We start from the raw sequence: 72,089 nt of genomic DNA, 5'->3' as shown, positions 1-72,089 counted from the left end.
ATGATGGATCTAGGTTTTTCCTCACCATTATAGATGATTTTCCGAGGATGGGGTATCTTAATGCAATCAAAGGATCAAATAGTTACCCCATTAAGAATTTCTTCTCGATGGTCACTACCCAATCAAAACCTCAGTGCAACAGGTTTGATTTGACAATGCTAGGGATTTTTTTAACCAAAACTGTTTCTCCCTATTTTCCTCACTTGGGATCCCTTATGAAAGTTCTTACACATATACTCCTTAATAAAGTGGGGTAGTTGAGTGCAAACATAGACATTTACTAGAAGTCGCCCGTGCCCTAAAACACCAAGCCAACCTCTCTATATATTTTGTGGGTGAATGAGTGGTCTAAACTACCTATTTAATCAATCGCTGCCAACACGTGTGCTAGGTGGCAAAACTCATATGAGCCACTCTTTGGCAAAACTCTGGATATCAGTCACCTTCGAGTTTTGGATGCCTATGTTATTCTAAAGTTCTGGGGTCACATGACAAATTCAAAGCCTAGGCTACCTCCTGCATCTTCATGGGCTACCATATGCTACAGAAAAGGTACCGAATTTATGATCCAACAACAAAAAGATTTCCAGTCTCTGTGATGTCTTATTTCATAAGGACTGTTTCCTTATCAAGATGCAGTTTCCAGTTCTTATTCACCTCAGATGACACCTTTTCTAGAAGATGAACCTTCCTCAAATCCATCTTAGAGCTAATATTTGTTAGCTATTTCTAACACTAGAATTTAACAATAGCTCTTGAGTCTACAGTCTTCTAGAATAACTTCTTTCCTTACAACATTCCACACCCACACAACATACTCCTAACAGGGCTCAAATCCTCTTCCATGATGCTCAAGATGCACGATCTGGCCCCATTTGGCTATTGATTATGATTGTCACCATACAGACATGCACAGGTATTCTTATCCAACATCCAACTATGTCATTTATGATAGATTATCTCCTGCCCACATGGTATGTATTATCCAGATATCTATAGAAAGGAACCTAAGTTATTCTAAGGCTGTTTCTCACTTACATTGTCGTTAGGCCATGGCTGACAAACTATCTTGTCTCGCTCTAAATCACACATAAGACCTAGTACCATGTCCATCTCATCAAAAACCTATTGGCTGCAAGTGGATCTATAAGACAAACATCAATCTGATGGCTCCATGAAGAGATACAAAGCTCAGTTGGCGCTAAAGGATTCACTCAACGGAAGGGCTTGATTATGTTGAGACTTTCTCCCCAGTGGCAAAACATGTCATTGTCCAGTTAGTGTATGCCTAGGAACCAATCGTGTCGTCGATTCCAAGGTATTGTTTTGTAATTTATGTTAATGTATATTTATATACATTTATCTTATGAATAAAAGAAAGTGTTCTTATTCACATGTGGTTATTGCTTATTTATATATATGTATTACACGTAAATGCCCGGATGATACAAATCTTTAGAAGTTCAAAATCAAAAGTATTCCCTACAAGGTAAATAATTGGGCAATAATATACATAGTAGCATGCTGATTGCCTCCGTTGAATATTAGTGATGGTATAGTGTGGGTGATATAAAAGTTATCACTAGGGCATTAGCATGGATAAGCGGTTAGTGAACTGTTTATCGAATATGACCATTTATGATTAATCACATGGACATTTAAAATGTAGTCAATGACACATCATAAGATCATACTAGTGTATATAATCCTTAAACCTAAGATATCACGGTTGAATTCTGCATAAACGCACAGGTTCATATGGTGTACAAACACGAGGCTAATCAGTATGTGTTAATAGCCGATTTGGTCATGTGTTGTTTATGTGTGAGACAAGTGATAGTCAAGATGAGATCTGCTGACTTGGTATAGATTGATATCAAGTCCTAGAAAAATGTCAAGATAGGTTGGAAAAGGGAAATCTTTGGCTGGGGATATAAAATGTTATCTGAAAGGTTGTTTCATGGTGACACGTTCCGTATGTATTAATTGTCAATTTGATATAAATAAGAAAGGATTTTGACATACCATGAATCCATTCTTAATTGGGATTAGACAAAGGAAGGATTTGATTACACAGTGCGTATGATTATAAAAGGTTTCGTTGAAGTATATCTTCACTGTAACTTAGGGGTTATGGAGCATTGCTAGATGCCTACCATAATTTGTGGGAGTTCAGATCATAAGAGTTATGATGAAACAATGGAATAGATTATGATATTGGGCCCACGGCTAGGCCTAGTGAACCTAAGAGGTCACACATAAAAACTAAGGAGAATGGAGAAATAGCCAAAGAGAGTTGATTATCCAAGGTTGGCTAGCACCTACCATGGGTAATAAAATTATTATATATATCATTGAATTAGATTCAATGGAGGGTTATATTAGTTATTATGAATAATTTTAGAGTTAAATGCTAATTGGAATAAAATTGAATTCCAATTCTTAATTAATCATTTCTTTATATAAATTGAATTTAACAATGGGTTGTAATTATAAACTATAAACAATTTAAGGGTTAAATGTTTGGTAAACAATTTAAGAGTTAAATGTTAATTGTGATTAAATGTTAATCCAATGTTATTATATAAAGAAGTTTAATAAACTTCATAATAATTGGATTATTTAACAACTCCAAAAAATTATAGAGTTGTTTAAGGAGTCCAAAACAATTATTGAATTGTTTACAAGGCAACATATATATAAAGAAAATGATATATCAATTTTAGTGGAGAGATCAAAATTCTAAGAACTCTAAATGTCTCTCTTGGCCTAATTCTCTTTTAGCTTAGTGTGGATACTCTTTGTTTAATTTCTCTTGAAATTGAAAGTCTTCAAGGTTGCTAAGGACTTAAGGTAACAAGTTATACTTACTGTTTGTCAATTTGATTGATTTTTTTTTGCAAACTAACTATAACATGTTATAGTATCACATGTATTATTTCTCACGCATTCCATCTTTCAAATGGTATTAGAGCCAAGCATTGACCTTTTTGTCTAAAAGTTGCAAAAAGTTTATGCTCATATGTTGAATAATGTTCTGTAATTTTACAAATTTGATTTGTGAAGTTATATGTTAACTTGCTTTGTAAGAGTTGTTGATCCATACATTGTATCCTTTATATGCCATAAAAAATTTCTTTTTGATCATGTTAGTTAACTAGCAAAATTCAGCCATGGCTTAAGTTTTTTAAAAATTTTAATTGCATTTATGTTCTTATGATCTTTTGTTTGAAAAACATGATGGTTATGGCACAAACATCAAGATTTAATTGAAATTTTAGCGTTTGATTGAAGTTGACCAAATGAGATTGGGTTAAAATGCTGCTTGTTCATATTTACGACTTGAAGAATATGATTCTTGGTGTTTAGGACATTGTATGGATGCTAATATTTCAATTTTGATGAAAATTGATGTTGTTCACATATTTTGATATGTGAAATTTGGTCATGACAAGTTTGTGAATTAATGTGTGATTAATTAGCATACTTGTTTAGACAATTCAAAAATTAATTGTAATAGTGATTAAAATGTTCATGGATGCATGGAGATGAATTTTGTCATGTGAGATATTATTGCATATTTTTAATTAGCTGCAAAAGGGTTGTTTGATCTTATTTGGCGTAATTTGTCATGTACATATATTTGTAAATATGTGATTTAATGGACATTAATGGCCATTAAGATAATTTGCCTTAAAGAGTTAAGGGTAAAATTGTCTTATACCAAAAACCTGAAAGGTAGTGTATACACAATTTAATTATTAAAAATTATGTCTTTGATAAGATTAATTGGATTAATCATTAATGTATATTAATATGCCATGTGATAAGATAAGCATAAATTTACTCCACCAACTTTTCATTGCCAAATGTTGGTTGAATAATTGTTTATTTAATGCAAGTGTTACATTATCCCCTAAAGTTTAATAATTTTTTTTAATTAATGATTATTAATGGGCAATTTATTAGATATAATTGATATATGGCATATATATGTTTTATATTAACATAATGCATATTTGTTATGTTTGATAACATGTGATGTTGTATTTAAGCATGTAATATGCTTGTGTGATTTATGCATATTAATTATGTCATTGTTTATAGTTAAGTTTTAATATTTATATGAAGTGTTCAAACTTAATTTTATGGCATGACATTTAGTTTTAGGTTTGTACTTTGGGGTTTATGTTTTATATTTAGTTGATACATATGGTGGATATGTATAGGGTAGATATTAAAACATGAACCTAAAACAAAACCTAATCTTTAAATCTTCTCTAATTAAAATATTAAGTCTAAGCCTTCCATTATGAGTCAATTAATTCTTTGCCATAGAATTAGAGATCCCAAGATTTCTATTATATGAGGGATGCTAATTTTATGACATAGAATTGATTGTCTTAGTTCTTGGATAGAAATTTTCATTGTACCCAAGATTTCTATTATGTGAGGGTATAATAGGAATTCTATTTTAAGAAAGCATAATGGGTCGGATTTAACTAGTCTAGGGTACCAAGATTTCTATTATGTGAGGTATCCAAAATTAGAGACAATGAAATGAATCATAGCTTATATGGTGATATAAAAGGAAATAGTTTCCTACTTATTGAATTTAATGGACCAAGATTTATATTATGTAAGGTTTATTAAATTTGATAACAATTTGATTCCCCACTAGAAATTTTAATCTAGCAAAATTTCCGAATCTTCATCTAGGGAAGTATAGGATTTGAATAAAATAGTGAGAACTAATTAAATTAGTGAGAACTAATTAGATTAGCTTAATAAAAGATATATGTGACAAAACACTCGTAATTTTTAATTTCCTTACAGCATCTCTCATAAAATATTAAATCGTAAAAGATGAATAATCTATTGTTGAAAATCCTGGATAAGAACAACAAGTTAGTTGGCCGTAGTAATTTCAATGATTGGCTAAGGAAACTGACAATAATATTAAATTCAGAAAATGCAGCCTACGTTTTAGAAACGCCCATGCCTGAACCTCCTCCTTCTGATGAGCATAATGAATATAAAAAATGGAAGGAAGATGAACTTAAAGCTCGCTCTTATATGATGGCATCGATGAGTGATGAGCTCCAGAGAAAGTGTGAAAAGATGAAAAGTGCTAATAAAATTTACCTCGCGTTACAAGAGTTGTATCGTGAAAATTCAAGGATAAGGCAATATGAATTAAGTTCAACTTTATTCAGAATGAAGTTGAAAGAGGGTGTGTCACCAGAAGAACATGTCATGAAAATGATTAATATTCTGGGGCAATTACATGCCTTGAAAATTGAAATGTCAGACACCCTTAAGGTGGATTTAATTCTCCAATCTCTACCTTCAAGTTTCACACCTTTCATCAATAATTATCATCTCAATAGGATTGAGAGAAAACTTTCAGATTTGTTGAATGAGATTCAATAGTTATATGATCAAGAAAGAAAAGGAAAAAGGCAAGAGGTTATTAGTATGGCTTCTTCCAGTAAGACAAAGAAGAAAAAGCCAATGAAATTCCAAAAGAAATTGGGAACAAAACCCAAGGGAAAGAGGTTTATGAAAAAGGTTGTACCTCAAGCCAATAAATCTAAAGAAAAGGGCCAATGCTTTTGGTGTAAAGAAAATGGGCACTGGAAGAGGAATTGTCCTCTCTATCTAGAAAGTCTTAAGAAGACTAAAGCTCTTCTCATTGAAAAGATTGGATCGGGTATGTCCCAATGCTATGTCATTGAATTTGAATTAAATGTTAGTTCAAATAATTCATCTTGGATATTAGATTCAGCTGCGACTTCACACATTTGTGTTTGTTTGCAGGATCTGCAGAATAGTTCTGCTCTGGCAAAAGATCAAGTCATGTTAAGAATGGCGAATAGAGCAAATGTTTCAACCGAAGCCATGGGAACATGCAGTTTGATACTTCCATCAGGACACCTTTTGTATTTGTACAATGTCATGTATTTTGCTAAAGCTACTAGAAATATAATTTTTGTTTCTGTATTATGTAAATATAGTTACAGTGTACAGTTCAATAGAAATGAATGCCTAGTTTATTTTGGAAATAAACTTGTTGGCAAAGCTATCAATACAAATGGTTTGTATGTGCTGGAATTAAATGGGCATAGCATAATGAATTCCATTACTAATAAACGAACTAGAAATGAAATTAATCCCAAATTACTTTGGCATCATAGATTAGGTCATATAGAAGACAGAAGAGTAATCCAGTTAGGAGAAAGTGGACTTTTAAGTTCATTGGGTTCAGAACCCTATCCCACCTGTGAATCTTGTCTTCAAGGAAAAATGACCAAGTCACCCTTTAAAAGTAAAAGGGAAAGGGCCAAAGAATTGTTGGAATTAATACATACAGATGTATTTGGACCATTTGATGAAATGGCCAAAGGAGGGTTTCACTACTTCATTACCTTTGCTGGTGATTATTCAAGGTATGAGTATTTGTATTTAATGAAATACAAATCAGAATCTTTTGAAAAGTTCAAAGAATTCAAGAACGAAGTAGAGAAACAAACTAGAAAGAGTATTAAAATTCTACGATCAGATCGTGGAGGTGAATACTTAAGTACGGAATTTCGAGATTTCCTAAAAGAAAATGGGATTATATCACAATTACATCCTCTATTTACACCACAACACCATGGTGTATCTGAAAGGAGAAATCATACTTTATTGGATATGGCATGATCGTTGATGACTTTTATAGACTTGCCGATTTACCTATGGGGGATGCCCTACTAACAACAGTGCATATTTTAAATAGAGCACCATCTAAATCAATCCAGAAAACACCATATGAAGTATGGTATGGCAAACCACCTAGTCTTAACTATTTAAAAGTCTAGGGTTGTCCACCTTATTTCAAAATTGTCAAAACAGACAAGTTGGACGTAAGATTTGAAAAAGGTCAGTTTATAGGGTATTCCGAAGAAAGTTTAGGATATCATTTTTACTTCCCTACTGATCAAAAAATCTCAATCAGTAGAAACGCACATTTCCTTGAGAAAATTTTTTTGGAAGAAAGAGGTGCAGGAAGAAAAGTGCAGGAAGAAAAATTGAACTCAAGGAATATTCTAAAGAGTCTCAAATCGATAATACTCAGATAGGTGAACCAGATCAAGAACCTTTAATGCATGACACAACGGTTCAAACCCATAAATATTCTAGAATATCTCGACCTCCAAAGAGATATTATGACTTTTTACATGAAATTTTTTTGAATCTTTTTCAGTGGGAGAAGTTGATCATGGAGATGATCCTAAAACTTATGAAGAAGCGATATTAGATATTGATTCTAGAAGATGGCTAGAAGTGATGAATTCTGAAATAGAATCGATGCACGCTAATCAAGTTTGGACACTTGTTAATCCTCCAAAAGGAATAGTTTCTATTGGTTGTAAATGGGTCTTCAAGAGAAAGGTTGACAAATATGGAAAGTCTGAGACCTATAAGGCTAGACTAGTATCGAAAGGTTATACTAAAAAACAAGGGTTGGATTATGAGGAAACATTTTCAACAGTTGTAATGCTTAAATCCATCAGAATCATGCTAGCCATAGCGGCACACTATGATCATGAAATTTGGCAAATGGATATCAAGACCGCGTTCCTCAATGGATTTATTAAGGAAAACATATATATGCAACAACCTGAAGGTAAAGTGTGCAAATTACATAGATCTATTTATGGATTGAAGTAAGCTTCCAAAAGCTAGAATATCTAGTTTGATGAAACGTTCAAAACTTTTGGTTTCATAAAGAATCCAGATGAATCGTGTTTATATAAGTGGGTAAAAGATCATGTCTTGATTTTCCTCATATTATATGTAGATGACATATTATTAATGGGAAATGATATTGGCATGATGATCAAAGTTAAGATGTGGTTGTCAAAGACTTTCTCAATGAAAGATTTGGGAGAAGCAAATAACATCATAGGAATTCGCATCTATAGAAATAGAGTGAAAGGATTGATAGGGTTATCTCAAAGCATGTATAGAGAGAAAATGTTGAAAAAGTTCAACATGCAAGATTCCAAAAGAGGTTTTTTGCCTTGTAGTCATGGACTACATCTTTCTAAGGATATGTCAAGAGCGACAGTGGATGTGTAATATACCTTACGCTTTAGTCATAGGTAGTCTTATGTAAGCAATTTTATGTACAAGGCCTGATATAGCCTATGTTATAAATGTTGCAAGCAAATATCAATCAAATCCAAGAGAGAAACATAGGTCATCAGTTAAAACAATCTTTAAGTACTTGAGAAGGACTAAAGATTTAATACTGAGTTATGGAGGTTCAGAATTGAAAATCCAGGGATACTCAAACTCTGATTTTGTAACGCCCCGCTTGAGGTACGTACTTAAGATTTGCTGTATTACTTAAAAATTCATTGATTCGGTTTCAATTGAGTTTGTATGTTGTATTGGTTAAGTGTTTGCTTTGAAATTGGTTGAGATTTGGTGAATTTTGGAAATCCAATCTTCGCCGCGGCGATGAGGTGCTGCACCCATGGGTAGGTTCTGCCGGGTTTCGCCGGGGCGACGGAATGTTCTTCACCGCGGCGAAGAGCCTAACAAAAAGTTTCTTGAGTTTTCTAGAGAATTCTTCCTTTGGGGCATAATGACCATTCTACCCCTAATTAGTAGGAATAGTGGGGAGTAAAATGTAAGGAAATTAAGTAGAGAATGTGTTGGTAATAAGGGTGTATTTGCAAAGAATCAAAGGATATGGATGGAATTTCCAAGGAAGAGCAAGGGCAAAATGGCAAATGATGGTTATAATATGAGTTAAAAAGAGTTAAAGTGTAGAGAAACCCATTATTCATTCATTTCCACCGCCATAACCATTCTCTAATTTCTCTCAATTTCTCCATCCAATTTTCCAAGATTTCCAAGGACTTTTTGAGTAGTTTTGAGTAGATTTTTAATCTAAAGCATCCTAAGGTAAGGATTCTTGCTTTAGATGAGAGTTTTAGTATGTTTTGGTTAAAGTCTTATGTTGTTGTTGTATAAAGTTGTAGAGAGAAATCAAGCCACCAAAGGAAAGGAAAAGTGTTAGAGAAGCTATTCCCTCACAAGGTAAGTAAATCCAACCAAGTTGAGATTTGAGAAATCTTTTGAGCAGAGATTTAGTAGAGATTTATATATGCATGAGTATGTTATGCTTGCTAAGAAATTGAGTTGAGATGAGAATTTATTCTAGTGTTGTTGGATATACTTTAATTATGAGAAGTGTTTGATGTGTGAAGAGAGATTGAAATTGAGTTGAAGTTGGAGGAGTTTTGTATGAATATTTTTGGGAGTGTTTTCCTTGGCAGGAATTATGACTATATGAGGGAGTTTTCCTCCCATTTTGGATGGTTAAAGAGAATAGTAGAGTTATAGATAAGTAGAGCTTTGGTATGCACATGAGATGTTTGAGGAAATGCTTAAGTGAGAAACTGCCCTGTCACAGCCGTAACCTTCTGAGTAATTTTTGGGCATTCTACGGATTGAACTGGGTTTAGACCACAACATCAAAGTTGTAGCCCTGTCTCTAAGCTTTAAAACAAGACCAAACCGTAGCAATCCAAGGTGTATAACTCAAGTTATGCCTTCTTGAGTGTGATCTACGCAGAATGACTGTTTTGATGCAATATTGCATTTGGCATTTCATAAGTGCATTAATGAGCATGAACCATCCATATGCATTAATTGTGCATTGAGAAGTAGCTTGAGAAAGAGTAGAGAATGTTGAGTATGAGCTACATTATGAGTAATAGCTTGAGATAGAGTGGAGAACTTTGTGAATAAAATACTCCAAGAGTATAGCTTGAGAAAGAGTAGGGAACTTTGTGAATGAACTACTCTAAAATTAAAGAGAAAAACAAAAGAAGAGAATAGAGTAGGTTGTGCGATGGGGAACCCATGAGTAATGAGTAAAATCACGAGAGTGGGTGCTTTGTGATCCCAAACCGTGCCTCCAGTAAGATGGGGCCGTGACCGTCATGAGAGTGGGTGCTTTGTGATCCCCAGCCGTGCCTCCGGTAAGAAGGGGCCGTGACATTCGAGAGATAGAGAGAAAGAATATGCACTCACATGGCCAAGGGTTCCGAATCCATGCATAACCGAGTCTGATCGACTAAAATGAGTAGAAGTCACGTAGAGTGGGAGCGAGTCCCGACCGTGCCTCCGGTAAGATGAAGTCGTGACTACTAAAGAGAGTTAGTAAAAAGAGGTATGAGAAAGAGAAAGTAGTGAGAAGTATAAAGAGAGAGTAAATGAGAACTGTAAGGAAAGAATTAGAGAGAGATAGTTACGGGGATAGATGCGTAGAGGATTTACTTACTGAGCATTAGTTGTGCTCACCCTGTTGTTTTTCATGTTTTGCAGGATCTAGGTGAGGACACGGTCGGATGGGCGTCGGCAAGCGAAGGGAAATGGCTACACTGTCCACCATGTTTTGATGTTTTGTACATGATACAACTTTTTGTATTTAAAGAATGTATATATTTAATAAAAGAAAAATTTGGGCCCAACCTTTTTACGCTATTTTATATGTATTTTATTATGTACATGTTTTATGAGTATTTGAGTAGAAAGCGGCTATTACAGATTTTCAATCAGATGTGGATGATAAAAAGTCTGCATCCGGATTCATCTTTACATGTAATGGAGGAGCAGTTAGTTGGAAAAGTTCCAAGCAGTCGACCACTGCCAACTCCACTATAGAAGCTGAATATATTGTCGCTTCAAAAGCAACAAAAGGAGGTGTGTGGATACGCAAATTTGTAGTTGAATTTGACGTGGTTCCGAACATGAGTTATTCGATAACCTTGTTCTGTGACAATAATGATGCTATTGCACAAGCAAAGGATCCAAGAGCACATTAGAAATCAAAACATATTAAGCATAAATATCATATTTTGAGAGCTCTTGTTGAAGCTGGAGAAATTTTGGTTTAGAAAACACCTTCAGCGGATAATATAGCTAACGCACTTACTAAAGCGATGACACAGAAGCAATTAGATCATCATCTTGAGAAGATGGGTATTAGATACCATAATGATTGGCTCTAGTGCAAGTGGAAGTTTTGATAGTGTATGCCCTAGGAACCAATCATGTCGTCGGTTCCAAGGTATTATGTTTTGTATATATATGTTAATGTATATATTTTGTATATACATTTTTATCTTATTAATAAAAGAAAGTGTTCTTATTTCACATGTGGTTCATTGCTTCATATATATATATTACATGTGAAATGTCCGGATGATACAAATCTTTAGAAGATCAAAATTGTAAAACCCCTCCCTAGCCGGGTATTTCCTAAGTATCCCTTGGCCATTGAGAACCTAGAAAAGACACACCTAAGAAATGAGTTTGTTTGTTTTGTCTTTGTTTTTAAAAAAAAGCATGATATTAAACATCTCATATCCATAAAATGATTCAAGAAGTTTAGCTTCCTATGGAGTTAATATCATAAGTATATAATATCATTTACTAATATCATTTAACCTTTTTCATTCATTTGACAAGGAAATGGTCATACTAGGTTTATTAAAATATATTTACTTCAACATCCATAAACCAAAAACCGTTTGATGTTATTTTACAACAAAAATTCAAAACATAGCAAAAGCATTCCTTCATGCGCATGTCATTCCCCAATAGCCTCTCCCAGCTTCAAGCTTCAATCCTTACTTGCAAAACATTTTAAAAAATTTCGTGGGGTGAGCGCTAATCGCTCAGTAAGGGAATATGGCCATTTATAAACTATTAAGGTTCATTATATAAGCATATTACTCAAGACCTTACCTACCTACAAGACATGACCTTCATTCATTGACATTATCAAGTTCATAAAACATGTCATACACTTTGGACGTTCCTCATAAACATAAGTCATAACATAACCATACATAATATAATATAGAACATATATGACTTATGCAATATTCATAAACATGACATGCCTATTTCTTTTGTCTTTGAACTTGATGTTTTCATTAGTCTTTATTATCCGATCGGATTCATTTGAACCATTACCTTGTTCTTGGTCGTCACCTCAAAGGACTCATGGTTTCCACAAAGATTCCATTCCTCTGATCTTGATTTATACCTCAAGAGAATCATGAAATTCATTCTTTAACATTTCATAAATTTTTTTCATAAGTCAACTAAATAAGCTATATGCATTACCATTATGAATGCAAACATATGGGATAACATCTCCCACGCTCAATCATACTATTCATTCATTTAACATGTACCCTTGGCCAATTGCACAATTCATTAATCAATTTAGCAAAACTCCATGACATGAATATTTTCCTAATTAAATTCATTAACTTAATTCATTCGGTTTCTCATACAACACAAGGAATTTCAACATTAAGATTATTCAGTGGTTTATTAGAAATTATTAAAAAGATGGGAATTTTTATTAAGGAGGTGGATGCCATACATTTCGTCACTTTTCAAGCAATTTTTTCCTCATCTGCCAATTCGAATCAGCTCAATCAGACTTTTATAACTTCAGTTATGACTGATTCAGCGAAGCATGTACAGTATAAGTCTTAAAAAGCCAAATCCGAATTCTATTCATTTTTAACCATGTCACATTTATTTACACATTCATAGTATTTGCCATATCATTCTAAGTATAAAAGGCCATAAAAACCTCCCTTTTTACAAAACCAAAAAGTGCCAAAACATCATCCAACTACAAATCTCTTAATTGGCATAATCATCCTCTATATGCACACATACACCAATCAACACACTTATTTAAACAATCCATAACCAAAACATAGCATCACACTCAAATTAACATAAATAGATGCAAGTTTTATCAACCCTAGGTTATCAATTGTAGTCATAAGGGAGATTTTTTTTTTTCCTTACCTTAGTATTCAAAGCACAAAGACACTCCTCCTTAGCTCCAAAGGTTCACCCTTTCTACCTTACACATATAACCACTTATGAATTTCACTTTTAACTAAAAATCACAACAAACTAGGGTTTTAAAACTGACCTTAAACCCTGAAATTGAAGTTCTTTAAGTGTGGATGGTGATCTCCTTTGAAATTCAACTTGAAATCCTATGAAAATTTTGAGAGAGAGAGAGAGAGAGAGCTTGAATGAAAGCCTTTAATGGAGGAAAATAAGACTTGAAGAAGAGAGTTTGGTGTTCTAAGAGTGTTGGCCGACTTAACCAAGAAAATATCTTATAAACATTTCATTTTTTTAATTCCCAAATGGGATTGGCCATCAAAAGTTAGATATATGGGTCATTTGGTATAATTTTGCATATAAGGGCATTTTGGTCATTTCTACTACAACATAATTATTACACTCTTTTAATGTCATTTGACTTCTTTTTTCTACTTGGTGGCCAAGTAATTCCATAAGATAATTAACTAATTTACCCATAATATACTTTTATAAATTATTGCGAAAAGACCATTATACCCCTTGGGAACCGTTTATGCCGTTCAACCCTACTAACCTCCTTCATGACCCTTTAACCATTTTTCTTATCAGTATCATCAATTCCCAACACTTTACAAGATTCACGTCTCATAATGCATGCAAAATGACCATTTTACCCTTTTATTAATAAAAATCCTTTTAAGGGTATAATTACATACCTTATAGCATCGGAACGCTGACGCGAGGGTTTACAAAAATCATCAAAGTATTCCCTAGGTAATATTCATTGGGAAATAATATTACATAGTAGGCATGTTGAATGCCTCTATTGAATATCATGTGATGATATTGGTGTGGGTGATTATAAAAGTTATATCACTAGGGCATCAGTATGGATAAGCGATTAGTAAACTATTTATCGAATATGACCATTTATGATGAAACACATCAACATTTAAAATGTAGTCAATGATGCATCATAAGATCGTACTAGTGTATTATTAATCCTTAGATCCAAGATATCACGGTTGGATTCTGCATAAACGCACATGGTTCATATGGTGCATAAACACGAGGCTATTTATGTCATGTGTTAATAAGCCGATTTGGCCATATGTTGTTTATGTGTGAAGACAAGTGATAGTCAAGATAGGATCTGTTGACTTGGTATATATTGATATCAAGTTCCTAGACAAATGTCAAGATACGTTGGAAAAGGAAAATCTCCAGCCGGGGTACATAAAATGTTACCTGAAAGATTGTTTTATGGTGACACATTTCATATGTATTGATAGTCAATTTGATATAAAATTAAGACAAGGATTTTGACATACCATGAATCTATTCTTAATTGGGATTAGACAACAGAAGGATTTGATTACACAGCGCGTATGATTATAAAATGGTTCGTTGGAGTATATATTCATTGTGACTTAGGGGTTATGGAGCATTGCTAGATACCTACCATAATCGGTGGGAGTTTCAGTCATAAAGAGTTATGACGAAATGTATCGAAATAGACTATGATATTGGGCCCANAACCGATTGTGCAGATGCTTTTTAAAATATTTCAACCCTTAGTACAGTAGTTAAGAATATTTTTTTTCTTGCATTATAGGTAGTTGGCTATTATTAGACATGGGACAAGTTGTTTTGGGTGTTGAATATTTTGGTGAGTGGGTGGAGGAAGAAAGTAGCTGGAAGTGGATTGGGAAGAGCAAAGAAGTTATACCAATTGCTGTGAGCATAGAGGTTAGTCTTGATAAGTTGTTGATTGATGAAATAATTAGAAGAGGTGATTTGAGTTGCTCACTTAGTGATATAGTTGTGAAGTATGTTTTAAGCAGAGTTCCTGAACATTATAAGGTACCTCCTGCTATATTAAAGTCGGATGAAAGTGTGACGTTATATATGATTGATGTGACCGATAATGGTTCGAGGCCGATTTTAAGGGTTTCTTTTGTAGAAAAACCATAGGAAGTTGGTTCAAAGGAAGGGGATAACAAGGAAGTAGGCGGAGTGGTTTTAATTTGAACTATGAGGGCATTGATTTGTTAGTTGAAAAATCAAGAGTAGACGGTGAATTGGGTGGTGAGGAGGACACTGTATAAGAGGTTGGTCATGGGGGGCAGAATGAAAATGTTGAGAAGGAGGACCCCGTACATGTTCCCGCGGATGTAGAGATTCCTTTAAATACAGATGCAGAAGGTGTAGTTTGTGAGGAAGAGAACACTATGGTCGTTTATGCAGGTTCAGAGAGGGCAATTACAGGTAGTAGTGAATCAGCTCATGTTTTTACGGATGGATCGGAGTTGCGCATAGGGTATTTATTTGACAACAAAGAGGAAGTGGTGAGAAAGCTAAAATTTGTTGCCGTGAGAGGTAATTTTGAGTTCATCACCAAAAAGTCAAATTCATTGGCTGTGATGGTTGCATGTCGTGACCGAAAGTATAAGCGGTGGGTTTATTGTAGAAGTTTGGCAGAGTCGAAAAAATTTATTCTTAGCACATATACCCGTGAGCACACATGTGGTTTGGGACATATTTCAAGTGAGCATCGACAAGCCTCCGCTAATGTTATTGGACAATTTGTCAAAAGTCGGTTTGTTGAAGGGAAAGGTCTATCTCCTAAAGACATTCAGAGACTTATACGCACAGAGTTGGGATGTGCTGTTAGTTACTGGAAATGCTGGAAAGGGAGACAACATGCACAAGATTTTGTGAGGGGCACACCGGAGTACGGGGACGCAGTATTAGAAGCATACCGTTATATGCTTGAGTTAACAAACCAAGGTAGCAAGACGGCTTTGAAGTGGGACATAAATATGATGTTTAAATATTTTTTTGTTGCTTACAGTTCTGCTATAAGGGGTTTTGTAAACATGAGAAAGGTGTTGGTTGTTGATGGTTGCTTTATGACGGGAAAGTATGGAGGTACATTGTTGGTGGCCACTGCATAGGACAGCGAGAATCACACATATCCTGTTGCATGGTGTGTGGTTGACTCTGAGAATGACAAGTCGTGGACTTGGTTTTTTTAGCAATTACATACGATAGTGCCTGACAGTGACGAGTTATGCATAATATCCGATAGGCACAACTCTATAAAGAAGGGGATTGCCACTATTTACCATCAAGCATGTCATAGATTCTGTATGAGGCACCCTAGTGAGAACATAAAACAAAAGTTTAAATGTGCTGGCCTCCTTCAGACATACTACATGGCAGCAAAAGTTTATCGGGTTGATGAGTTCGAGGAGCACTTCCAGCAAATCCGAATCAAGGATGATAGAGTTGCTAAGTATCTTAAGCATGATGTTGGTTTCGAGCGATTGAGTAGAGCTTACTTTCCTGGAAGAAGGTTTGATGTCATGACCATGAACATAGCCGAGTCCATAAATTCAAAGTTGTTAATAAAAAGAGAGTTTCCAATAGTTGCACTCTCTGATGCAATCCAGAGGACATTGTCACGGTGGTTCCATGAGCATCGTACGGAGTCAAATAATTTTACTACAACCCTTGTTCCATCAGTTGAAAAATTATTGCGAGAACGTATGGAATTGTCAAATGCACTGTTTGCATATACTCTTAATGCTCAAGAGTTCACTGCGCGGCTATGGTCCAGATGCCCTAGTTAACCTTGTTAGTAAAACTTGAAACTGTAAAGTGCTTGACATTCAACATTTACCTTGTCCTCATGCACTAGCAATACTAAAACACCAACGGAAGCTGGATTTTGGTTCAAGAATTTACATGGAACTTTGCTCCCCTCTCTATATGGAAAATCACTACATGCTAGCTTATTCAGAAACAATATATTCAGTGCCTTCAGAAGAGCAGTGGGTAGTGCCACCAGAGTTAGCTGACATTATCATCCATCTGCCATTCAAGAAGACAACAAAAAGGAGAAAAAGAGTTAAGTGTATTCCATCAGCCTCTGAGGTTCCTCAGAAGATGAATAAGTGCTCAATTTGCAAGCAACCTGGCCACAAGAGAAGCAATTGCCAGAGGTAATCACATGCAGATCTAGAAAATTAGGTTTGAAGAAGGATGAAATTCAAGAAGTTGCCAAGGCCAACCGTTGATGAGTTATTGTTTTCAATCATTCTTTATGTTTAGTATTCTTGTTATATGGCCTAAATATGTGGAGGTGATTTTAGTTTGGAATTAGGTTATCAAATTGAGGAGAAAGTATGGAATTAATATGTGTTGGTAATTTTAGTCTGTCAAAATTCAGGACAAAAGATGGAAAAGTATGTATTGCCCATGATCGCTTAAACGACTAGGTATATCGCTTAAGCGATAAAGGGTTTTTCATAAAGGATCGCTTAAGCGATATCATGGATCGTTTAGGTGATCGTGCACCTAGGCAGATATTGATTCTGTCCATCACATGATCGTTTAATCGACCAAGTGAAAAAGAGAAGAATCGCTTAAGCGATATCACGGATCGCTTAGGCGATCATGCACCAGGGTAGATATTGATTCTACCTCGGACTTGATCGCTTAAGCGATCTAAAATCGCTTAAGTGACAAAGGGTTTTTCATAAAGGATCGCTTATGCGATATCATGGATTGTTTACGCGATCGTGCACCTGGGCAGATATTGATTCTGCCCATCACATGATCGCTTAAGCGATCTATGATCGTTTAATCGATCAAGTGAAAAAGAGAAGAATCGCTTAAGCAATATCACAGATCTCTTAGGCGATCATGCACCTGGGCAGATATTGATTCTGCCTCAGACTTGATCGCTTAAGCGACACTTTGTAAAGCAAAGACTCGCTTAAGCGATCGTGCATCTGGCAGATTGATTCTGCGTCGGACTTGATCGCTTAAGCTTGAATGACTAATCAACATATTGTTTGTGCAAATGGTTCTGCAGAGTTACAACTCTGTACATAAAATTAAATTATCTACACTTATTATATTACTGTTGGCAATAAAGTATTATTTATTGAACGAATCATACGGAGCTGTAACTCTGCAAAACCATTTGCACAAACAATCTGCTGATTAGTCATTCAAACTTCGTTTACTCTTTAAAATAACAACTCTTTTAAAATCAGACCGAGAAGAATCTCAAAAGAGTGTAATATTTATCAATGCTCTACAAATTTCATTGTCTTCTTCTTTATCCATATCTCAACTCTGAAGCCATTTTCTTGCTCGAACTCTTAACATATAGGGTGTACAATTCATTAAGTTGACCATGACTATTATTATATTTTAATTAAACTTATAGTTATTTTACATCTATATTAAACATATATGGTGTAGAATGTTTACGTCTATATTAAACATATGTCCATACACTTGGAAAAGAAATATTGAAGTAAATTACCCTTAATCACTTAAGCGATCCCATCTATTTAGCCTTGGTCGCTAAAGAAGGTTACAATAGTTGTGCTGAAAACCTTATTGTGATAACAGAAGCCATTGTTCATAGTCAAAAAGTTTCTGAAAAATTATGGCACTCTCTTGGTCTACAGAGTGCAGAGCATATGGTTACACAGTTCAATTTTATATTATTATTATTATATTTGTTATATATTACTTTCTTGCCAAAGAACTAACAAAAATAATAGAATAACAAAGATCTTTCAGTTTTAAGCGAGACATTAAATTGCTTAAGTGATCAAGTGAATTTCCTTTTGTAGAATAATCATTGTCAAATACAGGATCGCTTTAGCGATGTTATATATCGGTTAAGCAATCCTATATACATAAACCATGATTTGTTTAACTGATATCTCACATCGCTTAAGCGATCATGCCTAGTGAACTAGATAACCATGAAAGCTTAGTGAACATATCTTCTTCTTCTTTCTTCAGAACATAAGAGGTGTGTTTGGTTGAATATTCCTATCCATATTCCCAAAATATTTTTTTGTTTAATTATTTATGAAATATTAGTATATTTTTTTAATTAATTTTAGACCTCCTTAAGTTTATTAATTTCATTAAATACCCCCAGAAAAAAAAGTTTAAAAATTAACAAAAACACCCCCACTACCCACAGTTCCAGATTCTGGCCACCACCACCAGAATCTTGTCGGAAAAGGGCATTACGACGCAGACAGGTCGGATCTGGCGGGTAGGGCGTCGATATGGCCTTTTTCGGCCAGATCGACCACGGATCTGGCCATTATTATCGGTCAACGATGCCCAAGATTTGGCTGTCGTTGATTGTTAATGACAACCATTTCTTTGGCCATCAAGATGTGGCCTTTTCCAGCCAGATCCACTGTAGATCTGGTCGGAAAAGGCCACATCGGTAAATTACCGGCCAGTTTTGGTCGTTTGTAGGCCGTTGTGACAGATTTCAGCTACCACTGATGGTAGTTACCAAAATATGGCAAGTTTGGTTGGGTGGGGGTGTTTTTGTTAATTTTTAAACTTTTTTCAGGGGGTATTTAATGAAATTAATAAACTTAAGGGGTCTAAAATAATTAAAAATACTAATATTTCCTAAATAATTAAACAAACAAATATTTTGGGAATAAGATTGGAAATATGGATAGGAATATTCAACCAAACGCACATTTTATGTTCTGAAGAAAGAAGAAGAAGATATGTTCACTAAGCTTGCATGGTTATCTAGTTCTCTTCTACCTAAATCTCTAGCCTTGAAATTGAGAATGATTATTGTACAGTACAAAGGAAATTTTTTAGAAACTTTTTTACTATGAACAATGGCTTCTATTATCACAATAAGGTTTTCAGCACAACTGTTGTAACCTTCTTAAGCGACCAAGGCTAAATAGACGGGATCGCTTAAGTGATTAAGGGTAATTTACTTCAATATTTCTTTTCCAAGTGCATGGACATATGTTCAATATAGACGTAAACATTCTACATCATATATGTTTAATATAGACGTAAAAGAACTATAAGTTTAATTAAAATATAATAACGGTTATGGTTAACTTAACGAATCGTACACCCTATATGTTAAGAGTTCGAGCAAGAAAATGGCTTCAAAGTTGAGATATGGATAAACAAGAAGACAGTGAAATTTGTAGAGCATTGATAAATATTACACTCTTTTGAGATTCTTCTTGGTCTGATTTTAAAAGAGTTGTTATTTTAAAGAGTAAACGAAGTTTGAATGACTAATCAGCAGATTGTTTGTGCAAATGGTTTCGCAGAGTTACAGCTCCATACGATTCGTTCAATAAATAATACTTTATTGCCAACAGTAATATAATAAGTGTAGATAATTTAATTTTATGTACGGAGTTGTAACTCTGCAGAACCATTTGCACAAACAATATGTTGATTAGTCATTCAAACTTAAGCAATCAAGTCCGACGCAGAATCAATCTACCAGATGCACGATCGCTTAAGCGATTTAGGGTAATTTACTTCAATATTTCTTTTCCAAGTGTATGGACATATGTTTAATATAGACGTAAAAAAACTATAAGTTTAATTAAAATATAATAACGGTCATGGTCAACTGAACGAATCGTACACCCTATATGTTTAATATAGACGTAAACATTCTACACCATATATGTTTAATATAGATGTAAAAGAACTAATTTAATTAAAATATAATAATGGTCATGGTACACTAAACGAATCGTATACCCTATATATTTAATATAGACATAAACATTCTACACCATATATGTTTAATATAGACGTAAAAGAACTATATGTTTAATTAAAATATAATAACGGTCATATTCCACTGAGAACGAATCGTACACCTTATATGTTTAAGATAACGTTAATCGCTTAACCGATCTTGTGAAATATAATAAAAAAAATCCGAATACACAAGATCACTTAAGCGATTTCTTTTATCGCTTAAGCGATCTTGTGTAATTAGACTTAGTCACTTAAGAGATCCGATGGTATTTATGATATCGCTTAACCGATTCTAACTTTACTCTTGGTCGCTTAAGCGATTTAGGATTGCTTAAGAGATCATGCCGAGGCAGAATCAACATCTGCCCAAATTTAAGATATATATCGCTTAAGCGATTCATTGCTTTTACTCTTGGTTGCTTAAGTGATTTACGATCGCTTAAGCGATCTTGTCCAAGGCAGAATCAACATCTGCCCAGATCTATGATCGCTTAAGCAATCGTTTGTATCGCTTAAGCGATTCATTGCTTTTACTTTTGGTCGCTTAAGCGATTTACCATCGCTTAAGCGATCATGTCCGAGGCAGAATCAACATCTGCCCAGATCTAAGATCGCTTAAGTGATCATTTGTATCGTTTAAGCGATTCTTTGCTTTTACTCTTGGTCGCTTAAGCGATTTACGATCGCTTAAGCGATCTTGTCCGAGGCAGAATTAGCATCTACTCAGATCTATGATCGCTTAAGCGATTCATTGCTTTTACTCTTGGTCGCTTAAGCGATTTACCATCGCTTAAGCGATCATGTCCGAGGCAGAATCAACATCTGCCCAGATCTAAGATCGCTTAAGCGATTTATAGCTATTACTCTTGGTCGCTTAAGTGATTTACGATCGCTTAAACGATCTTGTCCGAGGCAGAATCAGCATCTGCCCAGATCTATGATCGCTTAAGCGATTGTTTGTATTGCTTAAGCGATTTATCGTTGTTACTCTTGGTCGCTTAAGCGATTTAGGATCGCTTAAGTGATCATTACTAGAAAACTCTTGGTCGCTTAAGCGATATATGTGGTCGCTCATATATCGCTTAAGAGATCATGGGCAAAACATATTTTTCCGACTTTTCTCCTTAATTATGTAATAATCTCTCTTTATAGGGCTAATTTGTAAATTACATTTTGACCTCACTCATTTTCCTCCCAAATCTGAAAAGAATAAGCAGCAAAATTAAGTAATTTATATCAAGCTAATTCATCACTAATCAAAATATAAGAGACAACAATGTAATTGAAAGTTTAAACTTAAAATCATCCATAATAGTGCCAAAACACAATAAATCCTAAGACATTTAACTCCAGTTCTGATTGTAATAAAATTTCCTCCACCTAGACAATTGCAAAGAAAAACCCAATTCTAAGTACCATTTTTCCTCTCATTTCCCTTCCATACATTCTCATTTCCCTCATGTGACAGCCCAAGCCACTTTGAGAAGTTTTCGAATTCTATATAATCACTTTCTGAGATAATTGTTCGGTACCATGCCTTGCCAACAGCGTTGATTGCAGATGCTGCCACTTTGAGAAGTTTTCGAATTCTGTATAATCACTGTTTGAGATCATTGTTTGGTACAATGCCTTGCCAGCAGCCTTGATTCTAGATGCCTCCTCCTGGCCACCAACCTTGATTGTAGATGCCTTGTCGGCAGCCTACTCTGACAACCCAAGCCAGTTTGAGAAGTTTCCTCTCATTTTTTGCCAGCAACTTGCAAAATTATCTGGCACACCTGCAGCTACGTCAGCTTTTCTAAATTAAAAAAAAATCAAAAAGTTTATCAGGGCCAATTTGTTAAATGGAAACTTGGGATATCTGGGGAGTTAAATTTTCTCTCTTCACGAACCCAAGTTATAGAGTGCAAGATTGAGAAGTTCATTGAGTCCGTCTCTTTCGGTAAAGCTCTGTAAAAGCATGACACCTGCAGCATCAGCACCACAACCCAAGTATCAACATCAACATCACATAAACTACAAAATTCAAAGTCCAACTTCCATACCTTTTGATTGGGTTTTGGTCACTCAAAAGGGATCCATATGCCCATGGAAGCACTCAACAGCCCAGCGTTCCCGACAGTTGCTCATTGTTTCGTTATTCAAGCAGTCCATCGGGGTGTTGGTCATGTCGAACTGAATAAATTTCAGGGCATATGCCCCACAATCGGCACTACAATAGGAGGAAGACATTAGCATTAGAATTAGCTTATAGAACAATTGTATTATGTAAGTTAGTTTTATACAAAATTTACCTTGACTTATTTGTTGGGACGAGAAAGCGCTTGAGTGGCCACTTTCCGGTCTATACTTGATCACTAAAGTGCTCAAACATCCCACTGTCATGCAACAGCCGCGGGAACAACACAGATAGTGGCTCTAACTCGGTCTCCAACTGCCTGTCTCGACAAGTAGTTGGGTTGCAGTCAAGGATCTTCAGCAACCCCTTCTTTAGAAGTGCGACAACTGCTATCCAGTGCATATTCTTGATGTTGATGATGCAGTAGACTTTTTTAACCTTTGCCCAACTGTGGCCATATTTGGGCCTTTGCCCCCGTACATACTGCATGATCTTGTCATCAAACTTAAAATCATCAGGGACGCAGTCCAAGTCTTCTGTGCTGGATCGTTTTCGCTTGGCTCCTTTTGCTGCACCTCTACCAATGGTCTTTTTCATTACACTGCGATATGTCGTTACTAGCGTTTGGCCAAAGGCCACATCGGTGATGGCACAATCGAGATACAATAGATCACTATTACTAGTCTGTCGTAGCCTCATTAGTGCCAATACCTCATCGATGTGCTGCATCAAATAAAAACAACATGATAAGTATACAATACCTCATGGAAAACATAAGCAAAAATAAGGAAAATTAAGCGAAACTAACTCACCGACTTGTCAAGCCACCTGCCCATCGTCAAAATCTTTTCAAACCAGTCCCGAGGATAATCCCCAATCTTACACTGTACACGGGCATCACTTGCAGATTCATTGTAATAGGCATATAAGAGTTTTTTCTTTTCCTCCTCTATTGGCTTATGCAAATCGATATTTGACTCCATTTTCGCTTGCCCACTTCCTCCCCCTTCCTCCATTTGTACATCCCCACTTCATTCGCCTCCCGCCTAACCTTTCTCCATTATAATTGCTCCACTTCCTCCAGCAACCTCCTTAACCTCCTCTATTTTTGCTTTTTCCTCAATTTGTTTCTTTATTTTCCGCTTCTTTCCATGTGTTACTACTGTGTAAGGAGATTTGATAAACTTGCTCTTTTGGCTCTCTTTTTTCAGCCTAGGTTGCACTTCAACCACCTTCAATACTCCACCAATTTCCTCCTCCACCCTACCAACTTTCTCTGCCACCTTATCCACTTTCTCCTCCACCCTTTTCATTTGCTCTTCCATCTTCTCAAACCTCTCATAAACGACTACTGTAAAACTCTCAAACAGACCGTTTATGAGGTCAACCACCTTATTCTCTTGACCTCGATGCCTCGACAAAGCGGTACTTGTTGTACCGGTTTGCTGAGGCATACAAACCTCTTCCTCCCTCTCCTCCTCTTCCTCCTCCTCCTCCTCCCTTCCTCCCTCCTGCCGATTGGAGCTTCATCATCCTCGGCATCAACCACATTCTCAAGTAGTGGCCCTGCAACTACCCTCACATGCGGACCCCTTCTAGGTCCCGCATCAGGCGGTCTATCCCTTCATCACTTTCATCCTTCAATGGTTGGAAAGATGTGACATAATGCTTTTCTGCTTCACCCCTAATAGTGGTGAGAAAGGGACGAACGACTCCCTGCAATAAGAAACAAAATCAATTAGATTTAAGCGAGAAAATTAAAGCAAGTGCATATTCAAAAGCTTAATCCTTTAATCTTACCCGAGATGCTTCAATTTCAATGTCTATTTGGTCGTAATCCCGATGGATACACTTCTCAACGTGCCACCGCAACATCCTAGGAAATTACTGTCGTACATCTGAAGTCTTCGTCCCCCCCCCCCCCGGGCGTCGCCTTAGCGAAGACAGGGACGACCTCATACATCCAATCCTACATTGTAAAAAAATAGTCCATATCATAATTCAAACACATATATTACAACAAATATAACAAAAAGCTATTAATATTTACCTGCATTGCCCATGGGAAGCCAAACAAATTGTACGTGCTCGGTCTATTCTTCCCGGCCCATTTGGAGTGCTTTAACGCCATGTCTTTTACTAGCAGGGACTCCATGGTTCGCTTATGGTTTGCTTAAATGATACCCGTCCCCACGGATAAGCATTAAAGAAGTCCAAGTTGCTTGCAAACATCACCCAATCAATATCAACGGCTTTTGTTGAGTCACCAGCCATTAGGATCGAATGTAAGAACAATACCAAGCACAGTTTGAACTTCTCTGAATCGGTTAACCGAACTGTTTCTATCCTCTCCTCTAAATCGCGTCCTGTAATAGATGCTTGCCCCTGCAAAACCTTGTTAGCCAACCTTATGACTCCCCTACTCTCCTTTGTTCTTTTTTCCTCAACCGCATCTGGCAATTCCCCATATCTTAAGCCTGTCACCAAGGCATATTCCATCATCCCAAAACGTAGTGGCTTTCCATTCACCACGAACCACATTTCTTGCTTTTTTTTTGCTTTTTACTGAGTGCAGCAACATATAATGCACTCCCTACCCCCATAACGCCTTTTTCCAATTTGTGAAGATATCCAAAAAATGACTGAAACAAGTCTCTTTGAATCGGTCTTCACCATTCCTCACTTCCTTTAAAATCCTCTTTATTCTCTTAAAAACTTCCCAACTCGACCTGATAGTCACCCTTACAGGGAAGTACCGTACCTTATCGCTTACAATCTCCAACCCGTAGTCTTTACAGTTTATGCTCCGCAAAATCTTCACAATCGATATAAACAAAATACATGTATCAGCAAAAAAAAAAAAACCAAAACAACTAATAGGCTGCCAATATACTTTGTAAACAAAGAAAAAGTATCATACAATCAATTTAGAAATTACCTCTATAAAGAGAGATTGTTACATAATTCAGGAGAAAAGTAGGAAAAATCTGTTTTAACCATGATCGTTTAAGCGATATATGAGCGACCACATATATCACTTAAGCGACCAAGAGTAAAAGCAATATAAATGATCGCTTAAGCGATCTTAGATCTGGGCAAATGATTCTGCCTCATACAAGATCTCTTAAGCGATCTGAAATCGCTTAAGCGATACAAAAGATCGCTTAAGCGATCTTAGATTTGGGCATATGTTGATTCTGCCTCGGAGGACAAGATCGCTTAAGCGACCAAGAGTAAAAACGATGAATCGCTTAAGCGATACAAAAGATTGCTTAGGTGATCTTAGATTTAGGTAGATGTTGATTCTGACTTGGACATGATCGCTTAAGCGATCCTAAATCGCTTAAGCGACAGTACGGAGCAAAGGGATGTTATTACGACTTGCATACATTTCTTCCTACCGATATATGAATTTACTGAATTCAAAAACTTAATTGCACTCTCTTATTTCATCACAGGATAAAAATGACCCCTGATTAATCCATCTATCAATAGTTCAATACACAACTTTCTCTTATTTAATCAACAATTACTTGAAAAATTTCAGGCAACTGTTTCAACAACCAAATACAATTTCTTGTTTCCATTTTGGGCAACAGAAAAGTAAAACCTCACCACAAAACACAAGATCTAACATTATCAGTTAATAATAAGCAAGTAAAAGGTTATTCTAACCATATTCAAGATTTAAGTAAACAAACAAAACTACCAAATTCTTATATTACTTCCTTCAAGGAATGATTAAATTAGATCCTGTCTCTTGAAAGCAAATGACTGGCCATCCAACTAACATCACATACACACAAATTCAAAACAATGATCTGAACCACATAGAAGCACTGATACAATCAAGGGTCATTTTACTCCTGCGATGAAATGGAGATGAAGCACTGATACAATCAGGGGTCTTCATCTCCAGGTTAATCAGAGCCGCATAGAAGCACTGATACAATAAAAAGCTTTTAATCATTCAAATTCCACTAGTCGTTTTTCATCTACAAGCAGTACACGAGAAGTACACCATCACATATCTAAACTAGTAACATCACTGACATGAAAGATGTCGACACCATAGCCATGCACCAAACAAAGGCTAAGCATAACATTGGTATGGCGAACTAAAATACAATACAGTACTAGAACTCCCAAAACAAATACGTACCCTTTCTTCGCCAGCCTCCTGCTCGCCTGAATCTCGCCGGTCTCCTCCTCCTCACCTGAATTCTCGCCGGACTCATCCTCCTCGCCTGAATTCTCGTCGGCCTTCTCCTATTCAGAACCGTTTTGCGATTCTTCTCTCTGTTGTTGTGCCGTCGTCGTCTCCTCTGCCTGTGGACCACCTTCATTGATCGGATGATCCATCGGAGCAGCCATTGAACTGCTTGCACTGCCAAACTCTAGGATTCGAAGTGGCGTTGGGTTTTCCCCCTCATTGTGAATTTCAGCCATGGTTTTAAGAAAGGAAGCTTTAGGATTGAATTTGTAGTGAAAATTTGCAGTTTCGATTGTGAATGTGGACTGTATCGTCGGAAATCGCAGAGATTCCGTTTAGGGTTCAAGAAATCGATTTTTGCCTAATCAGTTTCGATTAAGCGATTTGAATGGGTGGGGCTCATTTTTAAATTTCATATTTTAAAAACTTTCATTAATTATGATTTTGCCCACATATGTTTGAATCTTTTTATTTTAATCCATTTTACATGTTTAATGAATCCTAACTGTGTCAAGTCAGCTTTTCTAAATTAAAAAATTAAAAAAAAAATTAAAAAGATTTTCAAGGCCATTTTGTTAAATGGAAACTTAGGATGTATGGGGAGTTAAATTTTCTCCATTTTATGTATATTCAACTCATCAAACTAAAATGATAAGTAGAAATAATTTATAATTTAACATTCTTTTGTATGATGCAGACTAGGGGTGAAAATCGAGTCGATCCGTTCACGAGCTACTCAAATTCGATTTAATGTTGGCTCGAACTCAACTCGACATTAGTCAAGTCAAGTCNTATATGAGTGACCAAGAGTAAAAATGATATAAATGATCGCTTAAGCGATCTTAGATCTGGGCAGATGATTCTGCCTCATACAAGATCTCTTAAGCGATCTGAAATTGCTTAAGCGACCAAGAGTAAAAGCGATGAATCGCTTAAGCGATACAAAAGATCTGGGCATATGTTGATTTTGCCTCGGAGGACAAGATCGCTTAAGCGACCAAGAGTAAAAACGATGAATCGCTTAAGCGATACAAAAGATCGCTTAGGCGATCTTAGATTTGGGAAGATGTTGATTCTACCTCGAACATGATCGCTTAAGCGATCCTAAATCGCTTAAGCGACAGTACGAAGCAAAGGGATGTTATTACGACTTGCATACATTTCTTCCTACCGATATATGAATTTACTGAATTCAAAAACTTAATTGCACTCTCTTTTTTCATCACAGGATAAAAATGACCCCTGATTAATCCATCTATCAATAGTTCAATACACAACTTTCTCTTATTTAATCAACAATTACTTGAAAAATTTCAGGCAACTGTTTCACCAACCAAATACAATTTCTTGTTTCCATTTTTGGCAACAGAAAAGTAAAACCTCACCACAAACACAAGATCTAACATTATCAGTTAATAATAAGCAAGTAAAAGGTTCTTCTAACCATATATTCAAGATTTAAGTGAACAAACAAAACCTACCAAATTCTTATATTACTTCCTTCAAGGAATGATTAAATTAGATCATGTCTCTTGAAAGCAAATGACTGGCCATCAAACTAACATCACATACACACAAATTCAAAACAATGATCTGAACCACATAGAAGCACTGATACAATCAGGGGTCATTTTACTCCTGCGATGAAATGGAGATGAAGCACTGATACAATCAGGGGTCATTTTACTCCTGCGATGAAATAGAGATGAAGCACTGATACAATCAGGGGTCTTCATCTCCAGGTTAATCAGAGCCGCATAGAAGTACTGATACAATAAAAAGCTTTTAATCATTCAAATTCCACCAGTGGTTTTTCATCCACAAGCAGTACACGAGAAGTACACCATCACATATCTAAATCAGTAGAGCATCAGTGACATGAAAGATGTTGACACTACAGCCATGCACCAAACAAAGGCTAAGCATAGAATTGGTATGGCGAACTAAAATACAATACAGTACTAGAACTCCCAAAACAAATACGTACACCTTCTTCGTCGGCCTCTTCCTCGCCTGAATTCTTGTCGGTCTTTTCTCCTCGCCTGAATTCTCGCCGGACTCATCCTCCTCGCCTGAATTCTCGTCGAACTCATCCTCCTCGCCTGAATTCTCGCCGGCCTCCTCCTCTTTACAACCATTTTGCGATTCTTCTCTCTGTTATTGTGCCGCTGTCGTCTCCTCTACCTGTGGACCACCTTCACTGATTGGATGATCCACCGGAGCAGCTATTGAATTGCTTGCACCGCTGAACTCTAGGATTCGAAGTGGCGTTGGGTTTTCCTCATCATTGTGAATTTCAGCCATGGTTTTAAGAAAGGAAGCTTTAGGATTGAATTTGGTATGAAAATTTGCAGTTTCGATTGTGAATGTGGACTGTATCGCCGGAAATTGCAAAGATTCCGTTTAGGGTTTAAGAAATCGATTTTTGCCTAATCAGTTTCGATTAAGCGATTTGAATGGGTGGGGCTCATTTTTAAATTTCATATTTTAAAAAACTTTCATTAATTATTTTTGCCCACATATGTTTGAATCTTTTCATTTTAACCCATTTTACATGTTTAATGAATCCTAACTGTGCCACGTCAGCTTTTCTAAATTAAAAAATAAATCAAAAAAATTAAAAAGATTTTCAAGGCCATTTTGTTAAATGGAAACTTGGGATGTCCGGGAGTTAAATTTTCTTCATTTTATGTATATTCAACTCATCAAACTAAAATGATAAGTAGAAATAATTTATAATTTAACATTCTTTTGTATGATGCAGACTAGGGGTGAAAATCGAGTCGATCCGTTCACGAGCTACTCAAATTCGATTTAATGTTGGCTCGAACTCAACTCGACATTAGTCAAGTCAAGTCAAGTTCGAGTAGTTAATCGAGTCGAGTTCGATCACAATAGAACTCGACTCAATGGTTGCATGCATTTCCAAGCTCAATGGTTAAGTTGATAGTTTTTAAAGTAATAACAGTCATAAGTAATTTAAAAGTTATAAAATTTGTAAATCCACCCTTGTTAGATGAGCTCGAAATCGAGTTTGAACTCAAGCTCGATTAAAACTCAAATAAAACTTTAAAAAACTCGATTATACGAACTTGAATTTGAACTCGGTTTCCAATTTCAAGTACAAAATTTGAGTTCGAACTTGATTTTCGATTTCAAGTATAGAATTTGAGTTCGAACTTGATTTCTTAGACTTGATCATGCTTGAACTCAAACTCAGTACTATAGTGATCGAGTCGAGTTTGATTTACCAAATATTCAACTTGACTTGACTCAATGTAACCCCTAATGCAAACTATAAACAACTCCTAGAAGAAATGAAATAGAAGATACGTGGTGTCGTGATTTACTTGATGAGTAATATATTAATAAAGACATTCCTAAATTAGTTTTATAAAGACTTTATTTAAATACAATTAGATTTATCATTTTATTTTATTCAAACATGATCCTTATAAAAACAATTTTAAACATATCTTTTAAAAATTATTTTTTACCTATACGTTTAAAAATTATTTTTTACTTATATATATATATATTTCTTTACCAGTTGTAGTTTGTTAGAATTGTTATTTAATATTATTAATTACGGACAATCACGCCAGACGAGAGACAACAGAACACCAGACGGTCCCGCGGGGACACATAATTTTTTTGAAATAAATAAAAAATAAAAAATTGGACACATAAGCAAAACCTACGTCAGCACTTGTTATCACGTGCACACCACAAACGAAAAACAATTCCTTCAAAATGCGCGCCACGTGTCGTTTCTCTAGAAGGTAGGATGTACGTGGACCAATAGTATTAACGAAACTGATCGGATCTCATCTCCCCTCTCTCGTCCACGAATTCTGATATCTACCACTTGCCTTGTTTTGATCTCCTAGCCACGTGTCGTCACTTACATGACTCTCTTTTTTACTTACCTTAAAATAATATTAAAATATTACGAAATTCATTAAAAAATTTTACAAAATTCAAGTGCTTTCTCCAGAGACCAAACTCTAGAACCTCCTCGAAGGATTTGATTTTTGTTGCTAATAGCTGCGTCGATTTACGTCACGCCTCTGTTGTCTTTGAGATCTCGATTTGATTCTTCTTCGAGAAACGCTTACTTTTGAATTTGAGGTGAGTCGTGCTTTGTTTTTTCTTACTTTGTTTTTGTAGATTCTGTTGTTGAAACTGAACTCTTTGGAGAAAGTCAAACTTGTTTTTGATAATTTTAGTAATTAGTTTTATTCTATTTTAGGGTGATTTATGTGGTGTTTGGTTGCTGAGAAAATTTTAGGAGAAATGAGAGGTAAATTGGTGTTTCAAATTGATTTTAAAATTAGATCTTTGCTTTGTTTGGTTTGTTTTGGTGTTGTGGTAGCTTGGAAAAATCTGGAATATATTAGGTTGAAATTTTTTGCAAGAGAAAAATAAAGAATCAAAACTAATGGCTTAAAATTTGGGAGTTCAGAATAATTTTTAGGTTTTGGTTTTAACGTGAATAAGTCAAGAAAGGGCTGAGAATTGGGGCTCTTCTGGTTGGTGTAAACGGTAATCCGTGAACAGCATCAATATATGTGTTTCATTTGATGTCCGACTCTTATATAGTGAATAAAGTGGTCTAGTTAGTACAAACATTGTATAGGCTGTACAGGGATTAGGACTTCAAAAAAGAAAACCTTGACCTAGTAAAAGCGTAAAGGCTTTGAGTTGAAGCTGAGGAGTAAAATTTTTGACCATCAGGAATTTGTAGAATGTTATAGAGTTGATTAAAATATGGAAACATCATAATATGTAGGAGCCACCAGAATTACAGCTTACTCTTAAGCCATTTGGGTGGACTATGAGGTGCAGAAACATTTCTTTTTGTTAATATTATGCTTTCTTTCAATAGATTGAATGAGTTTTTCTAAACTTTCTGTTTCAGTCTCTTGTGCATTAAAACTTTTATTTGGCATAACCATGAGGAAAGTTGAGCTATTTTATATTTTTGTTAAAGTGAGTCCATTTATTATCCATACATTTATTGAGCTAGATGGAGACAACATAAAATTTCATACTGAATTTTTTTTTTTCGGTTATTTGATGAATAATCATTTAATGTTAGGTCTTTTGTGACTAGAATTGGGCGCTATATTTACAATACCTGTTTACTGTTTTGGTTTCCAATTCAGAAACATAGTTGGGAGATATATTTTTGTCGCATAAACATGAAGTTGGATCAGGCAATATCATGCGTCTTTAGTGGTGGGTAAAGACCTCAGAGGGATGTCTGACTTGTGCATTTATGAGGTAGGCTTTCCTCTTGGACAACATTATATCTTTATGTGTGTACATGTGTTTAGTTTATTTCCATTTGATAGTATTGTAATATTATATTCCCATGTATCATGTTTGTGGATTGTTTTTTGTTGATGGTTTCAGGTTGAGATTCTAATTTTCTTATCAATCACTGCTATAGATAGGAAGTTCTGATCTATCTTTAGAAGAGAAATTTATAACCTCTCTGGAACATGTAAACTCATCTATAAGGTTTATAAGAGGCATTTGTATCTCAAAAAAATGCCTTTTAGTCAATAATAATAATATAAAAAAACATATTACTTTCAAAGAATTTGAATTACATATAGTATTATATTAATACTTTTGGGTTTTTCTTTGAGTACCCATCTTCTCTTTGTTTTATACGTGAAATTTTTTTTGAAGGATCTACATATGTATAGATATTTTTTATAGAAGCATTGGTTAACTCTTTTAGCCTTTTGCGATGTGTTTGATGAAGTGAACATTTTGAGTAGAGAGATAACACTGACTACAACTTCATGGACTGAAATCCTTTAGATAGCACAATTTAGTTTTTAAGTAACTGGATCAGTCTTTATAAATTAGATAAAGTACCACTGTTTGCAACAATTTTAGGGTTTAAGTCCCTTGCATTCCCTTATTTTATTTTATTTTTGAAATAAGAATTCTTTGCTTTGGCTCTGATGGTTGTGTTGTGTGATTCACTCTTTAGGTTTAAACCAATAGGTTAGAGGTTTAACACTCTTTGTGGCGACCTACTTGCATATTATGTTCTAGAACTTTTTTGATTCTGGGTTTTTTAGTTATTAACTTTTATTTTTAAAGAATGCTGCACTTTTTTGGACCTTTATATTTCACCTTGTGATACTGTTTTCCTTGTCCAAGGATACATGTTTATCATCAAATTTGGTTCCATTTCCAGTTTTTGTATAGGAAGAATGAACTCATGGAAAGAGGTGGAAGGCAGTCCTTAAAGTAAAAAGCTTTAAATTAATACACTATATAAAGCAACTCTTGCAACTATATATTCAGGTAAAAGAAAAACTATGCTAGATTTTGAACTACTGGAGCAAGAAATGCTTCATTAAATTTTATGTGATCCTTTAGATGGATTTTAACTTTACTAGACAACTTTTTCACTCTTTTGTAAGTGTCTTTTCGGTCAATGATATTGCCGTAGTTTCTTCTCACAAAAAGAAATGCTTCATTGAATATACCAACAAAGAAGAAACTTTAAGGCTTATAGCGTTCTTCTTACATGGCCTGTTAGAAAAAGGTGCAATCAACTTATGTCTATTGCCCACAAAATTTGATAATATGTGTAGAACAATCATTAATTTACTTATATTCTGATGTGGTATGTCAACTTATTTTCTTATAATTGTTATCTTGGGTGGCTTTGTATTGTGTCCTCTATTTAGTTGGATTTAATAAGTTTTTAACCTGTCGTGAACTGTTATTGACTCCTGTAAACACACAGATATGCAAATGTTTCATGCCACCCTATGCAAAATTTGATGTCTTTTTAATGGTTGTTGTTAGAGGATACTGTTTTAATTGTTTGATTGTGCTTCCAATTAGATATGAATCACTGTTTGCGTGAGGTGGGGATGGTAGCTTTGGTTTGTAGGGTTTGAAATAGTTAAACAGGTGGGATGTACATCCAAGAACAGTGATAATATTGCTTTCTGAAGTTTTAGGGTGGAAGTTGTGTAGTTTGTACTGGTAGGTTGGTCTTATAGGACTACTATTTAAGGAATTTCAAATCAGGGATTGCAGGAAGTTAGAGAAAGTGGTAGAGAGAATTGAAGTGAAATAGTATAAGGAAAAGGATAGAACAAGGGTGTTATCATTTTGCAAAATTTATAAAGGCCACATTTTTTTTACCTTACTGTACCCTTTCATGACTTTTGGCAGATTTAAATTCATTTTTTACTGTATAGGTCTAAAGTTGCTGGGTTAAATTCATTTTATGAAATCAAGTAAGTTACAACTTCAGTTGGTGTTGCCATGTTGGACATGGGCGCTATTTTCTTACTTTGGCACCAAGTTTTCATGGTCTTAATAAAGGGTTAAGAGATAAATAATATACTTGTGCTATTGTTGCTTACTTCAATACCAAGCTTTTTTAGGTCAAATATGAGGGAGTGAGAGATAAATAATACCTTTATAACTGAATTCATTATTATTATATTTCTTTTCCATGCTTCATGGGTTATCTTTTATGTAGAGTCAATACAAATACCAAATATCTCTTGTAGAAGAAAGAGTAGCAGCTATAATCTTGACTCGTAAATCCTTATTCTAATTTTCTGTTCACTAAATTTGTACTCCATTATTTGTGAGAAGACTTTCTAGGTTATTAATTATGCAAACATTAATGCTGTGCTTAGTAGCATTGAATTAAAGACTTGGAACTAGAAATCGCTGGCTTTTAATGATTCATGAGAAGGATTGTCTTCAATTGCAATTCTATGCTCAATTTTGTGCTTCCAATATAACCTGATTTTACTTCCTTGGTTTTATGCCTTCTCTATAGTTTATGATCCAAGTGAATTTAAAAATGAACATTATATTCTTGAATTCATTTTGTAGGATGTTCATTCTATATAGACTCACTAAGATTCAATTATATTTGATTATCATTATGAGTTATAGGCATGCCATGTTGCCTTCTTAATGGCAAGTTTCCTGTCCAACACAACCCTTTTTATACCTCAAACAAGTTAACTTCTAGTTTTTTGTCATTCTAGCAAATTTTATCACTCAATTGTTATTAAGTTAACTACAGTTAACAAACGTCTTTTCTCTCCTTAGTTTTGGTTCTTTTTCTTTTCCACGAAATCATTAAATACTAAAGAATTCAGTGACTGGTGGAGGGCATATTGTGGATGGCCTCTACAATCTTGGTTGTGGATAACAAGTTTGTGTTGCTACTCGTTGTTGTAAAGTTAAAAAAGAAAAAAAGTTATTTATAAATTCTCATCTCTATTTACAGTTTGTGAACTATTAAACTATTTCCATCGGTTAGATCTTCCTTTTTTTTTTTTTAAAAAAAAAAAAGCCTTTTACTATAAATATGGTGCTTGTTATCATGCAAGTATCATGGAGTCTTCTTTTTTCATGGTTCACTATAAATATGGTGCTTGTTATCATGCAATTAGCATGGAGTCTTCTTCTTTCATGGTTCACCTCTGCTGGTCACCCTACTCTAGTTATTCATCCAAATATAGGAAACTTATTTTATTTACAAGTTGATTGAATTCTTAAATGTTATCACTTAAGTGAGTATTGTGTTATAAGCTCATCTTCTGAAATTCTTGTTACAATTTCATGCCTCCAGTTTGGTCCTTTCTAGGTGTTGAATGTAGGCATCTGTTTGCATATGCTCTTTATTTGTTATGAATGATCCTGCTCAGTCTGCATGCCATATTATATGCCATCTAGCATTTAAGCTCATATACCAAAGCAAAATGATGTGGTTAAGCATACAGTATGATTCATCTGAAGTTTGAAAATAAGAATTTATGTGGAACATTATTGGATATGCATCTGATATTATAAACTTTGTGTGACAATTAGATTAGGCTTTTGCCTTGAATTGTTTCTATTCATGTGCTAGTTTGTTTTCGCTTTACCTTTTACAGCCTATATTGAATGTTATTGTGAGGAATTTTCCATTACTTATTGGCAGGAGGCTCTAACAAAGAAATTACTGCCATTTAGCTAATTTGAAATTGGCATATGTTCCTATTTCAGCTGGATATATTTTATGAAGTTACAAGTGGGTTCATATAACGGTGTTGAGCCCGTTGCGTTGCTTTTCTTGATTAACAGAGGTTGCTTTATGTAGCCACTCTTGATTTTTTTTATCGACTGTCTTGTGAATCCATTGGCCTGGCTATGATATTAGTTGTTTTCTGTTTAATCACTTTTCTTAACTGTTTTTTGTATTGTGAGGAATTTTTTCTTACCATCAAAATTTTTGTTTCTTACTCCATGCTGAATAATTCCTTTAACTCCATGCTTAACTTGCTGCTCATTAGCCTTGACGGCTGCTGACTATTCCGTCGAATAAACTTTGGCAACGAAAATGAGCATTTTGAAATTAAAAAAATAATTCTTTCTACCCTGAAATATTTATAACATCTAATGTTTCTATTGTATTCACCCTGAATGTTGCAGCAAGCATATCGATGAGTATCTTGTACAAATAGAGTACTACTCTATTGTGGTTCTTTGGTTTGATATATTCTCTTTGATTTTTTTGTTACGATGTGCTATTAAGGTTCAAAGGCTTTTCTTCATTTCCTTTGATGATTAGTTTTTTCTTTGGCTGCAGTTATTGTGATTGATCTCAATGAAACTGGGATTGATTGCGACTGTATTAATCTGTTTTCGTGCATTAAGTGCCTTTTTTTTTTTAATCATGCCTTGTAAATTTCAGCTTCTTATGCTTACTTGGAAGCATTATACTTTCAGACTTAAAAAACTGTCCATTTATGGTTCAATGTTAGTTTGCAGGGATGCTATCTATTAAGGGGCTGGTTTACCTCTTCAATTACTTTGTCAAGTTGATTTTGATAATAAAGACATTTTCTGAATTTTAATGTTAGTGAAAGAATATCTATTTTTCTGCATGTATGCTTTTATGTAGTTCATGTGTATATGAAGGTTATGAGCATTTGGTTCTGCGTTTGATTTTATTGTAATTCCTAGCAAGTATTTTCTATTATGATTTGGGAGAATAAGACTATATACATTGTATCATTCATTTACCTCTGATGTTTTTACATTTAAATATATTAATTTACTATGTTTACAATTTATTGTTGTTAGTGCTTTATCACCATTTGTGAAATGTTTATCTGTTAAGCAGACAGAATTTTTACACTGAAATGTAAAGATGCATCAATAATATGATCACTGTATGCTTGTTGTTTTTAGGACAAAATTATAACTTCTTACACATTTGCTAGGCATTTTTTTGTTTAATTCTTATCATACGGGCTTGCAGTGAATATTATGTGGCTTCTAGACTAATGGATGTATACTTACTGTCTTCCTTCCCACTACTTTTTTCTCTAGGTTATATTTCTATCTACAACGAAGAGTTCACTGACAATTTCTTGATTATGACTACATGTGTGTTAATGATCCAGATTGAAGATAATCTGTGGGATGAATTTGGTGCAAGTGATGATCATATAGTGCCTCATCCCAGTAACGAATATCTGGACCAGTATGCAACTCAGGGTGATGGCCGAAAGAAATCACGATATGAAGTGACTGGTTTTACAAGCATTGCTGATAACTTAACTATATACGGTATTCAGGGAAAGGAGGAAAACGACTTACTGTTTATGTCCAAGAAGGATAAGATGTTGGAAAAGGGTTCATGGTCTGACACACAGGATGGTGTATTTCCTGCTTCGCGTGATAGTGACACAGCCAAAGAAGTGACAAGTGAAGCATCTGATGGTGCTAGGATGTCAAGTCAAGGATCAAAAAGTGGCACTGTATCTAAGCTGGGTGAGTTCAGTGAAGAGAATCATATCTTGGGTGACAGATGTGTATCAGAGGATGATAATGTATACTGTTATCCACTCAATCACATTTCCCAAGCGGATAATGATCTCAGCTTTCTTGATAGTGATCGTGAAGACAAAGAAAGCAGTGATCTCTTGTATTATGGCTGGTCTGATATAGGAAATTTTGAAGACGTGGACAGGATGTTTAGGTAGTCTACAAATGTCTCTTTCTTTTTCTGAAAATTTTCTAAACCCTTTTTTTTTCTTTTATGAAGTTTTATCACAACTAAATCTCTACTGTTTTGTGTATGTTGTAGGGTACTCTAATTTTGTTAATGAACACATTTGTTTTGTTCATGCAGAAGTTGTGATGCAACGTTTGGGTTGGGCAGTCTTAGTAATGAAGACGATTTGTGTTGGTTTTCACCTACAAATGCTGCTGAAGGATCTGAAGATATATTGAAGTCGGGCTCAGAATTCAATGGCTTTCCAGAACATCAAGAAGCTTCAGGGGAAAATGGTGCAGGTGCTTCAACTGATGATTCCAACAAGAAAATTTTGGGTGCTGGAGAAAAAATAAATTTCAAATCTCTGGATACTGATGATTCTGGTCTTAATCACTTGTCATCCGTGAATGGATTAGATACACAATCAGAAAGTGCAGATGACTTGATGGTTAATGAGAAGGTCAGTGGACTATATGTGCTTGTAAATGACTGCTAGGCTATTTCAAACTTTACTGTATTCTTATCACTGTTAGGGTATAAATATCCACATTTTTTTCTGTGATAGAAAACTTTGAGGCTCTTTTACTACTTTTTCCACCATGATGAGGTCAATGGTGACAGTTTCATGAAAGATAAAATCCATTTTAACATTCTAGTGAAATCCCTGTTATTCCCTAGTTATTCTGAAGTGATTAATGGATTATACTCCTTAAATATTTTGACTGCATTCATGTTGTTCTAGTTGGCAGCTACTTACAGTGTCAGGACCAGCTTCCCTATTAGTTCTTAAGATTATTGGCTGGTTGTGTCCGATTCCTTTACAGAATTATAATCTGATCAACTTTTGAAGATAAATTTGCATTCGATTTGTATTATTTATTTATTTTTCTAAGAGGTGGTTTGCAAGTTGTCGTTCATCCATGTGAACCTTGGTAGCAGTATTCTATACTGGAGCTTTATTACATAATGTGATTCTGCTATTGTATGACAGGTCAATGTACAAAAAAGGCAGCTGAAGCAGCAGAACAAATCAGATGGAAAACGAAAAGATCGACATGTGGAAAATGGCTCATTTCAGCATTATGATGAACTAAAGCAATTTACTGACCTGAAGCATCTATTTGGAGATTCATCCCCTCAAGTCTTCTCTCCATCTGGTCTTCAGCCACATAAACAAAACACAAAACAAAATTCGTTGAATTATATGGAGACACACATTCCTTACATGTGCATAGACTACAGTCATCCTTCTGATCAAATTTCTGTCTGTCCAACTCCATCCGGTACCAAATTTGAAAACAATACTCACATTTCTCCTTCTCAGAAGGAGTCTTCATATGCATCAAATCAGGTGCAGTCCATGGAGAGCTCTCATGGCCTTCCATTTGAGGCTCCTTCTGTGACAACAAATGAGAAGAGAGAAAAGCTGTTTCACTGCCAGGATTTACAAGCGCCATTCAGTGGGAATTTCAAACATGCAAATGTTGCTGGTCCAGTGGAATTTTGTAGTTCTCTCTCAGTTCAGAAGCAAGTCCATCAGTCAGAACTTGGGATGGAAGGTAATAGTGAAGTTGACGGAGTTAGCATTAAAGTTCCTGCAGAATTTGACTCTTCAAATGGACAAGAGAGCTCTTGCATGAGCTCCGTGCTGGATGAAATCTCTTTGGAAGCAACCAGTTTTCGTCAGCTTCAGCAAGTTATGGAAAAGGTATATCAGTTTGAAAAACTTTAACCATATATCTCAATTCTTGGGATATCTGCCTTTGAATCTGGATTGGCATCAGTAGGTTTCTTAATTATGATATTATGGTGCATGTGAGGTTTGGATGAGGTAAATGTGTGTGCATTGTGTCTTGTTCATGAAACCTGATGTGTCTTTATGTATGTCTCTGTCTGTGCATGTATTGTGTTACAACTCTGCTTGATTTCACAAATTCTGCTTAGAAATATCAAATGGCATAAAACAAGATTTAGGATATGTAAAAGAAAAACCTTTCTCAACCCTATTGTTGGCATTGCTTAATTCCATTATTAGCAAAGCTGAAAATTATTAACTTTTGCATTTGATGTTTAGCCTTGTTATAGATACAATAATGCCAGTCAATGAGAAGTTATAAGCAATAGAATAAACTTTTATAAAGCTTTAAACCAATAAAAGGTAGCACATTAGCAAAGTGCATTAACTTTAAGCTCAAAGTTTCTTCAATGAAATTTTAAATGATAAAAGGGTTGAAAATTATAAGCTAGTGTATTATCTATGGTATATTGGGAATAGAATGTAAGGCTTTGGGTAATACACTGAGAGATTTGGAAGTGGGTTTTAGAGGGAACAAAAGCCAGAGCAATAAAGGTAAAAACCATCTTGGCAATAGTGATTTAGTGGGACTTGTTTTCTCTTATCTCATTTTGGAGTAGTCAAAGATGGGGTTGTAAGAGTGATTAAATTGTTTATGCTGATTTGTTTTTGACCTTTGAGGCTACAACTTTAGGGAATTATAGGCTGGAAAACATTATTTATTCTATTTTTTATTTTTTAAGATAAGAAGAAAGCTTGAAACCGAACTCTCTTTCACTATCAAGGTGGTCACAGCATTTATTCTTTAGAAGTTGCTGATGCACTAATTGACACACCAATTATTGTAGTTGTGGGAATTAATAAAAATGGTTTGTAGTCCCAAGATTGTAATTTTATAAGTTTCTACTAAGTTCATCGTGAGAACATAGAAAACAAGGCTTGCTAATTAGTTTAGGAAAATTTATGGCTGTTTTATCTCTTAAAGGTTTAATCATTTGGAAGACTTTTATGTGTAATTAAGATGTGTCCTCAACCTAATGGAGCCAAGATTTCTTAAGGAGAAATCAAGATTTCATTAGCCAAGGGACTGAAATTACTCTAAGCACTAATGGAGCCAAGATTTCTCAAGGAGAAATCAAGGCCAATATTTTAGGAGGAGAAATCAAGGAAAAACAAAACTAGTTGAATATTATGAACTCTAATGAAAAATCTGAATTTTGTTATTTTCTGGCAATCTGATTTCTTGAGTGAACACTACCCTCCTTTTATAGCCCTAGCCTACTACAATATTCTGGGTAAATTTTAAGCTTCCTAGATTAATCACTGTATGCTTGTTGTTTTTAGGACAAAATTATAACTTCTTACACATTTGCTAGGCATTTGTTTGTTTAATTCTTATCATACGGGCTTGCAGTGAATATTATGTGGCTTCTAGACTAATGGATGTATACTTACTGTCTTCCTTCCCACTACTTTTTTCTCTAGGTTATATTTCTATCTGCAACGAAGAGTTCACTGACAATTTCTTGATTATGACTACATGTGTGTTAATGATCCAGATTGAAGATAATCTGTGGGATGAGTTTGGTGCAAGTGATGATCATATAGTGCCTCATCCCAGTAATGAATATGTGGACCAGTATGCAACTCAGGGTGATGGCCGAAAGAAATCACGATATGAAGTGACTGGTTTTACAAGCATTGCTGATAACTCAACTATATACGGTATTCAGGGAAAGGAGGAAAACGACTTACTGTTTATGTCCAAGAAGGATAAGATGTTGGAAAAGGGTTCATGGTCTGACACACAGGATGGTGTATTTCCTGCTTCGCGTGATAGTGACACAGCCAAAGAAGTGACAAGTGAAGCATCTGATGGTGCTAGGATGTCAAGTCAAGGATCAAAAAGTGGCACTGTAGCTAAGCTGGGTGAGTTCAGTGAAGAGAATCATATCTTGGGTGACAGATGTGTATCAGAGGATGATAATGTATACTGTTATCCACTCAATCACATTTCCCAAGCGGATAATGATCTCAGCTTTCTTGATAGTGATCGTCAAGACAAAGAAAGCAGTGATCTCTTGTATTATGGCTGGGCTGATATAGGAAATTTTGAAGACGTGGACAGGATGTTTAGGTAGTCTACAAATGTCTCTTTCTTTTTCTGAAAATTTTCTAAACCCTTTTTTTTTCTTTTATGAAGTTTTATCACAACTAAATCTCTACTGTTTTGTGTATGTTGTAGGGTACTCTAATTTTGTTAATGAACACATTTGTTTTGTTCATGCAGAAGTTGTGATTCAACGTTTGGGTTGGGCAGTCTTAGTAATGAACAGGATTTGTGTTGGTTTTCACCTACAAATGCTGCTGAAGGATCTGAAGATATATTGAAGTCGGGCTCAGAATTCAATGGCTTTCCAGAACATCAAGAAGCTTCAGGGGAAAATGGTGCAGGTGCTTCAACTGATGATTCCAACAAGAAAATTTTGGGTGCTGGAGAAAAAATAAATTTCAAATCTCTGGATACTGATGATTCTGGTCTTAATCACTTGTCATTCGTGAATGGATTAGATACACAATCAGAAAGTGCAGATGACTTGATGGTTAATGAGAAGGTCAGTGGACTATATGTGCTTGTAAATGACTGCTAGGCTATTTCAAACTTTACTGTATTCTTATCACTGTTAGGGTATAAATATCCACATTTTTTTCTGTGATAGAAAACTTTGAGGCTCTTTTACTACTTTTTCCACCATGATGAGGTCAATGGTGACAGTTTCATGAAAGATAAAATCCATTTTAACATTCTAGTGAAATCCCTGTTATTCCCTAGTTATTCTGAAGTGATTAATGGATTATACTCCTTAAATATTTTGACTGCATTCATGTTGTTCTAGTTGGCAGCTACTTACAGTGTCAGGACCAGCTTCCCTATTAGTTCTTAAGATTATTGGCTGGTTGTGTCCGATTCCTTTACAGAATTATAATCTGATCAACTTTTGAAGATAAATTTGCATTCGATTTGTATTATTTATTTATTTTTCTAAGAGGTGGTTTGCAAGTTGTCGTTCATCCATGTGAACCTTGGTAGCAGTATTCTATACTGGAGCTTTATTACATAATGTGATTCTGCTATTGTATGACAGGTCAATTTGCAAAAAAGGCAGCTGAAGCAGCAGAACAAATCAGATGGAAAACGAAAAGATCGACATGTGGAAAATGGCTCATTTCAGCATTATGATGAACTAAAGCAATTTACTGACCTGAAGCATCTATTTGGAGATTCTTCCCTTCAAGTCTTCTCTCCATCTGGTCTTCAGCCACATAAACAAAACACAAAACAAAATTCGTTGAATTATATGGAGACACACATTCCTTACATGCGCATAGACTACAGTCATCCTTCTGATCAAATTTCTGTCTGTCCAACTCCATCCGGTACCAAATTTGAAAACAATACTCACATTTCTCCTTCTCAGAAGGAGTCTTCATATGCATCAAATCAGGTGCAGTCCATGGAGAGCTCTCATGGCCTTCCATTTGAGGCTCCTTCTGTGACAACAAATGAGAAGAGAGAAAAGCTGTTTCACTGCCAGGATTTACAAGCGCCATTCAGTGGGAATTTCAAACATGCAAATGTTGCTGGTCCAGTGGAATTTTGTAGTTCTCTCTCAGTTCAGAAGCAAGTCCATCAGTCAGAACTTGGGATGGAAGGTAATAGTGAAGTTGACGGAGTTAGCATTAAAGTTCCTGCAGAATTTGACTCTTCAAATGGACAAGAGAGCTCTTGCATGAGCTCCGTGCTGGATGAAATCTCTTTGGAAGCAACCAGTTTTCGTCAGCTTCAGCAAGTTATGGAAAAGGTATATCAGTTTGAAAAACTTTAACCATATATCTCAATTCTTGGGATATCTGCCGTTGAATCTGGATTGGCATCAGTAGGTTTCTTAATTACGATATTACGGTGCATGTGAGGTTTGGATGAGGTAAATGTGTGTGCATTGTGTCTTGTTCATGAAACCTGATGTGTCTTTATGTATGTCTCTGTCTGTGCATGTATTGTGTTACAACTCTGCTTGATTTCACAAATTCTGCTTAGAAATATCAAATGGCATAAAACAAGATTTAGGATATGTAAAAGAAAAACCTTTCTCAACCCTATTGTTGGCATTGCTTAATTCCATTATTAGCAAAGCTGAAAATTATTAACTTTTGCATTTGATGTTTAGCCTTGTTATAGATACAATAATGCCAGTCAATGAGAAGTTATAAGCAATAGAATAAACTTTTATAAAGCTTTAAACCAATAAAAGGTAGCACATTAGCAAAGTGCATTAACTTTAAGCTCAAAGTTTCTTCAATGAAATTTTAAATGATAAAAGGGTTGAAAATTATAAGCTAGTGTATTATCTATGGTATATTGGGAATAGAATGTAAGGCTTTGGGTAATACACTGAGAGATTTGGAAGTGGGTTTTAGAGGGAACAAAAGCCAGAGCAATAAAGGTAAAAACCATCTTGGCAATAGTGATTTAGTGGGACTTGTTTTCTCTTATCTCATTTTGGAGTAGTCAAAGATGGGGTTGTAAGAGTGATTAAATTGTTTATGCTGATTTGTTTTTGACCTTTGAGGCTACAACTTTAGGGAATTATAGGCTGGAAAACATTATTTATTCTATTTTTTATTTTTTAAGATAAGAAGAAAGCTTGAAACCGAACTCTCTTTCACTATCAAGGTGGTCACAGCATTTATTCTTTAGAAGTTGCTGATGCACTAATTGACACACCAATTATTGTAGTTGTGGGAATTAATAAAAATGGTTTGTAGTCCCAAGATTGTAATTTTATAAGTTTCTACTAAGTTCATCGTGAGAACATAGAAAACAAGGCTTGCTAATTAGTTTAGGAAAATTTATGGCTGTTTTATCTCTTAAAGGTTTAATCATTTGGAAGACTTTTATGTGTAATTAAGATGTGTCCTCAACCTAATGGAGCCAAGATTTCTTAAGGAGAAATCAAGATTTCATTAGCCAAGGGACTGAAATTACTCTAAGCACTAATGGAGCCAAGATTTCTTAAGGAGAAATCAAGGCCTATATTTTAGGAGGAGAAATCAAGGAAAAACAAAACTAGTTGAATATTATGAACTCTAATGAAAAATCTGAATTTTGTTACTTTCTGGCAATCTGATTTCTTGAGTGAACACTATCCTCCTTTTATAGCCCTAGCCTACTACAATATTCTGGGTAAATTTTAAGCTTCCTAGATTAAAAACCCTTCTACAATATTTTTGGTAATTATAAAGCTTGTTAGGATACATTTAAAACTCTACTTTTTCTATACTTCATTTACTATCTTGGTAATTATAAAGCTTGTTAGGATACATTTAAAACTCTACTTTTTCTATACTTCATTTACTATCTTTTTGCAAAAACAAGGTTGAATTTTGCCTCAAAACTATCTTTCGTGCATTTTGACTTATCTATTTATTAATTAAAAATCATTTCCTATATTCTTTTAATGTCTGCATCAAGAACATGCTTCAAATATTAAAGATACTAAGATGTAACTCAAATCTTTTAATTGTATCATTAGTCATGAAAATTATTTTCAGTTGACAAACCAAACAAGCCAAAAAGATGAAATATTCAATAAAGTATGAGATATATATATCCGTTTTAGAAAAAAAAAAAATATCATCTGTTATCTATGTGGGGCATTTAGACAGTTAGTGTATGTTTGGTCCGCAACATTGTATAGTACAAAAAGCATTTTATTGTACTTGATAATACTATACAATGTTTGGTGGAAATTTTGCACTTGTATCAGCTAATGCAATGTACAAGGCCTAATGCATCAAAATGAATATTGCATGCGTAATGAACTCCTTGGATATCATTTATGTTAAAACTGAGAGAATGAGGGATATGACGAACTATTTCAGATTCCATGTAGGTTAATCTCTGCCTATATATGATAAATGGGATACAATCGATAAAGAAAAATAATTTGTTATTTATGAGGGCATTATCAGTGCACGAAGTTTTATATTCGTGGACAGTGGACTTGCTTGTAGGCTGTCTGTGTAACGCACAATCAACAGTGATCAACATGCAAAACAAACACTAATGTTGTGCATATTATATGGCATACCATTTTTAGATGGGTATAGCGTAATTTGAAAAAGTTCTCATGAATGTGTTGTGAAATTCAACACATAGTCTCTTATTCTCATTTTTCTAAAGAGTGTCAACAATTTATGCAAGCATCTATGCTGTTCATACTCATTAATGTGTTGTGAATACTTTCATAATTTCAAATTGAGTTGCAGATTTTGATATTTGAAACTATATGGCATAGTCTCTTATTCTCATTTTTCTAAAGATTGTTAACAAATTATGCAAGCATCTGTGCTGTTGATACTCATTAAATGTTGTCAATACTTTCATAATTTCAAATTGAATTGCATATTTTGATATTTGATATGGTAAAATATTCTATCTGTCAACTTTCATTTTAGGGGGTGTTTGGTTGGGAGTATTGAAGATTGCTGGGGTTAAGTCATCTTATATTATTTGATTACCATGTTTGGTTGTCAAGTGATATAAGATACCGGTAATCTTCAAATACCAATAGTGATTACTATTGGTAATATAGATTACCTCTATTTTCTTAGGTATTCTAAGATTACCAAGGTTATCTTTTTTTGTTACAATTCTATTCTTTATTAATAAAATTTTAGGACAATAATGCCCTTATTTTTTAATTTATTTACATGAATATGACTTTTACTAATTTTAACCCCAATTAATTAACTTTTTGGACAAAATTACCCTTGAATTCAAAAGAAATTACAGCCCACCCAAGCCACCACCCCTAGCCACTTGCCGTCGCCATCGGAATGGCGCACAGAAGGTAGAAAATGGCCGTCATGCGCCGATATGGACAGATTTGGTCGTTGACTGCCAGATCTGTCAAGTCTGGCTGGAAATGGCCATGCGGCGCACGGAGGCCATTTCCTGCCTTCCGTGCACTGTTAGGTTGCCGGAGGTCTGCGGTGGTTGCTGGCGGTCAACGGTGGTTGGGTTGTTAGGGGTGTTTTGTTGATTTTTCAAACTTTTATTATGGGGTTGTTTTTGCTAAGTTTTCAAATGCAGGGGGGGTTATATAATCCAAATAATAATCAATATTAAAAAATAATATAATAATAATAATAATATTTAATTAGGGGACAATTCAGTAATTTAAATAACATACTCACCAATTTATTCCTTCCAACCAAACATATTAATATAATATACCAACCAATTAACGAAACAGATTTTCTTAAAGATTCCCAGTTATCTTCAAGGTAATATAACCTTCCAGTAATCTAACATTCCTTGAACCAAACGCCCCCTTATAGTATTCTGCATCTATGCTAGTTGTACATTCTCTGTGTTTGTTTTGGTTCTGATTTACTAAGCTGAAGTTGTCATATTTCAGTTGGATATTAGAACAAAACTTTGCATAAGGGACAGTCTATATCGCTTGGCTAGGAGTGCAGAGCAAAGGCATAACTGTGCTAATTCGAGTGCTGGCATCATAGTTGACAGAGATGCAACTGGAGCACTGATGGCTGAAGAAACAAATAAGTATGTTATTTCACTTTTTTCTTGGTCCTTATTGTTATTTCTTATTAAGCTGCACATTCTTCTTGACTGTTTCATGCTTTTCTCAAGTTTTGCATGTGAAGAATGTTCATACAGTCTCATATATGTTGTGATATATAATGAAGCCAACACTCTGGGTTTTGGATAATTTTGTAGTTGTTGACAGGCTACTCAACATTTAATGGCTGGCTGCTTGATATACCTATAATTGGGTATATTTGGGCTCCGTTTGGTTCACTATTCTAATGGTTTTTAAAATAGTATTTTGGAAAAAGTAAAATTGAGTTGGGTTATCTTTACGAGAAAGGTAATTGTTAATGTTTTGAGTTAAATAAGGTAGAATTGAATTTTGAGAATATTGAAATAAATACATTTTTGGGCTTTTAGGATAGGATAGTGGAAAAATAGTGAAACAAATGCAGCCTTGAGTATTTGAAGTAAAACTAATGCATGAATTTTTATGTTTTTGTAGTTCCTTGCAATTTATCTGCCTTTGCTTGTTTACATGGGAAGAGAATAAGTTGCCTGGTTATCAGTATGCAATTAACCCATATGAGTATTTGTAAATTATTTTTATACTTTGATGTGACATACTTAATTCCACAATTTGTAGGATTTGGTATTCAAATCATTTTCCTTCTTTTTGTCCTATTACCAAAATCTTACCTTCAGTGAGTTCCTTATGAAGATTCTTTATTAACTTTTTTCCCTCTCTGTATCTACTCCTCCATAGTGGTTCTATAATATTTGTCTTTTAATTTCATGAATATTATACGTATTTTAGTTGTAAGTTATTTAATCCTTTTTTTTTTCCCGTGTACTCACCTCCCAAATTATTTTCTGTATAGAAAATTGGTTCAGTGTACCTAAAATATTACTGTCGAATGCTTTTCTTACCAAATCTTTCTTTTCAATCCTAGTAACAGAAGAGTAGGAATGATACTTTCTTGATTGATTTCATTTAGAGGAAAATTCTGAGTAAATAAATACACTCAAATTACTTTTATTTTTGTCTATCAATTTACCAAATATATTCAATATTATACTTTAGGATTTCTTAGGATAAGAAGTTTAGGGTCCGTTTGGTTCACTATTTACAATAGCATTTTTAGAAAATAGGATAGGATTCTGAGAAGTTTTTGGTACATTTTTTAATAGTATTTTCTGAAAATGTTTAGATTATATTTTAACCTCTTAGGTTTGTTAATTTAACTGAACACTCTTTACGGTGGATCTGGTCGGAGAAGGTCAGATCGGTGCATGACTGGCTAGATCTAATCGGTCGTGCACCATTCTAGTAGATTTTGGCCATCTTGTGACGGTGGTGGCCGATTGCTAGCAATATGTGGGCGGGTGGAGGTGTTTTTGTCAATTTTTAAACTTTTATTGTGGGATTGTTTAGTTAAATTAACAAACAAAGGGGGTTAAAAATAATTTAAATATTTTGAGTTAAATAAGATAGGATTGGATTTTGAGAATATTAAAATAAATGCATTTTTAAGATTTTAGGATAGGATAGTGGAATAGGATAGGATAGAATAAGTGTGCCAAACGGAGCCTTAAATTTTTAAAACCAGTTGTTATCTAGTTATCAAGACTTAGCTGTTATCTAGCTATTATCTAGTCTAGAGTAGAGATAATCCTTGCTGTTTTTATGTTGAATATCAGGGATTAATCTATATAAGTTCAATGTTGTATCATGCATAAGAATCATGCATAAGAATAAGAAATAAGAAAATAAATGAGTATTATTACTAGTTTCATGGTATCAGAGCAAGGTTTCTCTTGTTATTAGAATTAATGGTTAAAACGGTCATGTCCGGTGTTTGGAACTGGAGTCTGTCTTCCTCGGAGCAGTCATCTGAACAGATAGACATACAATCCTTATCATTTACTCGAGGCTGCAGTGATCAACATTCCCTTCAGATAACTGTTCATAAGCGGAATGGGAAAAATTACCTTCCATGGTCTCAAGCTATGAAGTTAGTAGTTCGTGGAAGAGGGAAATTGGGTTATCTGACTGGTACAGTCAAAGCCCCAAAGGAAGATGACCCAACTATAAAAAATGGGATGCCGAGAATAGCACAGTGATGGCATGGTTAATAAATTCAATGGAGGAGGACATCGGTCAACTCTTTTTATCCCTTCCCACTATGAAAGATATTTGGGAGACTACTAGAGATACATATTCGGATTTAGGAAATTCGGCAAAGGTATTTGAAATTAGATTAAAATTGAGAGAAATCAAACAAGGTAGTTTGACGGTAACTCAATATTTTGGCATTTTAACTATATTGTGGCAAGAACTTGATTTGTTACTTGATTTAGATTGGAATTGTTCTCAGGATAGTGTGAAGTATACAATGATGTTGGAAAAAGAAAGGGTGTTTTGAGTTTCTTTCTGGACTGAATAAGGAGCTGGATGAAGTGAGAGGGAGGGTTTTATGAAAAGAAACTGTACCTCCTATACATGAGGTGTTTTATGAAGTTGGAAGAGAGGAAAGTAGAAGGAACGTAATGATGGGAGATCCAAATCCAAGAAAACATGTAGAGTTAAAATCTTCAGCCCTTGTCTCTAAGGAACAGGGAAATCAGCCCAATCGTAATGGAGATCAGAGGATGAAAAAAAGGGGAGAAAAGGTTTGGTGTGAGTTTTTTCATCATCCAAGACACACCAAAGCAACCTGTTGGAAACTACATGGAATGCCCTCTGCCTCGAATTGGAAGTCTTATAGACCTGTAAATACAAGAGGATATCACGCTGGAGTGGAAGAAGGCACAACATCTGGAAATCATCCAAGGCCTGTACCATTCAGTAAAGAACAACTGAAACATTTGTATGAGCTATTTAATCAGTTCAATTCTAGCTGGTTTCATATACTAAGTATTGACTCCAGAATATTCTATGGATCTGGACATAATCACTAATAAGAAACAATCAGATTCTGAAGTGTCTGCTCAGATTTTAAGAAATTCTATTATTGAAGACTTGTACTCTAGCTTTACCCCACTTACCTGAGAACTTTGGACCTAAATTTATAGCTCCATATCTCCAATTTTTGTTAGTTATTTTTTCAATTTTTTCGTTAACCCTTCTTTGTTCCATTCATCCTGTACTCTGTTTAGAGTGATGGGCAATATTTTAATGCTTTTTTCAAATAAGACAAATATTAATATTAATCATTTTCCACCGCTGTTACACCCAAATAATTGTCTGCTTATCCTCTTTCTCTTCCTCTGCAACAAACAATTATGTTGGTTTATTAACATGATCAAGCACTACTTGAAATTTTCCATGGTTGCCAGCCCAAATGTTCCAAAGTTTTTGTATATATAGAAATCTTTAGCTTCTGAGAAGATAGGCGTGGAAGCTACAATTTGGGGTTTGACTCTCAAGGGAACTGAAACCTCAAACTGAAATTTTTCACTTTTTGTGATATCCAAAAGAAATAGCAGTTGGGAAAACTTGGAAAAAGATAATGCGGGAATTATTTTAGATTTTTTTTTTTTTTTTTTTTTTCATTACTAACCAAGTAGATCATGCTGTATCAGGAGTGAGCTCAGTGGATTGATGCCTTACTATTCTCCCAATCATTCAGAAAGTTGGGTATTAAAACTCAGTTCAGAATATATGTCAAAACAATTCAAGGACAAATGAATGAGTGAATATTAACTTCCATCATCAAGTACTGATGATCAATTTATATAGAGTATTTGATGAACTCGTTATCAGTTTTTTTCATTTATTTTTTTACATAAACTGAGGCTGGTAGTCTCTGCTAAGAGATAAGACTTGAAATGTGTGGTACATTAGCTTAATTTTGTAGGTTTAGAAATTTTCTCTTTCTTTCATTCTTCTCCCATATCCCCCACCTTGTTGCATGTTTTGCTAGTTAATTTTCTATAAATTTGTTCTCCTTTTCACTGATATTAGTAATTTGATTTATTCAGATGCACAGGATTTATAGATATGGAAACTGATACTAATCCTATAGACCGATCCATAGCACATCTGCTGTTTCACAGGCCCTCAGACCCAACAGTAATGCATGCCAAGGATGCGTTTTCATTTAAGTCTCAAGCGATCGTAAGCTTTTGCACATTTAATGTAGATTTTATTGACAATGCCATACTTTGTACTGTTAGGCTTATTCAGTGGATCTGACAGGTTAATGGATCTATCACCAGTCCTCCGGTGAAGGGTGAGAAACAGGTTTGCTTGGAAGACACCACCAATGATGCAGATAAACATTTTCTGACAAGTGATAACAAGTAACAAGGAGTTGTTACTTGAGCACAATTGTTGTAAAATATAATCTATTTTTGAAACACTACAATGATCATGTATAACAACATATCACAAGGCTCAACATAGGTGCCAGGTTTGATTTATCTTTCAAGCTCACTTCTTAGGTTTGTTTTGTATTCATGTCAATGCATAATAGTAACGTTTGCTATGATATAAGTGTCTGCGTGTTTGTCACTGATGTCAATATGCTGGTTTCTCTTAATTCTGTATGCAAAAATTATTGCAGCATGAACCTGATAATTTCTTTTAGTAATGAGCTGTTGTGTCCAGGCCTTTAACTGAATCTCCCATGATAGTTTATAACATGCTTATCTTCATGTTAACGTATACATTTTGGTCTAACATTTCAAATGGTTGAGTAAGATCTATTTTTTTTTTCCGAATTTTCATTTGTTACATGTGGGTTTACCTGTGACTTGTCATTCAAATTGCATCTAGTTGGGCGGATTTGAGTAAGAATAGTGTTATGGACATGATATTTTCATTTTGTTCGTCTACAATCTTTAAGTTCTGACAGTAAGGAACGATGATATAACGACTTGAGTTGTGGTGGTTTACCATAAGGTTTTCTTTTAATTTAATTAATTTATTTTTTATTTTTATGATCGGAGTGTTTGGATCAATTTATGTGTATTTCAATTAATCTTCGGAGTTTATTCCCTACAAACTCAATGTTTTAAGGTAAGTCACAATTATAGTATATAGTTCCAAGGTTCGAATGCAAAAAATCAGTGAAGGGAGTAAACTTTCTTGATTTAGACCAACCTGTAGCCTGTAGGAGTTGTTTCGACGAATTGCTATATCAATTTGAGTTGAAGGTTTGGCGTTATTTGAAATGTCTAGATCCGGTTTGTTCTTATTTGATTACTTCTGAGAACTTTATAAAGGCACATATTTCAGGTTGTATGGTTTTTAGATTTCAAGAATAGTGCAGTAATTATTTGTGCTTTAATTCGTAAGGTTGAAACACTCGAACATGTTTGGTGCTTCTGTAATTAAGACACAATTAGACACTGCAATTTCTGAATAAGTTTTGTCTTGTACTTTTGGATTAGCTCAGAAATAATTTGCTTAAAGTTATTTTGCATTTTGGGACATCAAGTAAACAGCAAACCGTTTCTCAGAATAAAAGTCAAACATGTACAAAACACTTAACCATGTCTGAAGTACGTTAATTCTAGAATCGTTTGTTCGTAAATCCTAAAAACTATGGCATATCCAATATATTAGTCAACGAAAAACCTTACATTGAGTTGTGCTAATCAAACTGCTGACGGAGTTGCATCTCTGTTTCGCTTTTCCAAGTGGCATGAGATGACTGGCCCTTCATCCTTTTACTCTTCTCCTTATCTTTTACGACAGACCCCTTCTTCTTTGGCTCATTGCTTGTGTCTACAGATGGACGATCACCACATACAGGACACACCATTCCACGAGCATTCGAGTAGGTTTTCGGTATTCCACATTGCAAACACATCCTTTAACAATAAAATTTCAATCAACGGGTAAGATAAAAGAGAGGCATGCACTAAATCAACAACGTAAATGGGGGCACACATAGAGTCGAATAAGATGAGAGAAATCAATAGAGGGGCATGGAACGGCACATAAAATGCTTTTGTGTTTAATCCCTATAAGGAGGGTCAATGAGAAAAGCTTTTGTGTTTAATCCCTCCTTACGAGGGTCCATGAGAAATGCTTTTGTGTTCTATGGGCATACATGAAAAACCAAGAAAAACTTGCAATGTCCATGATTAGGCATGGAACACACAAGTTTAATATTCAGGAGCGGAATGCAAAGATTAACTCCGTTTTTCATGTTTGACTGACCACCCAACTAATACACAAAAAGCCAAATAATAGATTTACTTGGGAATTTAGAAACAAGACTTATGAACTGCTGGCTGCAATCTACAATATGCTTTTTAAGTATTTCACACTCCATGAATGTTAGTAATATATACAGAGGATACAAAGAACTAATTCGTTGTCCGTAATGCATAGATGCATATGTAGCAGGAGAATGTTATTGTACCTCAGAAGCTCTGCAGCATCTTCTGCATTAGGATTGGTTGCAGTTGCCACACGCTTGACTCCTTGAGTTGTGCTTGCAAATGATGATGGAGCGTGGTTACCCTCGATATCACTCCTTACTCTCTCATGGATTCCAACAAGTTGAGCCTTGGCCTCCATTACAACACCTAAAATAATTTAAATCAAAAATCTATTTGACAAATAAATTATAAGCCTAATCCTAAGAATGTGACACTACAGGAAGGAACATTTCTCACATTTTAAAAAAAAAAAACTGTATATTTTTGCCAAGAGCATTCTGGAGGGATTTTTGAGTTGTTAGAAAGAGAGAAAAAAATAAAAAAACACTTCGTCTACATAAGGTATATTGTAGGAAGACCAGATGTAGAAGATAAAAGAATAGACTAATGAAACCAAAACTCCCGTTTTTTGTATTGTTTTGTTTTGTTCTTTTTTTTTTTTTTTTTTTTTTTTTTTTGGGGAACTCTTTCAAATGAACCAAACATGAATTAATTTATATTTTCATCTATAGACTGATCAAATCTAGTGAAATGTAAAAGATGTCACCATGTGCCTAAATTGAAAGAAAGACGCATATATATTACCAAGGGATTATGACCATAACAATTGCCTCCTTCTATTAAGACATGTTAGCCATGTGTCCTTCAATTGAAGACTAATAAGACATGGTGGCATGATGAGCTTGTACCAAATGGAATGGCTGCTCAGTCTCTCAATCCTAAAAAGAATCTATATCTCGTCTTAAAGAATATGATGAAGAGATTCTTAATTCTAAAATACCAATCCGAATGCAATAGGTGTTTTCTTATATTTAACACAATGTATTAGACCAAACATAGCAACAAATATAGCGCTAAGCCAACTCACCTCCATGGAAAAGTAGATTTGAGATTATTTTATTCCTACAAGTCTACTTATGATCCGAGATAACTTGGCTATGCATATCCTTGATATCTTTTTCATCCCCACAAAGCTTGCTCAGAGATGAGATATATTTTTACTCATAATTATTACATCAGGATATGACAACTCAGTAAGCAACCAAATTATCAATGATGTTCTGCAGTAATCAGGGAGAGCATATCTTTTCAAGAAGGCTATTATTGGACTGTACTATTTTTTTCCTTTGACTATTTCTTATTCCACAATTTTTCACTAGTAAGGCTTTTAACAAGGCAATACGAACAGATCCAACACCATTTAACAATTCATCAAATAATTGTGTTCTGTTTTTATTGTACTAGATTTTTCCTTTTAGCAGAATTAAGCACAATTATCCATAAATGGTGTAAATCTAATGAAAAGTGTTGTAATGCATGGTATCTATTTACTGCTCATTATCATGCAATACCATTTTGTACAAGCTTATCATACCACCATATTTTGCTAGTCTTTAATTAAATGACTCGTGACTAACACATCTTGTCGATAGTACTCAATTGTGTTAGCTATTTTCCATGGGCAATATGGACGGCAAGAATCTATAAATAGGCCCTAATTCCTTTGTAAATAATACATCCAAATTGAATAAAGGAAAGGTTTTGTGCCTTGTGTGTCACTCCCTTGCAATTTTTTATTATCTAGTCCTTTATTTGTAACTCACACCACCCAAATTGATAACTTTGAAATTTTAGTCCCTCCAACCTTATTCTTTCTCTATTTATTTTATTTCTACTGTATAGTCTATATTTATTTTATATAAAAAGTCTATTTTTGAGCACAAAGAAGCCGCAAAATCTTCCGAATCCTAAATTTGATATTTATTAATAAACAGGCTCACAATGACTCTGAAAGGCCATTACTTAGTAGTCTAAATCTAAAGCTTTCACCACAGAAGAATTAAGTGCTAACAGTCAATAACATTGCTAATCACTCACAGATTCCATACAAAAACTTGGATGTAATCTTGCATTATGATGACTATTCATTCTGATACAGTAACATCATCTCTTCAAGTCTATTTTGTAGAACACCAACTTGTGAACAAGGAATTTAAAATTAGTACTTATGAAAATCAAATTCATGGTCCCACTATCTATACGCATCCTTTATGACCATCTTATTACATGAAAGTGAGATAGGTATTGCACAAGGGCCGTTACTTTCACTTATCAAACGTTTGGCAACCGATTGCTCTACTTGTCTTTCATTTCATTGCACAAGCGGCTTCTCTAAGTCACGAAATTCAGTAGAGCTTCCCCATATATTGGATTAATAACAAGCTCAATAGTTTTCATTGGTTGCAAACCTTTCAAAAATTCATCACAATTAGCCATTTAAAGTCCATTAATAGTTGCTGAATTTCAGGAAATAATCATCAGATTCCAAAACTCACACTTCCCAACTTTGAAGACCATTTTACATACAACTTCCATATCTTGAGGCTCAACTTAAAATGTTTTGACTGTAAAACGGCAATTAACCCTGTTAACTGTTCAAGATATAGTTTATGTTAACAATTCAAGAGAAAAAGCTAATTGATCCAGTGGAACAGATCATTTCATTACTACGATATCATAGTAGCATAATTCTCACTATTCTCATTATAGAAAAAATTAAAACCAAACATGCAAAAGTAACCAGGATCCCACTTTCATTCCATGTCCGCACAACTCTTACATTGAAAAGGAAGTTCTTGCAACTACCCCTATTAAGCATCACCACACACTTCACAAAACAAAAAACTCATACTTGATAAATATCATGCCATCTGCTATTCACTAATCATCAACTTTCATCATGGATATGCATATGAAGTGATTTTACTCTCTAGATTTAAAATATCACAATTTCATCTACAAGCCTTTGAAGAATTTTGATCAAAATTTGTTTTTCCTCCATATTTGATTATCTCCTTTCCCTTTTCAACTTCATCAATATTAACAATAGTTTTACCAATTATCCAAATCATTGTAGTAGCATCTTGACTACTTTTTTGAATTGTCACTAGAAATGCCCCAAAAAATAATAAACCCTATTGTGCTACACATTAATTCTTCTGGACACAAATCTATCTACTTCATATTGTGCACTCACCTTTCAGCCTTTAAGATGTTGTCGAGCATTTCTAGGTTACATATATAAGCCACCTTCATTACGTTGCCATTGAATTAATTTAAACCTTAAATACAATGAGATGCTATATGCTCACTACTCATTTATGCCTACCCAAACAGAGACAGTATTAAACTTCAAGGTTTTTTCCTCCATAGAAAGGTCTCTATGCTTCACTAAGTTTTTTGCAATAATCAATAGTTAAAAATCGCTTCAGCAACTACGGTTACACATGTTACAAATTTCAGTACCCTTTAGTTAAGCTTCACAAAAAACACTTTCCTTCACCCCAACCTCTACCACAACATAGGATGGCTCACAGTTTTAAATTTTAACTCAAAATCTAGATACTGTTACTCAAATGTAGAACCTTTTTTCAACGATATCAAATAATGCAGAACCTATAATTCAAATCTAGCGCAACTTTGACCAAATCCAGTAACAATATGCCCCTCCAAGCTAATTGACAGAAACAAGGATCTAACAGAAATTTCCAGCAATACAAAGACATCAAATTTGGAAAACAAATGATGAACTTTTGGAAGTAAGGTTTTTTTATCTGATCTACACCGTGTACCTTGAACCTTAAAAGTTTTCATTCTTTTGTTACCAAACATTAATTTATGTATTGCAACTTCCTTTTTCCTTTCTTCTTCACTTTCTTCCTCATCCCTAACCTTCTTCCAAATATTCTTATATATGAATGTGCATTTTATTTCCAAAAATATATTCGTAAGAACAATATCAGAGACTTAAATCTTTAAAATGAAACAACTAAATAAAGCATAAGAAAGGTTGATATGATAATAATAATAATTTAAAAAAAAAAAAAAGTGGAGAAAAGAAAAAACCGAAATACCAGCCGGCAAATCTTGCTTTCTGCGACCCCTCCGCCTACTTTGCTCATAATCAACATCTTTTGAGGAAGCCTTCTCTTCCACAGAATTGTTGAGAAACTGCGGAGGTCCAGAAATCTCCAGTAATAAACAAAACAAAATAAAATTAGACTGTGATTAAAACGAGAAGCAATGACTCCGAGACCACAATAAGAGGATAATTACTTGAGAGAAAACGTCGAAGGCAGAGGGAAGGCCGGAGGCATCGGAGGGTTTGGGTAGGTCGAAGATGGGATTGTAATGATTCGAAGAATTGGGAACGGGAACGGCGTCGTCTTGTTCGTCTGAAGAGTTTTGGTAGTTGGATTGTTGTTGGTAATCTTCTTCTTCTTCTTCTACTTCTTCAGCAGAAGAATAGTCCTGAATAAGAGCCAAGCTCATTTTTTTCTTTTTTTTCTTTTGGAGGAAGTCTGCCTCAGGTTTCTATGTCTTTTGATTCAATAACCAATTTTTGTTTGCTCGTTATAGAGTTATAATAGAGTTTGAAATTTATCCCCATTATGAGTAGAGTGAGAAAAATGTCTTAAGCTCCTTTTCTTTCATTCAAATACCATTATCCTATCCTATTATCCTATTCTATCTTATCCAAAGACACGTTTGTCTTAATATTCTTAATTCTCTTTAAAATCCAATCTTATTCTATTCAACTCAAAACATTAATAATTACTTTTCTCAATAAAATTTTTAAAATTAACAAAAATACCCCTACCTACCCAAGCCACTATCACTCATCAACAGCCACTACCGTGGGAGCATCGGCTACCGGAAATCAATTATGCAAATACACACACAACAAAACTACTTCCACAATCAAAATCCAAACCAAAAAGCCATCAAAAAGGCAAAAATCTCAACTTTAAGTCTTCAAAATGGTGAAACCCTAAATGGTAGAGGGTCGCGGCCAGCGAGCAATTGGTGTAAGGGAGGATAGGGGTTTTGGATGTGGGAGGCTAGTGAGATGATTAGTGGTCACAAGTGGGATTTTTTACGCCGAGGGTAGTATGAAAAAGGCATAGATCTAGCGTTGTAGATCTAGTCGGAAAAGGCTAGATCACCAAACGACCAGTTAGATCCAACCGGTTGTGTGCCATTCTTACAGAAAATGCTATTCAGAAATGTACCAAAAACTTCTCAGAATCTTATCCTATTTTTCAAAAATGCCATTCTAAAAAACTTACCAAACGGAGCTTATACATTACTGGTATAATCTTTTGGAGAGAATTTCATAAATTACCCTAATCTTTTGCTAATGGAGATTTTTTATTCTACCCTGAGGTTTAGATTATATTCAAACTCATGACATTTTTGCAAGAAATCATCAAAAAAACTACCCTTAAACCCTAACTTCATTAAATAAAGTTAACGTCTAAAGATACTTTAATAATTTAATTTGACATATTTTATAAATGAGTATTAATAAGTTTATATAAATTTCAAATTTTAATTCAACAGACTTACACAGTAATGCCATTTAAAAGTAGTTTTTGATGATTTCTTATAAAAGTACCATAAATTTATGTATTAACTAAACCACATATTTCATTAACTACCCCATGAGAATATGTTTTAAGAAATCAATTAATTAATTAATTTAATTTGTTGATGATCTGCAAGTTTGGAACATTGGGTTATGGATTTTTGTTGAAATCAGTAGCTTAGATTGATTGCAAAATCTGATTGGCGTATTTTGGTGGCTGGTTGAACTGATATGTTGCTACAGATCAGTGTACGCTCGCCACGGCCATATAACCCATCATCGCGGCATGCGTTGTTGGCATACACACTAATTGCAAAAATCAGCGCTCGTCCTTAGGACGAGTGCTGTTCGCAATCAACGCTCGTCGCGACAATATATCCCATCGTCGCTTCGAGCGCATGTGAAGTGTGAGTGTTACATTAATCAGAGCAAGCTGCGACGATCTAACCCATCGCTGCAACGAGCGCACTTCCGAGTGCACAGGGGCCAGATTATAAAGTTTCAAAACTTTTAGACCACATGTGGATCTGTAAATTGTCAGGGGGTAATGAGTAATTAACCCACCCAATTCAAAAATTGATTGTTTTTTAAATGTATGTCATGTACTTGTTTGTATATTGCATGGTGCCCGGTACAGGAGCCTTTAGACCTATGGTGAATGTTTTAAAATTTTTGGGTATGTATGATTGTAATTTATTAAACAATGCCTACGTGTCCTGCCTTTCTCCTCTTCTCGATGTACATTCTCTTCTCATCTCATTCCCCTCGAATGTAAATCGAGGTTTCTAAATTTGTTAATGTAAAATTAGTTGGAGATTAATTTTTATTGTAAATTTAGAATGATGTTTTGTAATGTACTTGAAGACGGATCAAGGAAGAGACAATCATGCTTGAAGACTCAAGATTTTATTACAGGACCCCTAGGTGACTCACCAATTCCTCTAGGCTCGAGGAAATCGATTTTTAGTTGGGCCATGTACCGACACGTTTTAATATTTTGTTTAGAATGCATGCTAAGGTTGAATGTTCAATAACATACCAAATAATGTCATTCTAACAACGATAATAATCTGGTGAGACATTAAATAACAAACTCTCAATTAAAATATATTAAGTCACATATGCCTTCCATCACCATGGTTTTAATCAAACCACTGTTCGTCGAAACCTTGTTCGCCAAAGCGAAGGGTACACTTCTACCAGTGGGAGGTTAAAATGCATTAGAGTTTTCCTTAATGGTGATGGGTCGACTTAAAATGACGGTTTTGCTTGTTAGCCAAAGTGAAGGTTGATAAACACGTCATAGACAAAGTAGAGAAGTACACATATTGTGTATATGTGGTGACATGTAGTGTCCACTCTACTGATACTGAGAATCACACTTAAGGACGATGGCATGTAGTGTCCATTGGATTGTGTGATTGGCTTGTTGGCTTTTTCACATTTGAGGTCGATAGTAGGAGCTATCAACTGATGTGGATTAAGTATGTTGGCCTACCTAATCAACTCATTTTGGCTTGTTCGTCAAAGCGAATGTTTGAAATGGGTAGGATGGGATCTCGGTCCATTAGGAAAGTCAACGGGCTTTCCCAAGTTAATAGTGAGGGCTATTGACTTGAGTAAAATAGTGGGAGCTTCGTTTAATAAAAGACCATATTAAATAATAATGAACATGGTAATAACGGTTACCTATTCTGCACTTGTAGATTCACTTAAAATTGAGCAAAAATGATCCCAACATCACTGCGACAAATTATCGAACTGGGAGAGAAATGGAATGGTGAAAATTTCGTTGACTGGTATAGAAGTATGAACAATATACTTCAGTCAAGTGATAGATTATACACCATTGAGCAAGCTCTATCACCAGAGCCTACTGATAGTTCTATCCATGAGACTGGGTATGTATATGTGAAGCATACACATGATGCGAAAGAAGAAATGACAAGATACATTGTGCTTGCATCAATGACACCATTACTGTGACAACAGTGCCAGAAAATGGATTTAGCTTATATTCTTCATTTTCTTCATAGAAATGAGAAGCATATGGTGTCTCGGTCATTATTCAGATGTAAGATGGAAGAGGGTACCAAAATTGGCGATCATATACTCAAGTTGACCGAGTATATGAACAAGCTTGAGATTTTGGGATGTGGACTTAATGAAGGTTTAACGATAAACCTAATATTACAATCTTTGCCAGATTCTTATTCTCAATTTGTCTATGACTTTATTGAGGAAGATAAGAAGAATACCCTTTCCGAGCTTCTGGATTTGTTGAAGGCTACTGAGTCAGGCATGAAAATGTCAGAAACATTGACGTTGGTTGAAGCCAGCTCAAGTGAAAAGGAAAGGGCTCAGAAGTCATTGGAAAGAACTATTGTAGAAAGGAAAGGCGTTTGTCTTCACTATGAGAATCCCAGCCACCGGAGGAAACATTGCAAGGCCTTCCTAGCAAGAGGGAAGAAGAATGTTACTTCTTCGTCAGGTAAGTTTTTGAGATCAACTTATCCCGTTAACATCTTAGGTTATTAACACAAGATGTGGTTCTCACATTTGATTGATGTGTAGGGACTATGGCAAGGTAGATTGCTAGCCGAGGGAGAGGTGGACCTACCAGTTGAAAATGAAGCAAGTCGTGCTGCATTTGCTGTAGGATCTTATCGTCTGATTTAGCCAATTGGCTTGTTTCTTGGAACTTGTAGGTTATTATGGTCTTTCTTCAGTTTCTAGAAATTATATTTCTGTGTCCACTTAGGACAAATGAGAGTATTAGTTTACTAATGGATTATTGTCCTTGAGTGTAAATAATATTCTTTATGGAACTATTTCATAATAATATGTTCTTAAGAAACACAATAAGGATAATCTCAAAATGACAACTATGCCAACTTTGGCTAGTTGAGCTAAACATACCTAAAGGAATGTGGGATAGTATCACAACTCACCCCTTCGTATACACCTCAACACAATGGAGTGTCAGAAAAGAGGAATATGACCTTATTTGACATGGTTAGGTCCATGATTAGTGATTTACTTGCATCGTTCTGGGGTTATGCCCTAGAAATTGCGACTCACGTTTTGGATTGTGTGCTGTTAAAGTCTGTAGATAAGACTCTATATGAGCTATGGAGTGGGCAAAAGCCCAGCTTGTCTTATCTAAAGATTTGGGGTTGCGAAGCTTATGTTAAGAAATTAACTTCGAACAAGCTGGGCCCAAAATCCTGTACATGTATATTTATGGGGTGTCCAAAGGAGACCAAAGGATACTATTTCTACCACTTAGAAGAGTGCAAAATTTTTGTTGCTCGTTCTAGTGTCTTCCTAGACAAGGAATTTTTTCTAAGAAGTACTTGTGGGAGAAAAGTAGAACTCGATGAAGTTCTAGAACCACAAAATATACTAGACGAAGGACGGTATGATGTGTCACTGAAGGTGGTTGAACATCAAGATGAGGTTACTCCATAACTTGTGGATCAAAGTGAACCACCTCAGGTAGCACAAGAGCTACGTAGATCTGGGAGAGTACACCATGAGCCCAAGAGATACGGTTATCTCGTGACTTAACATGGTGATGTACTAGTCTACCAAGATGATGAACCAAGAACCTACGAAGACGCGATGCGTGATTTCATAAACATGCAAATGTAGCAAGTGTACTAGTCGCAAAAATAATAAAATGATGAGTGAGTATCGTTCCCACGAGGATAGTGTTACTAAGTACCGATTTCTCTAGTTTAAGTCCTAATTGAAGAAACAATAAATTGGATTGATGGAAAATTAACAAACTAAATACAAATTAACAAAATATAAATGAATGATAATGAAATTAAAGCAAAACCCAACTACTTGAAACTAATTAAACAATGCTAAAAAATGCTAGGGTGTTGATTTCACCTAGATACGCTAACCCAAATCATAGAATCTATTACCCAAGTTCTAATTCCTTGATTGAAAATCGAATTCCTAAGTTGTAAAACATACCTTCTCAGGCTACATTTCCTACTTATCCCCCTCAAGCTTCCGCACCCAACAAAATGAAGATTAATAGTTCAAATCTTTTAAGCTTTATGGAATTATATCTAGATTCATAGATCGCTAAAACTATCTCTAGCGTTTGCTTAATCTACGGTATTTATCCCAAAAGGCACAATCACAAATCACTTCTCAGTCTCATTGTGAACAACACACATTTGAATGGTGATCAAGCATCCAAAAGTCATAAGCAAAGAGATAAACACTCAATCATGAAATTAAAACTCAAAGTAAATCAATTCATATGAAATGAATCATTGTATCAAGATTACATCAAACCCTAGCTAAACAACTCAGTTCATACTAAAAACGAAATAAATAACAAAGACAAACTGAATCAAGATCATTGAAAACAAGCAAAAGATGGAGAAATCTTCTCTAATTTGAAGCCCAAATCTTCAATACTCTTCTCCTTCCAAGAGCTGCCTTCCAAATGACGAACCAAGACCCTTTTCTCTTTATTTGCTCTAATTTATATCTCTATCATAAGGATGAAGCCCAGCAAGCCAAAATGCGTCGTTTTTATTTTATAGTTGATGCAGGTTTCGCGCGGCGAAGCTTTTTTCTTGCTGCGGTGAGTATTTCAGGCCAAATTTTAGCATGATAGAGTCTGAATCTGGAAAAGTATTAAAATATAATTGTAGCCCTTTAAATTACTTTCTAATAGTTCAGAATCAGCACAATCTGAGGTTACAGCTCAAGTTATGGCAGAAAATACTGAAGCATGTCAAAGACGATTTTTCTTCAGCTGCCAGCGTACTTTTCACGACCTTCAAGCCAAGTTTTCACCCTGTCCAGTAAGAATTAGGAAAAACCAAAACATTAAAGTTGTAGCTCTTTTTCTTATCTTTCCAAAGCTTTACATTCAGGTATTCTGAGTTTTCAGCTCAAAGTTACACAATTTACGTCAAAACTGTCATTTATGCTCAAAATCATCGTTTAGGCCTGCAAAGACAAATTAATAGAATTAGGTAGCAATTATGGCCCAAATTGTATGAAAAGTATCCTGAATCTATCAAAATTCAATGCAAAATCATAGTGAATAGTGTAAAATAGATTATCAAGACGCTATATCGGATCCAGATTCCGGTAAAATGGCTTGAAGCCATAAAATCTGGATGGACTTCATGTACTAGAAACAAGTATGGTCTCCGATGGAACTGCCTGAAAGGGTAAAACCCATAAGGTGTAAATAGGTCTTCAAGAAGAAGACTGACATGGATGGCAAGGTGCATACTTATAGGCACGACTGGTTGCCAAAGGTTCAAACAAATTCATGGTATTGACTATGAAGAAACTTTTTCACCGGTTGCCATGATAAATCCATCCAGATTATGCTTGCGATTACTGCATATCATGACTATGGATTTGGCAAATGGAGTCAAAACAGCTTTTCTGAACGGAAACCTTGAAGAGGATGTGATATGACACAACCCGAGGTTTCGTTCTTGATGAGCAAGCTGATAGGGTATGCAAGTTACAGGGATCCAATATGGACTCAAGCAAGCTTCAAGGAGCTGGAACATTCATTTTGATGAAGCTGTAAAAGATTCGGTTTATCAAGAACGAAGATGAGCTTGTGTTTACAAGAAAGTGAGTGGGAGCGCAGTGGCATTCCTATGTTGTATGTCGATGACATACTTTTGATCAGAATGATATACCGAAGTTTCAATCGGTAAAGACTTGGTTATTCAAGTGCTTCTCCATGAAGGACTTAGGTGAAACAACCTACACCTTGGAATAAAGATCTATCGGTGATAGATCGCGTAGGTTTCTTGGCCTAAGTCAGAGTGCATATATTGACAAAGTACTTAAAAGATTTAGTATGGAAGAATCCAAGAGGGATTCTTCCGATGTCACATGGTGTTTATCTCTCTAAGGAATTGTGTCCTAGAACACAAGATGAGAGTAATAGGATGAAGAGGATCCCATATGATCAGCAATTGGATCATGTATGTCATGCTATGTACTCAGATTGATGTTCATGTGCTCTGAGCACTTATAGTAGATATCAATCGAATCTAGGTGAGCGTACTGGATGGATGTCAAGAATATTCTTAAGTACTGAAGAGGACTAAGGATATGTTCTTAGTTTATGGAGGGGAATATGAGCTCACTATAAGAGGATACAATGTGCTAGTTTCCAAACGGACAAGGATGATTATCGATCACAATCAGGGATGAATATTTGTCTTAGTATAGCTGTAGTGAGCTGTAAGAGCTTAAATCATGTTAATGCAGCGAATTCTACAATTGATGCTAAGTATGTCACATTGTTTAATGCAGCCGTACAGGCGGTTTGGATTAAGAAGTTCATTACTGAATTGATGGTTCAAGACTTGCTGATCCAGTATATTTCTAATGCAATAACAATAGAGCCATAGTTATGGCTGAGGATCACAGTCTCACCAGTAATCCAAACAAATACTTAGTTGATTCAATCTGACTAAGAGATCGATCAGAAAGGGAATGTGCAGATTTGCAGAATACCTACTAACCCATATTGAAGTTTTGTTATAGAAGAAGCATGATGGGCACTTGGGTCATTCAATGTTGAGTGCATGAATGACTGGCTATAGTGCAGGCACGTGGGTCATTCAATGTTGAGTGCATGAATGATTGACTACAGTGCAAGTGGGAGATTGTTAGAGTAGGTGCCTTAGAGCCAATCAATTATTGTAGAATTGACTCTTTGTAATAATGTTCATTGATCAATAAAAGGCTTTTTATTCTATGTCTCGTAAATCATCATTGTATGTATTAATATATGTCCTTAATGGTAGAACCGTGACGAGGGTACAAATATTTCAAATCTTGATAGTGAGAACCCTATAAGCACATAAGGTGGCCATTCTAGAAACGTATGTAGCCCCAGTATTATCTGAGTAAGGGCACAGATAACAGTAAAGCTACATAGTGTTGAACGACCCTGTCAAAAAGCGATGACTGATCTCACTTGTCAAGGTTGTTTGGTGACAACCTGGTGCAACACATGGGTGCTGCTGTAGGTAAGTTTACTAGACTGACCATCAGAGGATTCCATATGGATGGTAACCCTAGTGTCTATGTAACAAATCCTCTAACGAATGGTGGTGCATGTAGACTGAGATCACTAGAGCACCTTATGCACCGATTGGTGTAGTTTGACACTAGTCTAACGCAATTCTATTCAAAACTGTCAATACAGTGGTGATTGCTGCATTAAGGAGTGTATCAAGACTATGGTGGATAGACAGAGGATCATCACTCCAGGTACGGGAGAAGTTATCTCACGGCGCAATTCTGTAAATGGCAATGACACTAAAACTGTGGCCATAGTGGGATTGAGTTGTTGCTCTATCCAGTTTATAATACAGGTCATTGGTCCAGTAACTGAATACATAATATCGAGAGTAACCGAGGTTGACACTATTTCTATGCCACGGTCTCGTCGAGAACAGATGATGAAAGGATCGAATTGCATAGTAACATATCGTTGACAGGCAGTTGCTTCACTGAATCCGAATCTATCAGGTGGCCATGAGCCTTACTAGGGGCCAATCTTGGTCTTGTTGTGAGACGATTAACTGGTGTTAATCGTGATACTACATACTACCAGTATGATGAGGAGCCTATGGATTCACACATAGAAGATAATTTAAGAGCCAGTTTAGAAGAAGGGCATTTTCGTCTTTTTAGGCAAAAGTGTATTTTGGTAATTTCAAAGTGTAATTAAATTTGCTGAGGTCGTAGCCTTATTTAATTTGATATTAAAATTAAATAAGTGAGATTACGTTTAAATAGTGTTTGCATTTATTTAAATAAATTATCATTATTGTTAAATGTTAATATATATATTGTAAATATATATAATTGAATTTAATTGAGATAATAATAAATTAAAATTAAAATATCTTAAAGGGGATGTTTGGAAACAAGGGGTGTTTGGGTTGGAGCCCAGCCCATTCCATGATGGAATAGGGTATAGTGTGCAAAATTAAGTGAACACTTTGTTGAATATTTTAATTCACACATTCAATCATTGAAAGGAAAAAAATTCCAGCCCCTTAAACATTCTCACGCCAGATTGCATTCTTTGCTAAAATCAAATACACTTTAATTTCTTTTTGGTGCTTAAAGGCTAAAGAGGATCTAGCAAATCCCTCTGTAGTTCCTTGAGGTTATCTTCGTGTGGACTATATCGGTTCAATCCTACACTTGGGTCGGTAGCGAAATACGTTCAAAGACAAGTTGGAGAGCCTCCAAACGTGCGTATGATTTCTTAAACTCTAAACTGATTTTCTGCAGATTCTTATTTTATATATAAATTGTAAATTTGTGCCCTGATCTTGGTTCTAAGGAACGATCCGTTGTTATAAATTCTTTTGTTTTTCGCTGTATAACTGGATCGTTTCCTAACATAATTTATCTTATTGTAGCTTATATGCTTTCTGTTTTTGAATTTCTTGAACTCCACTTGTGGCTTCTCTATGTAATTTGGTGGTAGTGTTCAGTCTATCAGCTTTTTGGGTTCTATTGTTATTTCTGCATAAGATTGATTTTGATGAAATTTCCTATAGATTTATTGATGATATTTATGAGAAATGATTAACGTGGTTAATGTTTACTAAATTTCATTTGTGAATGAATCTGTAATATTCATGTGATGGATGTTTATTTTTAGTACATGCAATTTTGTTTGATTCATTTTATCTCAGATTGCTTGGTTTTTGTTTAACGACTTCTACATGCTTGATTAACTTTATTATGCTTTGATACATGAATTATGTGAAACAGCTATGGCTCGTTTAACAGTCAGGCAGAAGATGCAGTTGGTTGCCCTTTTAGTCTTTTATTTGGACATGATGGAAACCATGTTCACCATGCTCGTCCTTGTTGGGTTGGCTAATGTATATAATAAATGGGTTAGACGTAGGGTTGCTATATCATATGCTAGTGAGTTTGCGACTAGGTTTAGAGTTAGGTCACTTAATTTACAATCATGCTTTTCCATAGTGATGAGTTATGTGTTGAGAGCGGTAGGATGAATAGGGCTTTATTCCAAAAATTATGTTCCTTACTAAATACACATGGCAAGTTACAAACGACCCATCATTCATTTGTAGAAGAATTAGTAGGTAGTTTTCTTCACATCCTTTCCCATAAAGTGAAGAACAGACTCATCAAACGTAAAATGCGAAGATCTACTAAGACCGTAAGTCGCAATTTTCACTTAGTCTTGAATGTTGTGGTAAGGTTGCATACCATGTTATTTAAAAAACCAGAACCCATTCCTGAGAATTCAATCGATGAAAGGTGGAAATGGTTCAAGGTACAGTCTAATGACTTAGTTTATGATGTACATATAGTTTAGTAGCTTATTCAAATTAGACACTTTGTTTTTTGCTTAAAAAATTTTCCTATTCTGTTTTAGAACTGTTTGGGAGCTTTAGATGGAACATACATAAAAGTTCATGTGCCATAGACGATAAACCTAGGTATCAATCCAAAAAACATGAAATCCCAAAAAATGTCCTTGGCGTATGCACACCAAACATGCAATTTATATATGTCCTACTTGGGTGGGAATGTTTCGTTGTAGGTGGTAGAGTTCTTAAGAATAACATTACTAAGAGAAATGGATTATAGGTCTGCTAAGGTAATAACTGAAAGATTTGCATTTTTTATGTGATGTTGGATACACTAACGAGGAAGAGTTTTTGGCCCATATCACTTGAATGAATGATGACACGGTCACCAATCGACTGCACCGCAAGAATATTTCAACATGAAACCCTCTCAAGCAAGAAATTGTATTAAGTGATGTTCAGCATCTTGAAACAAATATGAGGAATATTGAAGGACACATCTTACTACCCCATAAAAACTCAATGTAGAATCATTACTACATGTTGTCTTTTACATAATTTTATTAGGTCTGAGATGCTCAATAACCCAATTGAAGAGGAACTTCAGGAAGAGATCAATGATAAAGGGGAAGAGGATGACGATGGAGAAGTTATTAGGCACGTCGAGCCTAGTGTCACGGGGACTGCATTTAGAGACAATCTGGTGGCATAAATGTTCAATAGTTGGATGAGTTCGAAGAATGCATGATTTTACTGATGTCGAGTTTATGTGTTGTACTGTTACATTAAAATTTTCTATTTCGTGTTATTGGTCATGTATGAATGAACCAAAAAACATTTGCTTTGTTTTTGGACTTGTTCTTTGATTTACATGTGGGGTAATCTAGATGGTGGATTGTTATTTCATCATCTTCCTATATTTCTTGTACTTGATTTATTAACAAGACTATTACGCTATATTGTTTTTTCATTAGAAATTGATTATTTTTAGAACCTCAGAAAATGTGTATGTATGCACTTTAATGTAAGAAACAGTGAACTGATATTTTTTCTTTATATCACTAGTCTGCCCTTTCAATGTTTCAGCAGTATAAAGAGGTCAGAACTTGTAACACCTCCTCTTTACTACTATTCTTATAATACATACTATGTAAATTATAGATATACATAGCGTATGGAAAATAGTGGGCTCAAATTTTTCTTTACTCAAAAAATATAATTCTTTACAAATACAAAAGACTATGTATTTAAAAACTTTCTAATTAATACAAAATATCATAGTTGGTGGACAGTGGTGCCAAAACTCTTCGCTCCTTGACGTCCATCCGACCGCTGCTCCTATTTCCTGCAAAACAGAGAAGAACAACGGGGTGAGCACAACAATGCTCAGTAAGTAAAACCTCTACTACCTGTCCCCGCAACTCACTCTTTGGTTCTTTTCTCACTCTACTGTTCTTCTATTTCTATTTCTCACTGTCTTCCTCTTTTTTTCTAATACTGTTATTCTCCTTTAACTCTGCTCTGCTCCTTTTTCTTTCTTTCTCTTTGTTCTTTTTCTCTTACTCTTACTCACCATGAAGGAAAATCATGGTTCTCTCTTATTCTCATCATACTCACCATGAAGGAAAAATCATGGTTCTCGCCTGTATAAGCTCTACATGCAATTAATACAAAAGAACTGCATGTTTCTTTCTTCTACTCTCTATTCTTATTAGCTCAAACTTCCGCATTCTTTCTCATACTCTCTCTCTCTTTCTATCTCATTCTTTCTCAAGCTTTCTCAAGCTTTCTCATTCTTTAATTCTTTCTATTTATCTCATTCTCATTTCTGTTTCTGTTTCTCATAATTCTTTTCTGTTAACTCTTTTTAGTAATCACGGCCTCATCTTATCAGAGGCACGGCCGGGACTCGCTCCCGCTCTACGTGACTTCTATTCATTCTAGCCGATCGGACTTGGTTATGCATGGATTCGGAACCCTTGGCCATGTGAGTGCAAAATCTCTCTCTCGGGTACTCGGGTATAGCCCTCATCCGCATGCACTCTCACAGGCTACACCACTTCTCTATCTCATACTCATGCCGCTCTCTCAATGCGGCGTACATGCGGGAATACTCTACCCATTACTCACGGGTTCCCCATCGCATAACCTACTCTATGCTCTTATCTCTCTCTTATTCTTTATCATGTTTGCTCATCTCTTTTTCAAGCTAGTACTCATAATATAGCTTAACTCTTGGCTTTTCTCATCTCTATTCTTTCTATTACTGTTCTTTCTCATTCTTACTCATCGGAATGTCACGACGTCATCTGACCGGAGGTACGGCTGGGCGCTACCACTCTACGTGACTTCTGCTCATTCCTCTACCAATCGGATTTAGTCATGCATGGATTCGGAACCTTTGGCCATGTGAGTGTACATGCTTTCTCTCTATCTCTCTCAAATGTCACGACCCCTTCTTACCGGAGGCACGGCTGGAACCTCATGTTCCACTCTACGTGACGGTCACGGCCTCATCTTACCGGAGGCACGGCTGGGGATCACAAAGCACCCACTCTCGTGACTCTACTCATCACTCACAGGTTCCCCATCGCACGACTTTCTCTATTCTCTTCTGTAGCACTTTTCTCTCTTTTATTCACTAGTGCTCAATCTCTCTTTCTCGTTACTATCGAAGTATTCTCATTCGCTTTACTCTTAAGAGTTGCTATTCTCAACATTCTCTACTCTTTCTCACTCAAACTATTACTCATAGTGTAGCTTATACTCAAAATTCTCTACTCTTAAGCTAGTATTCATAATGTAGCTCATACTCAACACTCTCTATTCTCTTCTTTAACTCTTGTGCACAAGATCTCTACTCTTTCTCAAACTACTTCTCAATGCACAATCAAAGCGTATGGATGGTTCATACTCATTAAAGCACTTATGACATGTCAAATGCAATATGGCTCTAAAATCGTCATTCTGCACAGGTCACACTAAAAAGGACATAACTTGCGTTATACACATCGGATTGCTACGGTTTTGGTCTCGTTTTAAAGCTTAGAAACAGGGCTATAACTTATATGTTTTAGTCTCAGCCCAGTTCAATCCGTAATATTCCCAAAAAGTACTTAGAAAGTCACGGTAGTGACAGGACAGATTTCACTTAGGCATTTCATCAAGCAACTCATGTGCATAAAAACACTTTACTAAAATTACTACTATACTTCATTCGCTAGCCATCCAAAATGGGGGAAAACTCCCTCAAATACTCATAATCCCTGTCAAGAAAAGCACTTCCAAATAGGTTCACACAACATCTCTCAAACTTCATCTCAAACTCATTACACATCAACACTTCCCATAAAAGAAATATCCAACAAACATAACATAAATACTCTTCTCAACTCAATTCCTCAACAAATAGACATACATCTCTACTCAATTTCTCAATATCTCAATAAGCATCATATATACATGCATAAATAAATCTCTACATGCATAAATAAATCTCTACTTAAGAATTTCTTAAACTTTAGCTTGAGTTGGATTTACTTACCTCAT

General features: G+C 35.2%; 2 protein-coding genes across 10 annotated transcripts; one reads left to right on the top strand and one right to left on the bottom strand.

Annotated features, from left to right (window-relative positions):
• The first annotated feature begins 30,824 nt into the window (after positions 1-30,824).
• LOC116111150 (protein LNK1) lies at positions 30,825-51,818 on the top strand. Of its 9 annotated transcripts, none has more exons than XM_031397346.1 (9): positions 32,009-32,147; positions 33,082-33,191; positions 36,684-36,770; positions 37,322-37,899; positions 42,003-42,327; positions 42,859-43,575; positions 47,197-47,345; positions 51,315-51,450; positions 51,532-51,818. In XM_031397346.1, exons 4-9 carry the CDS (start codon positions 37,523-37,525, stop codon positions 51,637-51,639), a joined length of 1,812 nt encoding a protein of 603 aa, XP_031253206.1. In that variant the 5' UTR covers positions 32,009-32,147; positions 33,082-33,191; positions 36,684-36,770; positions 37,322-37,522; the 3' UTR covers positions 51,640-51,818. The 9 variants fall into 9 exon arrangements, with proteins under 9 accessions (XP_031253202.1, XP_031253200.1, XP_031253209.1 ...); XM_031397345.1 differs by having other exon boundaries at positions 36,677-36,770; XM_031397342.1 differs by lacking the exons at positions 33,082-33,191; positions 36,684-36,770; positions 42,003-42,327; positions 42,859-43,575 and adding exons at positions 30,825-30,992; positions 38,053-38,377; positions 38,909-39,625 and having other exon boundaries at positions 32,030-32,147.
• Positions 51,819-52,774: 956 nt separating this feature from the next.
• On the bottom strand, positions 52,775-58,171 carry LOC116111131. The gene is made up of 4 exons (XM_031397325.1): positions 57,843-58,171; positions 57,641-57,755; positions 53,708-53,873; positions 52,775-53,150 (listed from the first exon to the last, which is right to left on the bottom strand). Exons 1-4 carry the CDS (start codon positions 58,056-58,058, stop codon positions 52,931-52,933), a joined length of 717 nt encoding a protein of 238 aa, XP_031253185.1. The 5' UTR covers positions 58,059-58,171; the 3' UTR covers positions 52,775-52,930.
• Between the last annotated feature and the right edge of the window lie 13,918 nt (positions 58,172-72,089).

This window comes from Pistacia vera, unplaced genomic scaffold (assembly GCF_008641045.1).
Source record: "Pistacia vera cultivar Batoury unplaced genomic scaffold, PisVer_v2 Contig628, whole genome shotgun sequence".
In the NCBI taxonomy this organism is placed as follows: domain Eukaryota; kingdom Viridiplantae; phylum Streptophyta; class Magnoliopsida; order Sapindales; family Anacardiaceae; genus Pistacia; species Pistacia vera.
This window is presented reverse-complemented; position numbering and strand designations above follow the sequence as displayed.

Excerpts from the sequence above, each read along its gene's own strand:
- LOC116111150 (XM_031397342.1), top strand. The coding sequence starts at position 32,124 with ATGTCTGACTTGTGCATTTATGAG. Across the intron at positions 37,900-38,052 it reads GACGTGGACAGGATGTTTAG|AAGTTGTGATGCAACGTTTG; the intron begins GTAGTCTACAAA and ends TTGTTCATGCAG. Across the intron at positions 38,378-38,908 it reads ACTTGATGGTTAATGAGAAG|GTCAATGTACAAAAAAGGCA; the intron begins GTCAGTGGACTA and ends ATTGTATGACAG.
- LOC116111131 (XM_031397325.1), bottom strand. The coding sequence starts at position 58,058 with ATGAGCTTGGCTCTTATTCAGGACTATTCTTCTGCTGAAGAAGTAGAA. Across the intron at positions 53,874-57,640 it reads AAAGCAAGATTTGCCGGCTG|GTGTTGTAATGGAGGCCAAG; the intron begins GTATTTCGGTTT and ends AAATTATTTTAG. Across the intron at positions 53,151-53,707 it reads GATGCTGCAGAGCTTCTGAG|GATGTGTTTGCAATGTGGAA; the intron begins GTACAATAACAT and ends TTATTGTTAAAG.